The sequence below is a fragment of the Salmo trutta genome, chromosome 24 (genome assembly GCF_901001165.1).
Source record: "Salmo trutta chromosome 24, fSalTru1.1, whole genome shotgun sequence".
NCBI lineage: Eukaryota > Metazoa > Chordata > Actinopteri > Salmoniformes > Salmonidae > Salmo > Salmo trutta.
In genome coordinates, this window is record NC_042980.1 from 37,210,380 (window position 1) to 37,282,468 (window position 72,089).

The 72,089-nt window shown below is 41.7% G+C and overlaps 1 long non-coding RNA gene across 1 annotated transcript; it reads right to left on the reverse strand.

Moving 5' to 3' along the window:
* Positions 1 to 16,681: 16,681 nt before the first annotated feature.
* Positions 16,682 to 35,368, reverse strand: LOC115161239 (uncharacterized). Its single transcript, XR_003869224.1, has 4 exons — positions 35,284 to 35,368; positions 19,807 to 19,876; positions 19,496 to 19,601; positions 16,682 to 17,560 (listed from the first exon to the last, which is right to left on the reverse strand). It is a non-coding gene; the product is annotated as an uncharacterized LOC115161239 (long non-coding RNA).
* Between the last annotated feature and the right edge of the window lie 36,721 nt (positions 35,369 to 72,089).

Sequence of the window (72,089 nt, forward strand, 5' to 3'; positions counted from 1 at the left end):
CCTTATTGTTTTAACTCACGCTGCACCTCCCCCTACTGTATTACCTCACGCTGCACCTCCCCCTAGTGTATTACCTCACGCTGCACCTCCCCCTACTGTATTACCTCACGCTACACCTCCCCCTACTGTATTACCTGACGCTGCACCTCCCCCTACTGTATTACCTCACGCTGCACCTCCCCCTACTGTATTACCTCACGCTGCACCTCCCCCTACAGTATTACCTCACGCTGCACCTCCCCCTACTGTATTACCTCACGCTATACCTCCCCCTACTGTATTACCTCTCGCTGCACCTCCCCCTATCGTTTTAACTCACGCTGCACCTCCCCCTACTGTATTACCTCACGCTACACCTCCCCTACTGTATTACCTCACGCTGCACCTCCCCCTACTGTATTACCTCACGCTGCACCTCCCCCTACTGTATTACCTCACGCTGCACCTCCCCCTACTGTATTACCTCACGCTGCACCTCCCCCTACTGTATTACCTCACGCTGCACCTCCCCCTACTGTATTACCTCACGCTGCACCCCCCCTACTGTATTACCTCACGCTACACCTCCCCCTTACTGTATTACCTGACGCTGCACCTCCCCCTACTGTTTTACCTCATGCTGCACCTCCCCCTTACTGTATTACCTCACACTACACCTCCCCCTACTGTATTACCTGACGCTGCACCTCCCCTACTGTTTTACCTCATGCTGCACCTCCCCCTTACTGTATTACCTCACACTACACCTCCCCCTTACTGTATTACCTGACGCTGCACCTCCCCCTACTGTTTTACCTCATGCTGCACCTCCCCATTCACTGACCCTTCTTCCAGCCACTGACCCTTCTTCCAGCCAGGACAATGACAACAATAGACCTAACAAGATATACACAAAGCAAATGTTTTACTTCATAACTATCAGCTAGCTATATGTGTATCATAATAATGTAGCTAACCAGCTAGTTAAACAGGCATAATGACCTAAAACTAATATTATGCAAGATAGATATCAATTCTTCATGGCTTGCTAACAATAGTACAGTAGCTAGCCAGTTAGCCATATTGAATTATTATGGGTTTGTGATCTACAGGTAAACATGCCAAAATTACTTATACTCCGACCCTCCAGTGCTCCAATTTGCGTGCTCTGATCACGGTAGTATGCATTTTGAGAAACACCCATGGAGTATCCTCTGAATGGTAAATAAAGAGTACTGCCATGTCCAATTCAAAGAGATCGGGCTGGAATGGGCATACTGGAGCAGATAACTGCTAATATCTGTACCTTGCTACTATCTTGTTTGTATCTGATATTTAGAAAAGTTGGTTATCTGCTTTTGAGATGATTTTCAGGGTGAACTGGTTGACATCTCTGGTCCCATAAGAAGATATCTAACTATAACTAGAGGTGATGAGCATGAAACAAATATGGCTAACAAGTGCAGGCTCAAGAGGTCTGAAAGGCTGAAAGCTAAACAAATGAAAGATATTAGCATAATCCCCTGGCCATGTTCTCCATTAGAAGAACATCAACCCAAAAGCGTCCAAAAGAGAAGGAGAAAGGGAGAGAGAAAAAGAGTGTGGCTATGTATAAACTCATTTATGCTACTCCTCTGTCAGACAATGAAAGTACAGATCAAGACTCCTCTTCTCCTATTTGTTAGTCCTGCTGATACAATGGAGTTTAAAATAATTACTATTTAATTTGCCGTCTATACATTAGGCATTTTGTCCTTCGCCCTATTCCACCACTCACTTCTACTGACGTCTAATGAGAGTGGGAGGAAGGGAGTCAGAGAGAGAGAGAGAGAGAATGGTGGGTGAGATGGAGTGTTTGACATTTGCCCTCCCTAATAGTCTTCCACTGGCCCAAAGTGAAGTACAAATGAAAGATATAATTGGGTATCAAGTCCCTGGTAGTTTAGCCTGCTAGTTGAGAGTGTCATTGGCTGCCTGCTGATCTGAGCCAATCGTGGTACAGAAGCGTGAGCTCTATGTGACATAACTGTGTTATCAGAGATATTCTGAGACCAAACATTATAGAGACTAAGATGGTCTTCCCTTTTTAAAAGGCCCTGAATGTCAGCAGTTTTACTAGAAGATGTCAGATAAACTGCATTTAAAGAGATACACCTGGAGAATAATTAAGTCTGTATTATGAATGTTGTATGTTGTTGAATGTTGTTGCATTAATTGCTTAGGATAAGGCCATATGTTACATAAATTAAGGTGAGAGAAATACTTTTTGACTTTTTGTCTTTCTTTAATGAGCCATCCTCATGAACTAAAAACACCTAAGGACGGTGTGTGAGACAGAGACAGGGTGGTCTCCTCTCTGTGCCATGGCCTGAAGACTATAGGGGACTGGGCTCTAAGGAAAGTGAGAAAAACAAAGACAACATTGATAAAACGTTGGGACAACGTTGCAGACAGATAGACAGCTCCCGGTCTCCTCCCTGTGCCCTGTGTAATGGCCTGTAATTGTTTTACACACCGCGCCACGCCACGCCGCACCAAGCCAACTTCCTGCGGGCTTCTCGGCGAATGAGATTGTTGGTGGATGAGCTGGGGCTAGCGCGGGCTGCTAATAAGCGAATCCGCCACACTTTTAGAACAGGCTTAATTACTGCTTCTTGGCTGACCTTGCTGTCTAAACTTTGCTTTAGAGCATCAATTATGGCTCGCCAATTTATATGTTAATGAGGACTGGAGGCGACGGATGGGATGGGGATGGGGTACAGAGGGATGGGATGGGGAGGGACAGGGTAAAGTTTTAGTACTACTGTATCTGCTTGGTTTGAATGATTCGGTGGCTGGGCTGGCTGTGAGGACCCTTTTCCTTTATTTGTCTTATAACTTGTGTCTCTCTGAGATCCTGATATCTTTATCACTTCTCTCCACAGCCGAGACATTTGCGTTGTTTGTTTCCTGATAAATGACGATTTGACTTAGGCATACTATGATGGTTAGTGTCAAGCAAGGTAAAGGCTTGGTATAGTATCCTCTCAGTATGAATTTGAGTTATACATCTGGGCCTTACATTCTACTTGCCCCCCCTCTCACTCTCTCTCTCTTTCTCTCTCATTCTCTCTCTTTCTCTCACTCTTTCTCTCTTTTCTCTCTCTCTCTAAAAATCCTTCTATTTCTCTCTTCCAATCTCTTTCTCTCTCGCTCTTTCTCTTTCGCTTTTTCACTTTCGCTCATTTTCTCTATTTTTTGCTCTCTCTCAATTTTCAATTAAATGTTCAATTTAAGGGCTTTATTGCCATGGGAAACATATGTTAACATTGCCAAAGCAAGTGAACTAGATAATAAACAAAAGTGAAATAAACAATAAAAATGAACAGTAAACATCACACTCACAGAATTTCCAAAAGAATAAAGACATTTCAAATGTCATATTATGTTTATATACAGTGCTGTAACGATGTGAAAATAGTTAAAGTACAAAAGGGAAAATAAATAAACATAAATATGGGTTGTATTTACAATGGTGTTTGTTCTTCACTGGTTTCCCTTTTCTTGGTCACAAATCTTGCTGTTGTGATGGAACACCGTGGTATTTCACCCAGTAGATATGGGAGTTTATCAAAATGTAGTTTGTTTTCGAGCTCTTTGTGGATGTGTGTAATCTGAGGGAAATATGTGTCTCTAATATGGTCATACATTTGGCAGGAGGTTAGGAAGTGCAGCTCCGTTTCCACCTCATTTTGTGAGCAGTGTGCACATAGCCAGTCTTCTCTTGAGAGCCAGGTCAGGTGATGGCGGTCTTTCTCAATAGCAAGGCTATGCTCACTGAATCTGTACATAGTCAAAGCTTTCCTTAAGTTTGTGTCAGTCACAGTGATCAGGTATTCTGCCACTGTGTACTCTCTGTTTAGGGCCAAATAGCATTCTAGTTGGCTCTGTTCTTTTTGTTAATTCTTTCCAATGTGTCAAGTAATTATCTTTTTGTTTTCTCATGATTTGGTTGGGTCTAATTGTGTTGCTGTCCTGGGGCTCTGTGGGGTCTGTTTGTGTTTGTGAACAGAGCCCCATGACCAGCTTGCTTAGGGGACTCTTCTCCAGGTCCATATCTCTGTAGGTGATGGCTTTCATATGGAAGGTTTCGGAATCGGCTCCTTTTAGACAGTTGTAGAATTTAACGGCTCTTTTCTGGATTTTGACAATTAGCGGGTATCGGCTTAATTCTGCCCCTCATGCGTTATTTGGTGTTTTACATTGTACAATGAGGATATTTTAGCAGAATTCTGCTAAATCTTGTGAATTCTTCATTGGTGAGCGGACCCCAGACCTCACAACCAAAAAGGGCAATGGTTTCTATAACTGATTCAGGTATTTTAGCCAGATTCTAATTGGTACGTTGAATTTTATGTTCCTTTTGATGGCATAGAAGGCCTTCTTGCCCTGTCTCTCAGATCGTTCAAAGCTTTGTGGAAGTTACCTGTGGCGCTGATGTCAGGCAGCTCAAGGAAGCAGGAGGGGTGAAGTCAAGCGTAGGAGACACAAATCCGTGAACACACACTTTTAATTGGTATACACACAGTCCAAAAAACTAGGTCGGGCAGGCGCATAAAACAAATGCCCAAAATACCAGCCCACACACAATGCAGGGACGCAGCCCACAATAAACTCTGCAAAACCACAGGCAGAGGGAAACACCTGTTCCTCAGACGACATTCGTCCTGACATAAAACAATCACGCACAAACAACAAGCCTACATAGCCAGACTAAATACCCCCCCACTAAACAACTAATACAAAACAGGTGCGTGCCTAACCTAGACCTAACCAACAGAAAGTGAAACAGAGGATCGGTGGCAGCTAGTAGGCCGGCGACGACGACCGCCGAGCGCCGCCCGGGCGAGGAGGGGCGCCACCTTCTGTCGATGTCGTGACAGCTGATGTTTAGGCCAAGGTATGTATTGTTTTTGTGTGCTCTAGGGAAGGTATTACCAGGGTTACGGGCAATACCGTCGGGGGTACGCCAAATAAAAATGTGATTCACATTTTATAAAATGCAAAAATATTTAGCTTGAAAGATGTTTTGGACACTACAGTGAAAATAGTGTTAAAACTTTGTTAAAACAAGGCCCCTGAACTCTTTTTCTGCATTATGCAATGCTATGGGCAGCGACCATGTAACGCTTTTACAACATACAGAAGCGCGCTAGTTATCAAGTGGCAAAAATATTGCCAAGTTTTTTTTAATTGAGAGACGAGCTTAAAGTTTTCTTTACTGACTATAATTTTCACTTGTCTGACCGCTTGCATGATGACGAGTTTCTCACACGACTGGCCTGTCTGGGTGATGTTTTCTCTCGCCTGAATGATCTGAATCTAGGATTACAGGGACTCTCTGCAACTATATTCAATGTGCGGGACAGAATTGAGGCTACGAATAAGAAGTTGGAGCTCTTCTCTGTCTGCATTGACAAGGACAACACACAGGTCTTTCCATCATTGTATGATTTTTTGTGTGCAAATGAACTCAAGCTTACGGACAATGTCAATTGTGATATAGCGAAGCTCCTGAGTGTCACGCTCTGATCTGTTTCACCTGTCTTTGTGATTGTCTCCACCCACTTCCAGGTGTCTCCTCATTTCCCCATTAGTGTATTTATCCCGGTGTTTCCTGTCTCTCTGTGCCAGTTCGTCTTGTTTTACCAAGTCATCCAGCGTTTCTCTTAACTCCTATTTTTCCCAGTCTCTGGTTTTCCTAGCCCTCCTGGTTTTTGACCCTTGCCTGTCCTGACGCCGAATCCGCCTGCCTGACCACTCTGCCTGTCCTGACCTCGAGCCTGCCTATCGCCTGGTACTGTTTGGACTCTGACTTGGTTTATGAACTCTCGCCTGTCCCCGACCTGCCTTTTGCCTACCCCTTTTGGTATAATTAATATCAGAGCTCAACCATCTGCCTCCTGTGTCTGCATTTGGGTCTCACCTTGTGCCCTTAAACTGAGTGAGTTGGGTGCGTAATTACACAAGTACTTTCCCGAAACGGATGACACAAACAACTGGATTCGTTATCCCTTTCATGCCCTGCCTCCAGTCCATCTACCGATATCTGAACAAGAGAGCCTCATCAAAACTACAACAAGAGATTCTGTGAAAATTGAACTTAATCAGAAGCTACTGCCAGAATTCTGGATTGGGCTGCGCTCCGAGTATCCTGCCTTGGTAAATCGTACTGTTATGACACTGATGCACTTTGCAACCACGTACCTATGTAACAGTGGATTCTGGGCCCTCACTAGCATGAAAACCAAATACAGGCACAGACTGTGTATGGAAAAGTACTTAAGACTGAGTCTCTCTCCAATACAACCAACATTGCAGAGATATGTGCACGGTTGTCGTAAGGAGAAACGGACCAAAGTGCAGTGTGTGTGTCGTTCCACATTTTATTTACACTGTGAAACTATGCAATACATAAACATAAACTAAAGAACAAAACAACAAACCGTGACACAGATGTGAAACATACACTACTCAAAAAAAGTCTCCCACAAACCCAGGTAGAAAAAACCCCTACGAGGACCAGCTGCCTCTAATTGGAGATCATCCCAAACAAAACCCAACATAGAAATACAAAACTAGAACATGACAACATAGAAAAACTAAACTAGAAAAAAAACCTGTCACGCCCTGACCTACTCTACCATAGAAAATAACATCTTTCTATGGTCAGGACGTGACAGCATCCTTTCAAGCACACCCTTCTCATTAACCTGTGGTGAGTTATTCACAATTTTCGATGAACAAATAAGGTTTTATATGTAAGATGGCTAAATAAAGAGCAAAATTATTGATCATTATTATATTATTATTTGTGCCCTGGTCCTATAAGAGCTCTTTGTCACTTCCCACGAGCCGGGTTGTGACAAAAACTCACACTCATTCTTATGTTTAATAAATATATCGTATAGTGTGTGTGTGTGGCAGGCTTACAATGATGGCAAAAAACAATATTTGAGAGTGCTTTGACCCTGGTGCTAGAGGGGGTATGCAGCTGGAGGTTGAATATTTGAAGGGGTACGGGACTATAAAAAGTTTGGGAACCACTGCTCTAGGGCAACGGTGTCTAAATGGAATTTGTATTTGTGGTCCTGGCGACTGGACCTTTTTTGGAACACCATTATTTGTGTCTTACTGAGATTTACTGTCAGGGCCCAGGTCTGATAGAATCTGTGCAGAATATCTTGTTGCTGCTGTAGGCCCTCCTTGGTTGGTGACAGATGCACCAGATCATCAGCAAACAGACATTTGACTTCAGATTCTAGTAGGGTGAGGCCAGGTGCTGCAGACTGTTCTAGTGCCAACGCCAATTCGTTGATATATATGTTGAAGAGGGTGTGGCTTAAGCTGCATCCCTGTCTCACCCCACGCCCAGTGGAAAGAAATGTTTGTGTTTTTTGCCAATTTTAACCGCACATTTGTTGTTTGTGTACATGGATTTTATAATGTCGTAAGTTTTTCCCCCAACACCACTTTCCATCAATTTGTTTAGCAGACCCTTATGCCAAATTGAGTCAAAAGCTTTTTTGAAATCAACAAAGCATTAGAAGACTTTCTCTCTTTCTTTATCTCTCTCAATCTCTCTCCCTTTCTTTCTCTCTCCCTCACACGCTGTCTCTTCCCTTCCCTCCATCCCTTTGGATTCTGCAGTGTTGATCCTACTCTGTTCTTTTGATTAAAGGGATTGGCCGGCTTTCCGTCCGGGAATAGTCAGGAACGCTCCCATGATGCTCCCGGAACGCAGCCTTTTGATTGGCTGCTTGATGTATAATTCAGGATTCGATGTGAGACCTTAATAAGACTGGCTAATGATGTTGACAAGCGCCTCCAAATTCCCTCCACATACACATAAACACAAACACACAAGCAAGCAAGCGAACACGCTCACAAACACACATCACAACACACAGGGAGACAAGAACAAACAGCCACACACTCATATCCGCACACACGCACATACAGACTCACACACGTTTCTTTGAGGCAGATCAGCTATATTCCCAGCCGTTCCATTCCTCCCCCCTCCCTCATGGAAGTATTCAGCAGATTCTCATGGGGGTTGGGTTCAGTTGGGTGGAGCATTGGAAAATGAGCTATGTAAGAAGAACATCCAGTTCCCTGCTGAAATATTCAGTTTTGCTGTAAAGTGTTGGATAGATATATGGGGTAAAAACAGGACTGCAGTAAAGTGTTGGATAGATATATGGGGTAAAAACAGGACTGCAGTAAAGTGTTGGATAGATATATGGGGTAAAAACAGGACTGCAGTAAAGTGTTGGATAGATATATGGGGTAAAAACAGGACTGCAGTAAAGTGTTGGATAGATATATGGGGTAAAAACAGGACTGCAGTAAAGTGTTGGATAGATATATGGGGTAAAAACAGGACTGCTGTAAAGTGTTGGATAGATATATGGGGTAAAAACAGGACTGCAGTAAAGTGTTGGATAGATATATGGGGTAAAAACAGGACTGCAGTAAAGTGTTGGATAGATATATGGGGTAAAAACAGGACTGCAGTAAAGTGTTGGATAGATATATGGGGTAAAAACAGGACTGCAGTAAAGTGTTGGATAGATATATGGGGTAAAAACAGGACTGCAGTAAAGTGTTGGATAGATATATGGGGTAAAAACAGGACTGCTGTAAAGTGTTGGATAGATATATGGGGTAAAAAACAGGACTGCAGTAAAGTGTTGGATAGATATATGGGGTAAAAACAGGACTGCAGTAAAGTGTTGGATAGATATATGGGGTAAAAACAGGACTGCAGTAAAGTGTTGGATAGACAGATGGGGTAAAAACAGGACTGCAGTAAAGTGTTGGATAGATATATGGGGTAAAAACAGGACTGCAGTAAAGTGTTGGATAGATATATGGGGTAAAAACAGGACTGCAGTAAAGTGTTGGATAGATATATGGGGTAAAAACAGGACTGCAGTAAAGTGTTGGATAGACAGATGGGGTAAAAACAGGACTGCAGTAAAGTGTTGGATAGATATATGGGGTAAAAACAGGACTGCAGTAAAGTGTTGGATAGATATATGGGGTAAAAACAGGACTGCAGTAAAGTGTTGGATAGACAGATGGGGTAAAAACAGGACTGCAGTAAAGTTTTGGATAGATATATGGGGTAAAAACAGGACTGCAGTAAAGTGTTGGATAGATATATGGGGTAAAAACAGGACTGCAGTAAAGTGTTGGATAGATATATGGGGTAAAAACAGGACTGCAGTAAAGTGTTGGATAGACAGATGGGGTAAAAACAGGACTGCAGTAAAGTGTTGGATAGATATATGGGGTAAAGACAGGTCTGTAATATGGCGTAGTGGTATCTCTAAATAGCAGTAGGTGACAGTTGCTGTGCAACCAGACATATATTCAAGCCCTCTCTCATTGAACAGCATATTCATGCCCGCTCTCCCATTGAACAGCACTTGACTTGAGTACTCTTGTGGTTTCTCCATTTTGGTTCTGACTAAAAATGTGCAGTTGTGAAGTGGGTATGAGTACTTGAGGAAAACAGTTTTGACCAATAGTCAGTTAAAAGTGGATACATTGAGTTTGGTGGTGTGTGTGTATGGACACAGAGTGTCATATAGACTATGTATTGAGAGTGTTTTCAGAAACACTCCTCTCTACCTATGCTCTGGGCGGCAGGTAGTCTAGAGCATTGGGCCAGTAACCGAAAGGTTGCTGGTTTGAATAGCTGAGCTGACAAGATGAAGAAATCTTTCAATGTTCCCTTGAAGAAGGCACTCAACCTAATTTGGTGTATATGCAGGAAAATATGTTTGTTATTATGGGCCAATCTGGTTGAGAGAATGCCAAGAGTGTGCAAAGCTGTCATCAAGGCAAAGGGTGGCTACTTTGAAGAACCTCAAATATTAAATATATTTTGATTTGTTTAACACTTTTTTGGTTACTACATGATTCCATATGTGTTATTTCATGGTGTTGATGTCTTCACTATTATTCTACAATGTAGAAAATAGTAAAAATTAAGAAAAACCCTTGAATGAGTAGGTGTTCTAAAACTTTTTACCAGTAGTGTAGCTGTACAAGTTCCTGAAACCTTGTTGTTATAGAATGACACAAGCCAATTATTTTCCTGGTGTTATTGTCGATTCACCTGATTGTATTGGCTAAATATTTGTTGAGGAAACTGATGAGGAAATGACATCATCTCTGCAATTACAGAGAGTTCATAAACTGCTGTCACGGGTACTGCTTGGCAACTATGTGGCACCACCAAACTCAGATTTCATAAACCTGCAATCAGTCTGCACTCTCTGTGGAACATTTGTGTGTGTGTGTGTGTGTGTGTGTGTGTGTGTGTGTGTGTGTGTGTGTGTGTGTGTGTGTGTGTGTGTGTGTGTGTGTGTGTGTGTGCAAGCGAGAGAGAGAGAGAAATGAAGAAGACAGGGGATACTGTAATATTGTTTTAGGAGAAAAGGGTCATGTTTGTAGTAAGGACTCTTTATTTCTGTATAATGTGTTTCCTGAAGCACTCACTGCTGTGATATTCTAGACTATTTAAATTTTCAATTTGAAAATTCATGTGCCTTTAATGGAAAAAAATATTTCCACCTAGTTTGGCGTATGTATGTTTGACCCCCCCAAAATATGTTTCTTTAAGATATAGGTTTGACAAAACAATATTACTCTCTCTTTGATATATTATAACGTTTTGAGGAACTGTTCACACACACAGTTTAAACTTTCTACAGTTTCTAGAGGGATAAGACAAGGGGTGAGAGTAAGGGGAGCGGTAGAAGGGGAGAGGTGAAAAATAGTGAAAGTGAGAGAGGAAGTCGGAAGCCAAGTCAGGGAAAGAGAGAGGAGTTAAGAGTTAAGAGCTAGGAGACAGGAGGTAGGAGGTATAGGAGTTACTGTAGGAGGCAGGAGGTAGGAGGTAGAGGAGGTTGGAGTTATAAGAGGTTGGAGTTATAGGAGGTAGGAGTTATATGAGGTAGAAGTTATAGGAGGCAGAAGTTATGGGAAGTAGGAGTTATAGGAGGTTGGAGTTGTAGGAGTTATATGAGGTAGGAGTTATAGAAGGTAGGAGTTGTAGGAGTTATATGAGGTAGGAGTTATAGGAGGTAGGAGTTGTAGGAGTTAGAGGAGGTAGGAGTTAGAGGAGAGGAGGTAGAAGTTAAAAATGAGGTAGGAGTTGTAGGAGTTATAGGAGGCAGGAGGTAGGAGTTATAGAAGGTAGGAGGTGTAGGATGAGTAGGAGGTAGGATGAGTAGGAGGTAGGAGTTAGGAGGTAGGATATAGAAAGTAGCAGGTTTGAGTTGTAGGAGGTAGGATTCTAGTATTCTAGTCGTTGAGGCTTTCTGAGCATCAGCATCAGGCTTTCTGAGCATCAGCATGACATAGACATGAGAGGAGAGAGAAAATAGACAAGCGTGAGCAACACTGTGAAGTGAACAGTGTTTCATGGTGATAGGCAGGTGAAGAGGAGGAAGCCTATACTGTATCTAGCTTGTTTCTATGTTTCCTGTCTGATTAATGCCTATAGGCCTACTGTAAGGTACCTACTTAAACTCCAACAGGAACTGTGGAGGAGTTTCTGCTGCAAGGTTTCTGAGCCGAGGCTATAGAGTGATTACACAAGCCAACTCTTTACCTTAGAACACACTGGAGATGGCCTCCCCAGTGGCGAGGTGGTCTAAGGCACTGCATCGCAGTGCTAGCTTTGCCACTAGAGATTCCGGGTTTGAGTCCAGGCTCTGTTGCAGCCGGCCGCAACGGGAAGACCCATGGGGTGGTGCACAATTGACCCAGCGTCGCCTGGGTTAGGGGAGGGTTTGGCTGGCATGGATGTCCTTGTCCCATCGCACACTAGCGACTCCTGTGACGGGCCAGACGCAGTGCACGCTGACACAGTCGCCAGGTGTATGGTGTTTCCTCTGGCAACTTCCCGGGTTAAGTGGGCATTGTGTCAAGAAACAGTGCGGCTTGGTTGGGTTGTGTTTCAGGGGACGCACGGCTCCCTGCCTTCACCTCTCCCGAGTCCGTATGGGAATTGCAGCGATGAGACAAGACTAACTACCAATTGGATACCATGAAATTGGGGAGAAAACAAAACACATAAAAAAATAAAAATAGTAAGTACACAAAAAAATAACACACTGGAGAGTGGTTACACAAGCCAACCCTTTACCTTAGAACACACTGGAGAGTGGTTACACAAGCCAACCCTTTACCTTAGAACACACTGGAGAGTGGTTACACAAGCCAACCCTTTACCTTAGAACACACTGGAGAGACCGGCATGTTAATGTTCTAACTGGACACTATTGGAGTAAGCACTTTTTCTATTTCAGAAAGAGTGCATATGTGCCTGTGTGTGTGTGTGTGTGTGTGTGTGTGTGTGCGTGTGTGTGTGTGTGTGTGTGTGTGTGTGTGTGTGTGTGTGTGTGTGTGTGTGTGTGTGTGTGTGTGTGTGTGTGTGTGTGTGTGTGTGTGGAGGTCTCCTCTATGGTAGCCTTTCTTCCCCTCTAAGCCCCCTCATCAATATTCCAGTCACTCACTGTGGTTCAACCACTGCCTTGACAGGGCAAAGTCCTGAGGAAAAACACACACACACACACACACACACACACACACACACAGAGAGAGAGAGAGAGAACTTGGCACACTGCATTTTCCCCTGCATGTCGGAATTGAATCAGATGCCTTTAGATTTCACAGCAGTTATGTTAACCTTGCTGTATTTGTGCAATTGGTCGAACTAGGCAAGATGTGTCAGGAAATAGTTTATACTTTTGTGTGACTAGGCTACTGCTCAAAGCATGCCTTATATAACATTCAGTGCTTTATTCTGATCCATAGAGCAAGACATACCAATGACATTCTAGATGTCAGTTGACAATGACATTTCCCATTCCAAATGCCTACCATAGTCTACTCTACAATGGTATATCAATTGAAAAACTCCAGTATGAATAGTTCTAGACTTTTATAGTTTGGCTAACATCTATTTCATTTACTGGCCTCGTGACCACCTTGGTCTGTGGAACGCAGGCGCGCGCCGAACGCCTTTCTGCATCCTGATAGCGCGAGCTTCCCTCTCTGCCATCCTCTTCCTCGCTCGCGCAGAGTCTGCGATATGCTGGCGGGCAGGAAGAAACTAGCGCATCTAGAAAAATACTCTCTCTCTCTCTCTCTCTCTCTCTCTCTCTCTCTCTCTCTCTCTCTCTCTCTCTCTCTCTCTCTCTCTCTCTCTCTCTCTCTCTCTCTCTCTCTCTCTCTTCACAGGTGGCAAGCTCACCACCTGCCCCCTTCCGTTATCGAGTTTAATTGTAACAAATTCGCCTTGAGCTTTACAAGACCACGGATTGTTATATCCTCTTAAAATCAGTTAGGCTGCCCGCTCAAAACCGCGACAGAATGCAGGTATCGCCGAGGCGCTTGTTGAACGCGGTAGCGCACCACGTGGGAAGGCACTAGGACCGGGGAGAGTTCCCTCCCAGCTAGGCAGACTATGAGCATCGCATCCACATAGCCGGGCTGAGGAAACCCCCATCGGATCTGTCAATATAGGATACTTGCGATTATTATATCTATACATGCAGCGTCGTGGCGCAGCATAGTGGAGTGCGCGCCAGTGCGTTTGGGATGGTCGGGCACCCTTGGGAGAATTCCTGACCAAACCTCTTTTGGCGCAAAGCAAGTAGTCGAGTTTAGGTGGGAGTTCAATGGGCTACACGCTTCCATTTCCCGCCCCCCCACCCCCCTCTTCGTTTTATATATGTCATTTTTTGCCTTTTATTTTGTATTTGGCCATAATCATTTTAGCTTTTTTTTCACACTGCCCTCTTTTCTACATCTTAGTCTCGCGCGAGACAATTCGCGTATGTTTTTGTGGGAAAGCATGGCACTTTCTTCATTCATTTGAGAAGAGAACAAGATTCCCATCTTTCTCTTTGGATTAAACCGCTGTTTAGACCGCGGCTATCGCCTGAAAGGGTGATCTGGTTGAAATACTTTTCTTCAGTGGCACCCTGATACTCCATGGACACGTTTTCTCTCTGGCTCGTCTGTCGCTGTGATGTCCAAAGATTTCCCCACTGACTGACAAACGCGATCGGACCATTTTGGAAAGCCATTTGAAGGTAAGCCAATTTCCCCTCAGCTCTCTGCTCTGTCTTGTTGCAGGCAGCCTTCCGCTCCAAACGTTTGATAAAGTTGATTGGCCCTTTATTAAGTTGTTACTTCGTTTGATTGCGGCAATGCATTGGTGGATCTGGCTTCCGATGGACGGTATAATTATATAGGAAGTTGCAGCAGTTATTCTGAAAGCATTTCAGCAAATCACAGTATGTATCCAAGAGGGACGCGCATGGCCAGTCTGTGACCGTCTTGACTGTGACGGACCGGGGAATGGCTGTGTGAAGTTGAGCACCTGCCGCTGTTGCAGCACAGACTGTAATTAGCAGCCTACATGGGGGAAATGGGGAGAACTGGGTGGTTCAGAACAAACATACAGACGTTCAGACTGTGTAATAGGCTACTGCTTTCTGTAGTTGCTAACGAGACTTCCCGTTTGTTGTTTTCTTAGTAAAGCCCTTATACAATGCCTACCATCATTAATGTGGTGGATGCAGGTTGCTATGGCTTATAGAAGAGCTGAAGTGTGGTGATGGTAGAGGAGCCTATAGAGAAAACACTGCAGTGCAGTCTCACATATTGGCCCGCCGGTTTAGGGAAGCTCAGTGAGAGGATTTAGATAAAGGTGTAAACGAAGCGGCAGCTTGTTCCCTGTAGGTAAACCATATGCTAAATCATGGCTTTAGGTACTGTATACTAACGGGCACGTTTCAGGCTGTTACAAGCTTTTTTTTGTTTCACCAGAGCAATATTAACTTTTTTTCTCAATGGGATTTAGTCTCTCTCTCTCTCTCTCTCTCTCTCTCTCTCTCTGTGAGCTTGTGTCCTTGTGCGCTTGCATGTCCATTTTAGGTATGTGTGGTGCGTGTTAACGTGTGTGTGGGTTTCGCCAGTCAGGGAGACAGAGAGAGATGCTGCACAGCTGTATCGCCGTTTACTGGCAATAAAAACGCATTGGCTAGGCTACTTGCTCGTTTTATTTGGATGGCAGTATGCAGCTTACCGGGTGAATAGGCTATCACAGAGCCCGTATTCGAATTAGATACTTTACTGAGTTCCCGATTGAGAGTATAGTTTCTGTGGTGTGATTCTGTGGTCGACAATTTTCCAAAATAATTGGGTGCCTTCCTGTCTGCCTGCCTATCAGCGTTCTGCTGCTGTATAATAGCCTAGATGGTGGTTGTGTACAGTACATGTAGTGAGGGCTGTGTGTACATTCCGCTCGGTCGTTTACAAACCTCCTTCACACAGCGAGTCGCGGTGTGGATAAGCCTGCCCCTAGGGAAAAAAACGTGCAACCCCCGGGGGTTGGGGGGGGGGGACATATGACGCAGGGATAAGGGTAGTTGATTGATGATGATCCTATTTCGGGAAGTGCGTCTCGATTAGAATGAATGGCGAGCCTCGCGACTAAATACCCAATAGGCTACCGAGCCTCGCCAAGCTCAACGGTCCTCAGACAGACGCAAACCCCAGGCGTTATCACTGTATTCATGTTTGTTATGATGTTATTGCTGTTGGTTCGTGTCATGAGAGCAACATTTGAAGAGGAGCGCAGTGAATAAAATGAATATGATATACCATGCAGTGTGGGCTATACACATTGCATAATCAAAACAAACAAAACAAATATCGAAATGTAATCGAGTATAACCCAGACTACGTCCCACTTTTCCAATAATGTTTAGGATGTGCCCAGATTACCAGTCATGTGAGAAATCCCATTCCGAGAAAGCCAGAGAACGTTAAGCAGATCAGACAGTGCTTTTAGTGAGTAGCTGACCGGCCTACCCAGCCGTGCTCGTCTTAATGTGCCAGAGGCTAGTTGGAGCTGGGCCATGTCTCACATTCAATCTCTCTCTTTCTCTCTTTCTCTCTCTCTCTCTCTCTCTCTCTCTCTCTCTCTCTCTCACTCACTCACTCACTCACTCACTCACTCACTCACTCACTCACTCACTCTCTCTTTCTCTCTCTCTCTCTCTCTCTCTCTCTCTCTCTCTCTCTCTCTCTCTCTCTCTCTCTCTCTCTCTCACTCACTCACTCACTCACTCACTCACTCTCTCCCCCTCGGGCCAATGTTGCCCTCTTCTTTCACATTTTAAACTGGAATATTTACTGTGGAGTTTACGGCCATATTTATACATTAAATGGAAATATGGATGTCTATAATGCAGTAATATAGCTTACTCGAAATCTTTAGCGCAAATTCCCTGCACTTTTTTGCGTGGCCTGCGTCACAGCTTGGTGCTGAAATGGATAGCTCCTTCTCGTTGGCTTACGTTCATACCGGCGTAGTGACACAGCAGGTCACAACCGTTCACACAACAACGAATCATTGGAAAGACACTGACTCAGCCAATCCAATGGCAGAGCTATTGTACACCACGAACGTGTCACTTTATGTCGTGTGTCCTACAGGAGGCATAATGAGATCTGTTTATAGCAGGGGTATTTAACATTTTATTTCACAGGACCCCTCCAAGGCAAATCTGCGACCCAGGGACCCTGTCATATGTTAGCAAAACATGTATTTTTCATGTGTCTTATCATCAGGTGAATGATAATGCACTGTAAAACTTTTCCCTGTAAATTTACAGCATTATTCTGGCACCACAGTTGCCAGCTTAATAGCGTAATTTTTCTTCACAGCAGATATGCTTTAATATAGTTTACAGTACTATTTCCTTACTGTAAAACATATTACAGCATCCCTGCTGTAAATTTACAGCAGGGATGCTGTAATAGGTTTTACAGTATTACAAACTTACAGTATTAAGCTGGCAACTGTGGTGCCAGTATAATGCTGTAAATTTACAGGGTAATACCTACAGTAATATACAAATATTTTACAGTACTAAGCAGCATTGCAGGTTGTCTTTAGAAGACAGCTCCCTGAAATGTAATATTGTAAGAAAAACAATATGTGTACACATATATATATATTTCTTCAAATTCATAACATGAATTTCACATGAATTGCACTTTAACCACAAAGAACAATATTTGAAAAAAGTAACATTACAATTCCAGATAGTAGGAAAGCGATACAGTGATAAGAACAGTGATAAGAACATTGACAAAAACTGGCCAATAATGTACTTCACCATACACAAACCAATACATCAGAATAGGTCATTCTTCAAAATACTGGACAAAAAACCCCACTCAAAACAGATCAATAAAAAATAGAAAAACAACAGTCGGACAGGGAGAAACGTTTACATAAAAACTATAACAAGAACTGCTTGCCTGCCTGTCATTTAGAGAGATCGAGAGAGAGAGGGGGCAGAGAGAGAGGGATGCTGGATAGAGAAGAGCAAGCAGGGCTAGACTGGAGCCAGACAGGCACGCTACTGCAAGCCAACACAGGCTCCAGGATGGTGCTAGCCGAGCATCTGCTGACCCGACCCCCGTGGCAGGATTTCTGGGAAAATGAGAGATGCAAACAAGTCTCGAATAATGCAGATTATCACCCCAATCTTTGAAACTGTGGTCCTCCTTAGCTCTGATATGTCAACTAGGACAAACATGGAAATAGAAAGGAAGGAAAGAGAGAGATTGCTATTACTATCACTACTACTATCAATACTACTACTATTACTATCACTACTACTATCAATACTACTACTATTACTATCACTACTACTATCAATACTACTACTATTACTATCACTACTACTATCACTATACTACTACTATTACTATCACTACTACTATCAATACTACTACTATTACTATCACTACTACTATCAATACTACTACTATTACTATCACTACTACTATCAATACTACTACTATTAATATCACTACTACTATCAATACTACTACTATTACTATCACTACTACTATCAATACTACTACTATTACTATCACTACTACTATCAATACTACTACTATTACTATCACTACTACTATCAATACTACTACTATTACTATCACTACTACTATCAATACTACTACTATTACTATCACTACTACTATCAATACTACTACTATTACTATCACTACTACTATCAATACTACTACTATTACTATCACTACTACTATCAATACTACTACTATTACTATCACTACTACTATCAATACTACTACTATTACTATCACTACTACTATCAATACTACTACTATTACTATCACTACTACTATCAATACTACTACTATTACTATCACTACTACTATCAATACTACTACTATTACTATCACTACTACTATCAATACTACTACTATTACTATCACTACTACTATCAATACTACTACTATTACTATCACTACTACTATCAATACTACTACTATTACTATCACTACTACTATCAATACTACTACTATTACTATCACTACTACTATCAATACTACTACTATTACTATCAATACTACTATCAATACTACTACTATTACTATCACTACTACTATCAATACTACTACTATTACTATAACTATTACTATCACTACTACTATCAATACTACTACTATTACTATCACTACTACTATCAATACTACTACTATTACTATCACTACTACTATCAATACTACTACTATTACTATCACTACTACTATCAATACTACTACTATTACTATAACTATTACTATCACTACTACTATCAATACTACTACTATTACTATCACTACTACTATCAATACTACTACTATTACTATCACTACTACTATCAATACTACTACTATTACTATCACTACTACTATCAATACTACTACTATTACTATCACTACTACTATCAATACTACTACTATTACTATAACTATTACTATCACTACTACTATCAATACTACTACTATTACTATCACTACTACTATCAATACTACTACTATTACTATCACTACTACTATCAATACTACTACTATTACTATCACTACTACTATCACTACTACTATTACTATCACTACTACTATCAATACTACTACTATTACTATAACTATTACTATCACTATACTATCAATACTACTACTATTACTACAACTATTACTATCACTACTACTATCAATACTACTACTATTACTATAACTATTACTATCACTACTATCAATACTACTATTACTATTACTATCACTACTACTATCAATACTACTACTATTACTATTACTATAACTATTACTATCACTACTATCAATACTGCTACTATTACTATTACTATTACTATAAATGTTACTATTACTATCACTACTACTATCAATACTATAACTATTACTATAACTATTACTATCACTATTACTATCACTACTACTATCAATACTACTACCATTACTATTACTATTACTGTTACTATTACTCGCTGGGTAAAAAGGTAGATGACAACTGACAAATCAAGTTGATGCGTTCATCAGGTGTGTGTGTTTGTGAAGTTACATGTTGGAGTTTTTCCACTCCAACTCCTTCAGGTCTGCGAGGAAGCGTGTAACATGGGTCTTGCAGCTCACTCCTTCTTTTGCTGTGCATTTTGCAACGATGTACGCTGAAAGTCGGGAAGCAAATTCAGGGAGTGAATACATTTAATAAATAAAAGAACGAAACAAGAAACACCAATATAGAACAGGAACAATGACGACTGGGGAAGAAACCAAATAGAGTGACATACTGTATACACTAGATACCACTAGATACTCTAGGTACCACTTTACTATCTTTCTGTTCCACCTTAAATCAAATAATTGTATTACCAAGCATGATCAGCATTGGGGTGTCCGGCAAAAGAATTTGCGCCTCGACATCACCCCGACTTGCAGTGACCTAAAATCACAAAACATTCATTAAAAAATGATTCAAATCATGTGTAATAGTACAGTATAAACATAATTAATCATATATACACTATAAGTATTAAACAACTATTCCTTATATCTGCCAAGAGGAACAGATATTCCTCCTTATCTTTGAAGTGGGTCATCAACAAAAGAATGGCAGCAGTGGCTGTTACATCATCATTGCCTCTGATGTTACAGGCAATTTCATTCAACAGGCACTGGATCTGTCTCTACTTGGTCTTTTGGCTTTTAAAAAAGTTGACCAATGACATAGTTAACCTCTAGAGGACCCCTTCGAGATAAAATCCCGTTAACGGGATTGGTTGGACAACAACCAGTGAGATAGCACGGCGCGAAATAATAAAAATAAAAAATCTAAAAATTAAAATTCAAGTATTATACAGCATTTTAAAGATACTCTACTCGTTAATCCAATCACATTGTCCGATTTCAAAAAGGGTTTACGGTGAAAGCAAAACACCTTAGCAAAAAAAAGCAATTTTCCAAGCACGGATAGCCGTCACAAAACCAGATATACAGCTAAAATGAAGCACTAACCTTTGACAATCTTCATCAGATGACACTCCTAGGACATCATGTTAGACAATACATGCATTTTTTGTTCGATCAAGTTCATATTTATCTCCAAAAACCCAATTTTTACATTGGCGCGTGACTTTCAGAAAATGTTTTCTCCCCATAACTACCGGTGAATAGGCACATACATTTACAGAAGAACTCATAAACGTTGACAAAATTTATAACAATTATTTAAAGAATTAGAGATAATCTACTCCTTTATGCAACCTCTTTGTCATATTTCAAAATAACTTTACGGAAAAAGCACATTGTTCAATATTCTGAGTACAGAACTTAGCCTTCAATGCTAAGCTATACAGTTAGCCTACAACCACGGCATCGACAAATCTCTAAAAATATGTTCGAAATATTTTCTTACCTTTGCTGATCTTCGGCGGAATGCACTCGGAAGGGCACCCACTTCCACAAGAAATGTTAATTTGTTCTGCAAAGTCCATCATTTATGTCCAAATACGTCCGTTTTGTTGACCCATCCAGAACACTTTACAATGCCATGTGGCGTGGACACAAATCCATAGACGAAATGGTCAAAAGTTCCATTACCGTTTGTAGAAACACGTCAAACGATGTTTACAATCAATCCTTTAGGGTATTTTTTAACATAAAATTGCAATAATTTTACAACCGGTCAATAGGTATTCATCCCAGAAGAAAAATAAAAAACAACGAAGTCACGTGCATGCGCATCATAAGACACCTGTCCTCAGACTGGCCAGTGATTGACTGAGCCACAATTTTCTGCCTGGTAACAGGTGACGGATGAAACCAGTTCCTAAAGATTGTTGACAGCCAATGGAAGAGTTAGGAGGTGCAACGTAAATCCTATGTCACTGTAGTTTTTCAAGGGATTCAAAAGAAAAACTAAATTTCTAATTTCTCCCACTTCCTGATTCACTTTTTCTCAGGTTTTTGCCTGCCATATGAGTTCTGTTAATATAATATGCATATTCTATTTTCTGGGCCAGAGTAGTAACTTGTTTAAATTGGGTACGTTTTTCATCCGACCGTGAAAATACTGCCCCCATTTCTCCTGCTGCTCCATTCCACGCTGCTTGGTCCTTTTATGGTGGGTTATTCTGTCACGGCTGTTTGAAGGAGCGGACCAAGATGCAGCATGTTCGTAGTTCCACATATTTATTTAAACGTGAAACTTAATGCAATACATAAATAACTTGAAAATAGGAAAACAACAAACCGTGACGCAGAGCGGACAACACACTACTCAAAAGACAATAACCCACAAACCACAATGAGAAAAAACCCTACTTAAATATGATCTCTAATCAGAGGCAATGAGGATCAGCTGCCTCCAATTAGAGATCAACCCCAAACAATCCCAACATAGAAATAGACAAACTAGAACCTAAACATAGAAATAGAAAACATAGATTAGCCCAAAACACCCCCTGTCACGCCCTGCCCTACTCTACTATAGAAAATGACATCTTACTAGGGACAGGACGTGACACAAAACTAGAAAACTATACCACGTGGAGCATTGGCTACACGCCTGGAAATGGTTCAACTCTGAGACTATCGATCCCTACAGAATAAGAGCAAATCTTAGATACTAATTACTAGTCTGCAGCTAGAAATTATGTAAACCTGGAACGAGAATACAGACAACTGCCAAAACATCTATTCTATGAGAACATTTCTGAATGGTACACTGAAGTATCAATTCTAACCACGAAAGACTTTGATCTTCAGGGAAGCAGAAAGAGAGAGAGAGACTTTTATGAACTCTCCAGCAGACGGACCGGATTCCAACAGAGAACATCACAAAGACACATGGGAGTGAATATATATTGATTGCAATTATTCCCGAATGAGTGAGCGTTCATGTGCAAAGGATTAGCATTTCAATTAATATAATTATCAACTGTGTGTAGTGATCCCTTCTGTCTTTCCTCTTCTTTCTCAGTCCACACCCATTTCCCTTTGTCCACCAAGCCATGATATCGGCTTAGCCCACTAAGGAATCTTCTCTATCCTTGTTAGTAACCAATATCTACTGTTTGTTTGTTTATGCATTTCTGTGATTATTAAGTTAGTTAATACATGATTAAGCCAATTGGTGTATGGATGATTCATAGTTTAGGCTGGGTTTGTGCAGATAACCAACAATTTACGACGTTTGGAATGATATTGAAGTGAGGTAAAGAATAATTAATTAATAGAAGACTAATTGATCAGATATTAAAATATCTGAAAAGTTATATTCGGAAAATTATAACTTTGTAATCTGAAGATTTTCCGTGGTGCCCCGACTTCCTAGTTAATTTCATTTACATGATCAGTTTATCACGTAATAATAATTACAGATAATTGATTTGAAATAATAACAGTCTTCACTTTTAATGATGCCAAAGACACGACATTACATTACAGCCTTATTCTAAAATGGATTAAATACTTTTTTCCTCATCAATCTACACACAATACCCCATAATGACAAATCAAAGGCTTTTAAGACATTTTTGCTAATTTATTACAAATAAAAAACTGATATGACATTTACATAAGTATTTAGACCCTTTACTCAGTACTTTGATGAAGCACCTTTGACAGCGATTACAGCCTCGAGTCTTCTTGGGTATGACGCTACAAGCTTGGCACATCTGAATTTGGGGAGTTTCTCCCATTCTTCTCTGCAGATCCTCTTAAGCTCTGTCATGTTGGATGGGGAGCATCGCTGCACAGCCATTTTCAGGTCTCTCTCCAGAGCTGCTAGAGCTCTACGGACAATTCATTTGACCTCAAGGCTTGGTTTTTGCTCTGACATGCACTGTAAACTGTGGGACCTTATATAGACAGGTGTGTGCTTTTCCAAATAATGTCCAATCAATTGAACTGACCACAGGTGGACTCCAATCAAGTTGTAGAAACATCTCAAAGATGATCAATGGAAACAGGATGCATCTGGGCTCAATTCTGAGTCTCATAGCAAAGGGTCTGAATACTTAAGTAAAAAAGGTATTTCTGTTTATTCTTTTTTATAAATTTGCTAAAACGTTAACAACCTGTTTTCACTTTGTAATTATGGGGTATTGTGTGTATATTGATGATGATCTTTATTTATTTAATACATTTTTTGAATAAGGCTGTAACGTAACAAAATATGGAAAAAGTCAAGGGGTCTGAATACTTTCCGAATGCGCTGTACGTAGCAGCTGTTCAAAAATATTTTGGCGACTTTTCCCAGAAATAAAATATAAAATAGCTTAAGTAGAACAGAACGCCTATTTTATTTTCTCATGCGTCTTCCTTCAGACCGTTTGGCATGGAGCATCACATTAGTGGAAACCAAGACTGTTCTCAGGGCAGGCCTGGTTGTAGATAGGTTCAAGCCGCGTCGGGGACAATTTTAGCATTTTAGCTTTCCTAACCTTAATCGAATTATCCTAACCTGCCATGTTAATTACCCTAACATGCTGCGTTAATTATCGTAACCTGCTACTGTCGTGGTAATATTCAGTCAATAATATTTCTCAAATACCGGAGCCTGTGAGTTCAAATAGACTTTTATTACAATATAAGCCGAGCTGGTTCATGAAAATAACTAACTTTTCAGCCTTGGCACACACTCTTTATACAGGTTTCATCTTTACGTCACACACATAGTAACTCCTCTTAATGACTTTTCCGCTCTGGCATTTAGCCACCGTTATCTTTTTGCCTTGCACTAATTTTAGTTTGGTTTCACATTAGGGCATGGAAACTTTAGAGCCATAGCAATGGTTCAAAAATAAACAGTCATGTCCACTCCCCAGACAGGTGCATGTCTAATGGTGTCTCATGACCCAGACGCACATATAGAGTGCACTATTCTTGCTGACTCTGCTGAAATGAACACACATGTTCTGGAACATTCCCAATATAACCCTCCTCTGGGGCTTAATAAGTCCCAAACCTGAAGGTATGTTCCAGTGCAAGTGAGAAGGGAAGCACCTTCTATGTTGCCAAGGAGACAACCTGCCACCCTTAATCCTAATCAACTTTTGCTTCACTTTCTCATTCATATTGGGGAGGCTGGACCAAATATATCCCCTCACATAGCTAGAAAGAAGTAAAAGATCCCTCCTCAAGCCAATTATCCTTTAACATAGTGTAAAAGCATGTGTATGCATTTCTCGTCCTTGCCCGAGGTTCACAGTTATGCAAAATATAAGAAGAATTATAAACTAAACCTCATAAACCCTTATAACGTTGTTCTCAATATGACACCTCCTCATATGGCCCTCCCTCACAGACACCTCTCTAACAACTATTTGGTCAAAAATGAAAAAACCTGTTTAAGGATTAAAGGCGTGGTCCGTGGACTCTTGTAACCGGAAAACCCAATGTCACTTACATGTCTAGGAGATCAGATAATCAGCTTTAACTTCCTTTATAGTATCATCCATATTCACTAAACACACTGTTTATCACAACACAATGGGCAATCATCCCTTTGACACATTGTAAGTCGCTCTGGATAAGAGCGTCTGCTAAATGACTTAAATGTAAATGTAAATGTAATGCACATCCAATGGTTGAATATGATGATAATGTCATCTCTTTCTCTTCATCCTTTTGAGCACCACTTATATTGGTTGAAACCTGGGACCAGGATTAGGAACCTCATTATCCTTGACATAGTCTGGAACTGGATATATGTCAGGAAGTTGTCACCATCTATTACAGTCTCTCACAATTGATGTTGTTCTTGATAGGTACGACAAGCCCATCCTCCCCCTGGAGCTACACCCCCATAGGCATTCAGGATATCCACATGGATAGTCCAAAAGACCTCCTTTAGTATTGCATGGTTTTCCTCTTTTGTCAGTGTATTGTCCTGGAGCTCCAGGGATAGGGTACACCTCCACAGGTGGGTCGGTAATGACAGTCATCTGTTTTACTGTGGTTTGGATCAGGAGAGATTTCAGTAAAGGTAAAACACAACAGAATACAACTCCCATCACCACTAGTGCTATGTCTATCATGATTGCCATTTTTGTAAACATTGCACACCATTTTCTCAGGATTGAGTCCAACCAGTCCCTGGCATGGGAATCATGTCCAGCATTGTTCTTTACTTCCTGTCGTAGTCCTTTCAGCTTGGTCATTGCCTTAGTAAATTAACCATCTGGGGCAGTGTTATTGGGGATGAAGTTGCAACATTCATCTCCAAACAACATAAACTCCACCTTTCTCTGCCAAGAGCCAATTTAAAGCCTGCCTGTTCTGCCATGTCACCCAAAGCTGTCAATGCAGAGTCTGTATAGTTAATGAGTCTTTGTCGATTCTAGTAAATGTCATTTATCCATTCTAGGTTTTTGTTTGGTGATATAAAGAAATATTGATTCAAATCCTGAGTTAACCTCATCTCTTGCTTTGTATTCCTTGGGGATTCCTCTAGGTTGTTCTATTGCATCCTAATAGACCTTGGGGTCAGACTTATATTCTCTCCTTACTCTATGTTTTATAGTTTGTTGCTTGGCATCACTAGGATTCCATTCAGTGGCAGTTATCTGTTGAATCAACCTAACTCTTGCACAAAGGCCTGTCCATCCTGTTGGTAGTGTTGCCCTTCATCTTTTCCCTCCACATATCCAGAAGAAATCTGCCACTACCACAGTCTGTTCTTCATATGGTGCAATTAGAGTTTGATTTTGGGGTCTCTAATTTCTGTGCTTCTACCCGTACATCCAATTCTGGACACCATTTTCCCAAGCCTGTTTGGTTGTAATATCTTTGATAGTGTGGATTACCCAAATATGACAAACATTCAGCTGGACAATAAGGCCTTTCTGACCTTCCCAAATAGCAAAAGTTTTGATTAAAGTCAGGACAATCCCTATAATCATAAGGATTAGGTACCATCACTAACTTTTTTAGTGGAGAAGGCGCACACAATAAGCAATTTGTCAATCTTAATTTAGACGGTGTATATTGAGTCAATTCATACCATTCATTTTTTGCTACTTTCTTCAAAGATTTGTCCTTGTATTGTACTGGGGTTGAATCACTAATTGGGGTTACAGTCTCCTTTTCTTGACGTAAACTACTGGGATTGATTAGAAGGTTCCAAATGTTTTGGAGGAACCCAACTGACACTAATGTTTCTAACCTATTTGTAATGGTAGTAGGCGCTAGCTGGGTTGTTACTGTTGTTGTTTTTACTACATCTATTACTGTTGTTGTTTTTACTACATCTATTACTGTTGTTGTTTTTACTACATCTGTTACAGTTGTTGTTTTTACTACATCTGTTACTGTTGTTTTTACTACATCTATTACTGTTGTTTTTACTACATCTGTTACAGTTGTTGTTTTTACTACATCTATCTACTACTGTTGTTGTTTTTACTACATCTGTTACTGTTGTTGTTTTTACTACATCTATTACTGTTGTTGTTTTTACTACATCCATCTATTACTGTTGTTTTTACTACATCTATTACTGTTGTTTTTACTACATCTATTACTGTTGTTGTTTTTACTATATCTATCTGTTACTGTTGTTGTTTTTACTACATCTGTTACTGTTGTTGTTTTTACTACATCTATTACTGTTGTTGTTTTTACTACATCTGTTACTGCTGTCTGTTTTGTCAGAGGCTCTAGGTTGGGGTCTATTTGGATGATAGTCACACTATTCCCTTCAAACCATTTAATGCTAACTATTTCTATTATGTATTCTTCACCTTCCTTTTGGTCTTGCTTGTCCATGGTAATCAGCCAATTAGCTTCTCCTTTGTTTATTCTTATATTACATCCTTTTAAGTCCCAGATGGCTTCTCCCATCCTCTGATGATGGGTCCACCCACAGAGTGCCATTTCTGGTAGAGGTCTAGTTCTCTTAATTGAGAGGGACCTCTGAACTTCGGCGTCCGTTATTGTTTGGGATGGAATGGGTATGCTAATCCTATTTTTTTTTTTTCAAAGGAGATTTAGTAGAAACGTGTTTTCTGACCCTACTTCTGACACACTCTATAGTTGTAGGTGGGTCTACTATATCATAGGTGAATGCACCAATTTGTAAGTCGCTCTGGATAAGAGCGTCTGCTAAATGACGTAAATGTAAAATGTAAATGTATTACCATGTTTCCTAGGTCTGCTGCTGTTGCTGTCAAGGCCATTTTACCACTCTTCAGTGGTTTTGGTTTCCACTGTCTGTCAGGGAGACGATCTAAGGGCAGAGAAGTTGATGGTAGGGAAATCTCCTTCCCATCCTTCTGTCATTGTTTCTCCATCCCCTTGGACAGCTCCTCCGTCAGGGGTATCTGCCAGAGTAGGTATGTCATCGGGAGCAACAGGCATGTCACTCCTCCCCATCCCTGGACTCTCTGGATATTCAGGCGAGTGTATCTGTTGACTATTGGGAGTTGCGCCGTGATCCTTTTCTCCCATTATGCAGCTGGACCTTACTTGTCGTTACTTAATAACTTCACATCAACCATGGATGCGACTAACATTATAATTCCGTTTACATGGTAAAGCAAAAGAGAACAAAACACTTAGTGGTTAACCCAAGCTATCATCCAGTGAGTTCTCCAACAACCTCCCTGTCGGAGGACAATTAAAAATATGGTTCCTGGAGCCTCCCTCGGCCTAATAAATTTGAGCAGTGCCCTCACCCCTCACCGTTCGAAAGTAACTCTCTCTCTCTCTGTATCCGAATCATAACTACAACATTTTAAAAATTATCCAACCAAAATTCAGAATGACAGTCCTTAGTGCTTACTTTGAGACTATGACTGGAATTCCTGCTTCTTAACTTAGCACACATCATCCCGGTTTGAATGTACATTTATAAACAGAACTTTTTATTGTCGTTAATAACTGTTCTCAGTACAACCTCCCTTTGTCCCTGTTTTCCTGTTGCAAGTGGCCTGGTAATGAAAGATCAGTATCACAGTGCATCATTAGTCTAAACTTGTTTTTCCTTCTCCCGGCACTTATCATTCTAGCGTGTCTTTTTCAGATATCGTTCACAGGTCATCTTCGCAACCGACTCAGATAGAAGTGTTAAAAGTCACTGTCACATTGCACGCCTATGTCGCTCTCTCTTCAGCCAGTTAGGGAGGGTTTTGAGGTTCACACACACTATTTGTGGTCAAATTATCCCTACCATGCATTAAGACACGATCTGACGTCACCTTCCATGATAACTCCCTTATTCTACTGGCGAACTCTTGGAAGAGTTACCAGATCAGGAAGTTATCACCCTAACCCCTCGCAGTATCCCACACTCCAGTATCCCAATATGGTGAAATTTGTATCGAAACAAAAACACAAAATGAAATCAGCAATACATACAGTTGAAGTCGGAAGATTAGATAAGTTGGGTGAATTTTGGCCAATTCCTCCTGACAGAGCTGGTGTAACTGGGTCAGGTTGTAGGCCTCCTTGCTCGCACACACTTTTTCAGTTCTGCCCACAAATTTTCTATAGGATTGAGGTCATGGCTTTGTGATGGCCACTCCAATATCTTGACTTTGTTGTCCTTAAGCCATTTTGCCACAACTTTGGAAGTATGCTTGGGGTAATTGTCCATTTGTAAGACCCATTTGCGACCAAGCTTTAACTTCCTGACTGATGTCTTGAGATGTTGCTTCAATATATCCACATAATTTTCCTTCCTCATGAGGCCATCTATTTTGTGAAGTGCACCAGTCCCTCCTGCAGCAAAGTATCCCCACAACATGATGTGCTTCACGGTTGGGATGGTGTTCTTCAGCTTGCAAGCATCCCCCTTTTTCCTCCAAACATAACAATGGTCATTATGGCCAAACAGTTCTATTTTTGTTTCATCAGACCAGAGGGCATTTCACTAAAAAGTATGATCTTTGTCTCCATATGCCTTTACAAACCGTAGTCTGGCTTTTTATGGCGGTTTTGGGGCAGTGGCTTCTTCCTTGCTGAGCGGCCTTTCAAGTTATGTCGATATAGGACTTGTTTTACTGTGGAAAAAGATACTTTTGTACCTGTTTCCTCCAGCATCTTCACAAGGTCCTTTGCTCTTGTTCTGGGATTGATTTGCACTTTTCGGGTACTGAGTTTGAAGGTAGGCCTTGAAATACATCGACAGGTACACCTCCAATTGACTCAAATTATGTCAATTAGCCTATCAGAATCTTCTAAAGCCATGAAATCATTTTCTGGAATTTTCCAAGCTGATTAAAGGCAGTTAAGTTAAAGGCAGCTAAGTTGCGTTAGTGTATGCAAACTTCTAACCCACTGGAATTGTGATACAGTGAATTATAATTGAAATAATCTGTCGGTAAACAATTGTTGGAAAAAGTACTTGTGTCATGCACAAAGTAGATGTCCTAACTGACTTGCCAAAACTATAGCTTGTTAACAAGAAATTTGTGGGGTGGTTGAAAAGCAAGTTTTAATGACTCCAACCTATGTGTATGTAAACTTCTGACTTCAACTGTATATCACAATCCATTTGGAGTAACTGTCATCCCTTATCAACATATATTTTCCCTTCTATATGCAGACTGAACAAAGTACCTCTGTATATTTACCCAAAGACCATGACCCCAGGGAACTGGTCATTTTCCTTCCGAACACATGATTCAAAAACAACATGTTAAATAAAAAATAAACAATCTGAATTACTAATCAACTTAGAATTACAACTCCTTATAACTCCCTAAGGAAATAATAGTATCTCAAAGTAATGGTACACTTTGAATAGAGACTGGTGTTTCTCATTCATTTTATAATTAAATCCTACCTGTTTTCGATCATTTCTAGTGAGATTGATCAGGCCTAACCAGAAAGTCAGAATACTTTCGACACCATTTAAAAATATATATAATTAAATTTATTTCACATTTATTTAACCAGGTAGGCTAGTTGAGAACAAGTTCTCATTTACAACTGCGACCTGGCCAAGATATAGCAAAGCAGTGCGACACAAACAACAACACAGAGTTACACATGGAATAAACAAACATACAGTCAATAACACAATAGAGAAAAAGTCTATACATAGTGTGTGCAAATGAGGTAAGATAAGGGAGGTAAGGCAATAAATAGGCCATAGCGGCGAAAAAAATTACAATTCAGCAATTAAACACTGGAGTGATAGATGTGCAAAAGATGAATGTGCAAGTAGAGATACTGGGGTGCAAAGGAGCAAAAATAAAGAAATAAATAACAGTATGGGGATGAGGTAGATAGATGGGCTGTTTACAGATGGGTTATGTATAGGTGCAGTGATCTGTGAGCTGCTCTGACAGCTGGTGCTTAAAGTTAGTGAGGGAGATATGGGTCTCCAGCTTCAGTGATTTTTGCAATTCGTTCCAGTCATTGGCTGCAGAGAACTGGAAGGAAAGGTGGCCAAAGGAGGAATTGGCTTTGGGGGTGACCAATGAAATATACCTGCTGGAGCGCGTGCTACGGGTGGGTGCTGCTATGGTGACCAGTGAGCTGACATAAGGCGTGGCTTTACCTAGCAGAGACTAATAGATGACCTGGAGCCAGTGGGTTTGGCGACGAATATGAAGCGAGGGCCAGCCAACGAGAGCATTCAGGTCACAGTGGTAGGTAGTATATTGGGCTTTGGTGACAAAACAGATGGCACTGTGATAGACTGCATCCAATTTGCTGAGTAGAGTGTTGGAGGCTATTTTGTAAAGGACATCCCCGAAGTCGAGGATCGGTAGGATGGTCAGTTTTACGAGGGTATGTTTGGCAGCATGAGGGAAGGAGGTTTTGTTGTGAAATAGGAAGCCGATTCCTTTCCCTTCCTCTCCCTATTATATTTCCTCTCCCTTTTCTTTCCCCGTCCTTCAGAAACCATTTCACAACCTTTCCATCCGTCTGTATACCCAATTTTAAACTGAATTCGAAAAACCTCATCCAAAATAAATCCCACAGTATCAACAACACTATCGCATGTTTCATAACCGGTAAAATGTGTGCGTGTGCTGGTGTGTGTGTGTGTGTGGTAAACCATATGGAAAAAACAAACAAAAATGGCCAGGCCGTCCCATTCTTTATTTAGCTTAGACACAATTCACTCCCATATGGTATTATATGATTGGTCTCTCTCTTCCATAACCATGTACAATTATCCTGGTATCGTTAATAGACCAATGTCCAATCAACATATGTAATAGCTGTTTCCCCTTAGATTGTTCCTGTTAACCTTTCTAAATGTAATACTTTTCCCTGTCGCAAATGTAGTCAATTTCTCAGCTTAAGAAATCAGTGATATTTGATCCTAGATCCTAATAAAAAGTAGTTTGAGACATGGTCTCCAATGTCTCCCTTTATTAACATACATACTGTATTGGACTTCCATCAGTCCTGGAAGCAAGAATTATATTCAAGACACATCAGATAACAGTGTTCCATTAAGTGGAATCGACCCCATCTAAAATAAACAATCCCAGAGCCCCTTTCCAGTTATCCCATCAGTTTAACCTGTTGCATTAGTTTAGTGAAATACAAAACTGTTGTTTAACAAATGTAGAACCGTCAAAAAGTTGGTGCTGTCTCATCAGCTTGATAGCCAATGCTTATTTCATTCTACTTTTATTACTGGACACTGTTCCACGTGGGAATATATTATAATTTCTAGAATACATTAACTTCCTGCTCAGATTCACTGGTGTTACCTAACTATAAAACCAAGCAACAGTAATGTTTCTCATACCTCTACTTCAGATGTCCCACTGCCTGCTTGCTTTCAACCGCAGCTAATCTTTTGTACAATCTCAAGGCTCAATCCCTCCACTCATCATATAACCTCGTATTGAAACCTCAGCTTTTCAAATTACTAAAATATCGCATCATTAGAGTGCTATAAAAATACACTAATAAAATATTGACATTCACATACTGTCAACACTCATTACGTTTACATCAATGCTCCTTATCAATATGACTATATTTTTATCACTAACCGCTGCTTCACACTCATTAAGCATTTATTATTTTAAGATTATCCTGTAATGCGCCAAATGTAGAAAATACATCAGCCAATTCTTAATCAATCCAAACTATTCAAAATCAAAATTCTTACTTTCCAATTGACTACCTCTCATTTGTTACCTTCCCTAGTCTACATGTCTTCCCTTAAACTCAGAAAGCGCTCTACAATCTCAACCACACTCCACCTCTCTTTTCGCTAACGTTTATGTTACCAGGTGAATGTTTTATTTCAATTATAGTCAAAACAAACCTAATTCTACTTTTCACAGGGAGGCCACTTGAATTACTATTATCTCTTCCTCCCTTACGTTAATTCAATACATCTATTTTAGAATAAAACGAAACAAAGACTCAAACTACACGTTTCAAACTACTAGGATTTTCTTCTTGAGTCGGATGGTCTCGAAACCCCCAAATATGTTATCTTTTTCGCCGGTAGTACTTTGCCATTGCTAAAATCCCTTGTGTCCCTGCTCTACCACATAGTTTAAATATTGTATCAACATAGAACCCGCAAATCTAAGCCCTTTAGCGATTGTTTGAATGCGGCGTGATACAAAGTTCGACATTTTTAAACATCATTCGTGCTCTCCCATTTATACTGCCCATTTTTAATATGTTACGTAATATCCACTGTCCTTGATTCTCACAAGGATTATTTAACCCCAAAATCCGCTAAGAAACAGGGTTGATCCAAACTTTCTGATTCATAACGCCTAATACTTTTTTCCCACAAGACAGTCAAGCACCCAAGCTAACTGGCTAAAGATGGCTAGCTAATTTAGCTAACGCTACTTCCAGACATAAACAAGAGAATACATCTTCACTCTCCATTCTACTCTCCTCGCAGAGCTGGTTAGGCTCTTTACTTGTTTGTTAAAAACGTTGGTGACTAACTGTGCTGCTGGCAATAATTCAAATGACATTATGTTCCTGACGTTTACTGACACCGGCCATATTCAGCCCGGCTTTGAGCATTCGTAAAGTCATCAGCCACTCTGCACTCTGGTACATCCACATTAGTGCTTTGAAATCTGAACAAAATAGCCTGAACGACTTTACCAAGTACCCCATTTTACAGTATCCATTCTCAAAATAGTCCTGTTAGTGCAATTATGCTGATAGAATGCTAACATCAAAACGCTGGTATATTGAGCTTTTGATCTTGGTTTTATGTGATTGTGCCAATTCATAATTGCCTCCCTGAATTCTTTATTTGATTTGAATTTTCCGTTAGCAGGGAAATGTTGCTCAATATTATTCAGTTTGCTCAATTCTTTCCATATTCGAGCCAAATTGTTAGAATTTTTTATTGAAATAATTATTTTCCAAGCCTCTCCCTATTTTCCTGTGATATTCGTATTTATTATTTGCTCTCTAGTTTCATTTTATTTATTCACTTTATTAAAACAACTCTTATTCTCTTGTTCTTAGATTTCTCCCTACAGGTCCAGGGCTAAAAATCTTTAACGGTCTGTTCAAGCCCTGAATGGCTTGACCGCACCCTATTCCCTCCTATTTATATCCACATTATTTTTCTTTCTCTGATTATTGTACTCGGTCTATTGGTTATTGTCCCTGCCTCTAGATTTTTATCATTGTTCTCTCTTTTTGAGCATATTCTTACTTCAAATGTTCCAATTTCTATATACTGTATTTTCTTCTATCATGCAACACAGTGTGCAATTTTTAATGGCCTCACCGGGCAATCGCTGATGTCGTCTTGACATTTCTTACTACCTTACTATAATGTTCATATATTTTTTTAGATATCGGACTGTTCAAACTTCTAGTATTTATATTACTTCAACAGTCTCTCTCACACCATTTATATTCACCTCTCCTAGTGCAGGACCAGATGCATCCCCTCCTCCAGGTTACACTCAAGTGACGGTTCAGGAGAGGCTCACAACCCTTTTCCCACCAACAGCAGAGAACTTTCACACTCAGTTTCACATACCTCTTACGCTTTTGTAAGCGACCTGATTATACAGCACTTTTCTGATTCACTTCCTCGACACAGAAAAGGCAATATTATACAGGATTTATACCTGTCTCACACTTTTCTTAAGCGACCTGGAAATTTAGCTTTTTTCTGATTCACTTCCTCAACACAGAAAAGGCAATATTTTACAGGATTTTTACCCATCCAAGCAGTCCCCATTGATCAATTCATTTCCTCAATGTAATAGGTGGTATCACAGGAATTCTACCCATCCAAGCAGTCCTTATCGATTCACTTCCTAGTCACGATAAGCTGTATTACAGGATTTCTATTTCATTTTATTTGACCATGCAGATAAACAGTTGCCACTCCCGAACTAGGTCGAACAGAACAGTCAACAGGCCAGACCGATAACCTGAACGAGACTGAACACCCACCCCAGCTGAGCAACTGAGCGAGCTCGATGAATTGAATGACCCACCTGACTCGGACTGACTGAATAAGATGAATGGGCTATGTTTTGTGCGCAAACTCAAACAGGTTTAAACAAATAAGTCCAGCAAAACGGAATCAAACAACAGAGTCACAACTCAAACAGACTGAACAACTGGTCAGATGAACTGTCCGAACAAATCAGATGAATAACCCTACTCAACTGAGCCAGTCAAGACAGATGAAGCACATACATCTCCCTCTGCAATTGGTCACATACACAAATTATTATACTATATTTTCACTGTCGCAACCCTCAAAGCTTTTTATCCCCCCATTATTTTGCATGCATTTCATTGAACTCAAAAGCTCCCAATACTTCTTTGGTTTGTCAAATTTGGAGAGACCCACTTGGTGACCTACCATTGAGGCCGCGTCCTGGAGCGAACCACACAAAACTCAAAAATGTTGCTTACCTTTCAAAGTGGCCACTTTGTGTAGTTCGCCCAAAACCGTCCACAACTGCAGATTTTCACAGTTTCTGGTCCCTTTTCGCCACTCCTGGCTGGCTCGCCATTTAAGTCGTGGAAATATTCAGTCAATAATATTTCTCAAATACCGGAGCCTGTGAGTCCAAATAGACTTTTATTACAATATAAGCCGAGCTGGTTCATGAAAATAACTAACTTTTCAGCCTTGGCACACACTCTTTATACAGGTTTCATCTTTACGTCACACACATAGTAACTCCTCTTAATGACTTATCCGCTCTGGCATTTAGCCACCGTTATCTTTTTGCCTTGCACTAATTTTAGTTTGGTTTCACATTAGGGCATGGAAACTTTAGAGCCATAGCAATGGTTCAAAAATAAACAGTCATGTCCACTCCCCAGACAGGTGCATGTCTAATGGTGTCTCATGACCCAGACGCACATATAGAGTGCACTATTCTTGCTGACTCTGCTGAAATGAACACACATGTTCTGGAAAATTCCCAATACTACGCAAAAAGTCACTTCTGCTAGTCAAAACCAGCAGAACAGCCCTGAGAACAGTCTTGGTTTCAACTATGCAATAAAGCTCTCTTTCTCTCTCACATGCCACAGACTGTTTGGCGCCGCCAACTTCAGCTAATACAATATGTTATAGTAATTTTTACACAAGGCTTACAATTAAAGTTAATAACAGTATTTGTTTTAATCATTTTCCCAGAATACAGTGCAATCTACAGCATTAATGCTGTAAAACACATTTAAGGTGTTGTTACTGTGCATTCTAAAGTGTTTTACTGTTGAAATTACAGAAAAGTGTGGCAAGGAGAAGAAATCAACATTTTAAAATGAATAGATTTGGTAAATAGTTTTTCATTATTGTAAACTCTAACATAGCCTATTAGCAAGAAAGGTGACTCCAAACCCATATTGGCTAAGAGTATATGTTCAGCTGGTTAAACAAAGGTCAGCAACGTGTTGGCAAAAATGTACACTACCATTCAAAAGTTTGGGGTCAGTTAGGAATGTCCTTGTTTTTGAAAGAAAAACACATTTTTTTGTCCATTAAAATAACTTCAAATTGATCAGAAATACAGTGTAGATATTGTTAATTTTAAGACAAATATTTGTGGAAAGAAAGTTGATTGTCCCATATTTGAAGAATCCCTGAGCTCTAAAACAGTAACATTTCTCTCAACCTCATGGCAAAATGTGTAAAATAGCATGAGGTTGCTATTAAACTGCAAATGTTTCTCTCTGCCCCATGATCAGAAATACAGTGTAGACATTGTTAATGCTGTAAATGACTATTGTAGCTGTAAACGGCAGATATTTTATGGAATATCTACATAGGCATACAGAGGCCCATTATCAGCAACCACCACTCCTGTGTTCCAATGGCACGTTGTGTTAGCTAATCCAAGTTTATCATTTTAAAAGGCTAATTGATCATTAGAAAACCTTTTTGCAATTATGTTAGCACAGCTGAAAACTGTTGTTTCTGATTAAAGAAGCAATAAAACTGGCCTTCTTTAGACTAGTTGAGTATCTGGAGCATCATCATTTGTGGGTTCGATTGCAGGCTCAAAATGGCCAGAAACAAATAACTTTCTTCTGAAACTCATCAGTCTATTCTTGTTCTGAGAAATGAAGGCTATTCCATGCGAGAAATTGCCAAGAAAATGAAGATCTGGTACAATGCTGTGTACTACTCCCTTCACAGAACTGCGCAAACTGGCTAAAACCAGAATAGAAAGAGAAGTGGGAGGCCCCTGAGCAAGAGGACAAGTACAATAGAGTGTCTAGTTTGAGAAACAGACAACTCACAAAATATTTGCAAACTTGGACGATATTCATTACTAATTTAAGAATCTGTTTAACATAGGCCGAAGCTACAGGTTAGATTATTCGATACATAAGCTTCTTCTAGCAACTCCCATATCATGTAGCCCCTGTGTCAGTCAATGCACATTTCCTTTAGCCTTCCTCTCCACCTCTGGGTGTCATAATAAGGCGCTCTCGCACACGGGGACATGTACAGCACTCCCCGTGATTTCCCTGTTCATTCATTTTCCAACATCCCCTTCCCTGCATGAGCATTTCATTGTTTTATGTGGCCTCATCTCTGTGTCTACTGGGGGTTGTTAAAAAGCCATTAGGCAGTCGTCATGAAGTGGTCCTGTAGCATTTAAACACCCAGGTATTGGATTACAGCGAGGGCTAGCAGACCTCTCTATATGGAAGGAGAGTAGATATAACATTGGGAATGTTAAGTGCCTCAGCGGAGAGGAGAGTAGCTTAGTACTGCACGTCTCTGACATTTTGTCAACCGCTCCATTATTCTGTTACTAGCGATGTCAGTGTGTGTGTGTGTGTGTGTGTGTGTGTGTGTGTGTGTGTGTGTGTGTGTGTGTGTGGGGGGGGGGGGTGTCTGTGTGTGTGTGTGTGTGTGTGTGTGTGTGTGTGTGTGAGAGCGTGTGTGTTTGTGACAGTGTGTGTGTGAGTAAGTGCATGTGTTGATTCAGGTGGGTCACACGTGGATTCTCAAAAAGGTTTTGTGAGCGTGCTCCTGTTGAGAAATTTTCCCGCCTTTACCTGGCGGCTTGACTTCCCCCCTGAGAAAACACGGTTTGGTTTCTAAACATTACATCATGACTGTGTTATCGTAGCAGCCCTGGGATAAAACTATCCACAGAGAACTAAGCCAAGAACATTATGTCAACACCAGGGTTTCCGTTAGGAGAATGTGGCGCCGGACATTTGACCGGCAACATTTTAATTTACTGGGCATTTGAGAAATGTACCGGACCCATATGCATTGGGTGCGTAACCTGATTAGGGCGTCCACCCACGGTGCTCAGAATGACAGAAATCACATTTACAATATGGTCATTCATATTAACAGAACATGCCAGTCGAGGATGCATCTATGTGCAGTGTTCTTACCAAATTCTGATGTGTACTTTGAACATGTTAGAATAACTTTCCACATTTACATTTCCTCAGCCAACAAGACCAGTAACTAACAGCAAAATCACTAGCCTATGTCAATCCTCTGTATTAGAAATGTTTAGGCTACCTATTCTATTGGTCAGCTTGTCAGGAAAAAAATGGCCTATTCCAAACAGACTCTGGGACACTCGTGGGAAGATAGATCCCAGATTCATACAACCGGCTGTGATTGGGAGTCAGTCTCAAGTTTAAATGTTGATAAACTATTATTTCTTCACATTATAAGCGCAGCAATGCGCCCAGACAGCAGGCTACGCTCTAATGTTCGTTCGTTCCATAATGCAATTAGCAGGAAAACAACGTTGTCGAAAGGGCACTGCAAATGTGAGCGGTTTCATGTTACAGAGATGAAAATATCCATTACAAATGTACACTTTTTTATTTAACCAGGCAAGCCACTTAAGAACAAAATTCTTATTTACAATGACAGCCCACACCGGCCAAACCCGGATGACGATGGGCCAATTGTGCACCACCCTATGGGACTACCAATCACAGCCGGTTGTGATACAGCCTGGAATCAAACCGGGGTCTGTAGTGACATCTCTAGCACTGAGATGCAGGGCCTTAGACCGCTGCACCACTCGGTAGCCCTAGAGGAGATCTAGTAGGCTACTTTGAAGCAAGGTAAGACATGCTTCATAATATGTATTAAACATTTAAGTAGCCTATTAGATCTCCTAGATATGTTTTCAAAATGAATAATGTCTCCAGCTCATAGCAAAGTGGTGTGTGACACGTTGATGAAGCCGGCCTTCTCTTGCTCTTGATGCATTCAAAACAACTGAACACAACTGGGAACTCGCAAATCTCAGCCTTCCGACTTCAGTGCATTCAAGACAACTGGGATGTGGGGAAAAAACAAGCTCCGACTGGGAAAATATTTTTGAACGGTTATCCAACTCGGATTCCGACACGGATTCAAACTCATCCAACTCAGACCTCTTTCTAGAGCTCCGACTTTCCGACCTGAAGATCACTGACGTCATGATTTGACCTCGTATTTTTCTGAGATCCCAGTTGTCTTGAAAGCACCACAAGATGCTGCAGCAGCTCTTGCACTGTTTGACAGATTTTCCAGTTACAGGATGTATATCTGTATGCTGTAGGCATGTGATAAATAAAATACATAACGAATATACTGTACATGCACCAATTTAATTCCACTAAATTATGCAATTTAACCTATAGATAGATAAGCATGACCAGTCAAATGTATTTACATTGACTGGTATTTAGTTAAAAATGGTCTAAAAAGCAATATTTTGCAATGGTATTTTTTCTTGTTCACCCAGACATTTGGCCTGCGCAATTTAATTTATCTGCTTGTCAATATTATTATTTTTTTAAATCAAATCAAAGTGTATTTGTCAAGTGCGCTGAATACAACAGGTGTAGACCTTACAGGGAAATGCTTACTTACAGGCACTAACCAGCAGTGAAAATAGTAGCGAGGCTATATACAGGTGGTACCTGTACAGAGTCAATGTACGAGGGCACCGGTTAGTCAGGCTAATTGATGTAATATGTACATGTAGGTAGAGTTCAAGTGACTATACATAGATGATGAACAGAGAGTAGCAGCAGGCGAACAGAAACCCTGGTCTACACGCAGGCATTGAATTAAATGAGGCCTTGAATTGAATGAGTGATCTGTGTGTTTTTCCCAACGTCGATTGAATCAGGCCTCCCCGCCAGCTGGTTGCCTTGCAGGGGACCAATTTGAGGTGATCCCGTGGCGAAATGTATCAATAACTCGATGGTTCCGGAAAAGCCGGGCCGCAGGGGGAGAACGGGAAGGAGCAGGGCTTGGTAACGAGGGGAATACGCTCAGGGAGAGGCCTGATTACAGAGCAGATTGGTGCCTTTGGTGTTAATGTCTGTCTGTTCACTGTTTCCAGCCCTCAGGCCACACCACACATGCTAGAGCCACAAGGCCAGCGTTCACACAGGCAGCACAATTCTGATATTTTTTTCCATTAATTGGTATATTGACCAATCACATAAGATCTTTTCCCATTAGATCTTTTTTCAGAGCTGATCTGATTGGTCAAAAGACCAATTAGTGAACTAAAATATCAGAATTGGGCTGCTTGTCTAAACGCAGCCACAGAAGGTCAACATGTTCCAAGGCATTGTTTAGACTTGTAGCTAGCTACCTAAAAGTTAAAAGCATCATCCAGTTTTACCTCAGCAGTTGACACCTAGCTCGAAGAAAAGGGAAACCTCTCGGGAGCCTCGCTATCCTTTCGCAGGAACTCGCACCAGGAGCAGGCTTTGATGACAAGGGTGGTTTAATCTTTTGATGTTGCTGTTTACGGTTTTGATGTGAGTGTTCCGTTTGACGCGGTTTGATTATGCTGTGTTTGATGGGTGGGTGGCGAGAGGAGTGGAACGTTTTGATGGGGAGCATTTTGATCGGGGACCCCTGTGAGGAGCTTGCCAGCTCTGCTCCTGCTGTGGCAGATTGATATTTGTAATTTAGAAGAAGCTGTCACGCAGCAACCACCAGACGGAAACTGCCACGGAGGCGCTCAGTCGATTAAATACGGTTTGTTTAGAAATTATTATTCTGATGTGAAGAATCTGCTTAGTGTTCATCGGGGGGCATGACTGCTGAGAGGACCAGCACGCACCCACACACACACACACACACACATGCACCCCCACACACACACACACGCACGCACACACGCACACACGCACACACAGGTGATTGTAAAGGGCGTGTTAAGGGTAAGAGTATGTCATCTGTCGTGGCTCTATAATCAATGCTAAACCTTCAGATCACAATGGGGTTTTCACCACAGAGAGATGGATGAAAGGTCAAAGCTGTGTGTGTGTATGTGTTTGTGTGTGTGAGAGAGAGAGAGAGAGAGAGAGAGAGAGAGAGAGAGAGAGAGAGAGAGAGAGAGTGTGTGTGTTGGTGTGTGCGCGCGTGCGTTTGTTAGAGTGTGTGTGTGCCTTCTAAGAGCTAGCTCACCCCACCCCATATGGTCGCTGTATTGTCCATTATTGGTATTTACTTCCTCTAGAGGGCAGTACTTCAAATTACCATCTCCCCCTCATCATATTTTAATTTAATTTAATTGTATTTAACCTTTATTTAACTAGGCAAGTCAGTTTAGAGCAAATTCTTATTTCCAATGACGGCCTACCAAAAGGCAAAAGTGCTCATGGGTTAAAAAAAAAAAAAAAAAACTCACATCACGACAAGAGAGACAACACAACACTACATAAAGAGAGACCTAAGACAACAACATAGCAAGGCAGCACCACATGACAACACAGCATGGTAGCAACACAACATGACAACAACATGGTAGTAACACAACATGGCAGCAGCACAACATGGTAGCAACACAAACATGGTACAAACATTATTGGGCACAGACAACAGCACAAAGTACCAGAAGGTGGAGACAACAATTCATCACGCAAAGCAGCCACAACTGTCAGTAAGAGTGTCCATGATTGAGTCTTTGAGTCTATATATATTTGTAAACAACAGCTGGTGCACGATATCTGAGGAAGTCTCAAGGTTTTGCTCGCCTGAGGTAGAGTATCTCATGATAAGCTGTAGACCACACTATTTACAAAGAGAGTTTTCATCTATATTCTTCGTAGCTGTATATTTACAACCACACACCGATGCTGGCACTAACAGTGCACTCAATGAGCTGTAAACGGCCATAAGCAAACAGGAAAACTCTCATCCAGATGCGGCGCTCCTAGTGGCCGGGGACTTTAATGCAGGGAAACTTAAATCAGTTTTACCAAATTTCTACCAGCATGTTAAATGTGCAACCAGAGGGAAAAAAACTCTAGACCACCTTTACTCCACACACAGAGACGCATGCAAAGCTCTCCCTTGCCCTCTATTTGGCAAATCTGACCATAACGCTATTCTCCTGATACCTGCTTACAAGCAAAAACTAAAGCAGGAAGCACCAGTGACTCGGTCAATAAAAAAGTGGTCAGATGAAGCAGATGCTCCTCAAAACAGGACTGTTTTGCTAGCACAGACTGGAATATGTTCTGGGATAATGTTCTGGGATAATTCCAATGGCATTGAGGAGTACACCACATCAGTCACTGGCTTCATCAATAAGTGCATCGATGACATCTTCCCAACAGTGACCGTACATACATACCTCATCCATAAGCCATGGATTACAGGCAACATACACACTGACCTAAAGGGTAGAGCTGCTGTTTTGAAGGAGTGGGACTCTAACCCGGAAGCTTATAAGAAATCCCGCTATGCCCTCCGACAAACAATCAAATAGGCAAAGCGTCATTAAAGGACTAAGATCAAACACCGGCTCCGACGCTCATCGGATGTGGCAGGGCTTGCAAACTATGAGAAACTACAAAGGGAAACACAGCCGCGAGCTGCCCAGTTACACGAGCCTACCAGATGAGCTAAATTACTTCGATGCTTGCTTCGAGGCAAGCAACACTGAAACATGCACGAGAGCATCAGCTGTTCCGGATGACTGTGTGGTCACGCTCTCCACAGCCGATGTGAGAAAGAACTTTAAACAGGTCAACATTCACAAGGCTGCAGGGCCAGATGGATTACCGGGACGTGTACTCCGAGCATGCGCTGATCAACTGGCAAGTGTCTTCACTGCCATTTTCAATCTCTCCCTGTCTGAATCTGTAATACTAACATGTTTCAAGCAGACCACCATAGTCCCTGTGCCCAAGAAAGCTACAGTTACCAGCCTAAATGACTACCGACCCGTAGCACTCACTTCTGTAGGCATGAAGTGCTTTGAAAGGCTGGTCATGGCTCACATCAACACCATTATCCCAGAAACCTTAGACTCACTCCAATTTGCATGCCACCCCAACAGATCCACAGATGATGCAATTTCTATTGCAGTCCACACTGCCCTTTCCCACCTGGACAAAAGGAACACCTACGTGAGAATGCTATTCATTGACTACAGCTCAGCGTTCAAAGCTCATCAGTAAGCTAAGGACCCTGGGACTAAACACCTCCCTCTGCAACTGGATCCTGGACTTCCTGACGGGCCGCCCCCAGGTGGTAAGGGTAGGTAACAACACATGCGCCACGCTGATCCTCAACATGAGGGCCTCTCATGGGTGCGTGCTCAGTTCTCTCCTGTACTCCCTGTTCACTCATGACTGCACGGCCAGGCACGACTCCAACACCATCATTAAGTTTTCTGATGACACAACAATGGTGGCCTGATCACCGACAATTATGAGACAGCCTATAGGGAGGAGGTCAGAGACCTGGCCGCTTGGTGCCAGGACAACAACCTCTCCCCTCAATGTGATCAAGACAAAGGAGATGATTGTGGACTACAGGAAAAGGAGGACCGAGCACGCCCCCATTCTCATCGACGGGGCTGTCGTGGAGCATTGAAAGTTTCAAGTTCCTTGGTGTCCACATCACCAACAAACTATCATGGTCCAAACACACCTAGACAGTCGTGAAGAGGGCAAGACAAAACCTATTCCCCCTCAGGAGACCCATGCCAAAAGATTTGGCTTGGGTCCTCAGATCATCAAAAGGTTCTATAGCTGCACCATCGAGAGCATCCTGACTGGTTGCATCTCTGGCAACTGCTCGGCCTCTGACTGCAAGGCACTACAGAGGGTAGTGCGTATGGCCCAGTACATCACTGGAGCCAAGCTTCCTGCCATCAAGGACTATAACAGGCGGTGTCAGAGGAAGGCTCTAAAAAATATTCAAAGACTCCAGCCACCCAAGTCATAGACTATTCTCTCTGCTACCTTACAGCAAGCGGAACCGTAGCGCCAACTCTTGGTCCAAGAGGCCTCTCAACAACTTCTACCCCCCAAGCCGTGCAATTATATGAGGACAGCGCCCAGGGGACACCAGCATTAAAAACATTTACCAAACCAGCAGAGGCGTCACAAAAATCAGAAATAGCGATAAAATAAATCACTTAACTTTGAAGATCTTCCTCTGTTTGCAATCCCAAGGGTCCCAGCTACACAACTAATGGTTGTTTTGTTCGATAAAGTCCTTCTTTATATCCCCAAAAAGTCTGTTTAGTTGGCGCATTTGATTCAGAAATCCACCTGTTCCACTCGTTCAACATGCAGACAAAAGAATCCGAAAAGTTACCAATAAACTTCGTCCAAACAAGTCAAACAACGTTTCTAATCAATCCTCAGCTACCCTAATATGTAAATAAATGATACAATTTAAGACGGAATGTAGTATGTTCAATACCGGAGATAAATAACGGTGCGCGCCCTCATCCACGCCCGCCACAAGACTATAGTCAAAATGAGAGCCACCTTGAAAAACCACAACTACTAATTAATTTTTCAAAAAACAAGCCTGAAACCCTTTCTAAAGACTGTTGGCATCTAGTGAAAGCCATTGGAACTGCAATCTGGGAGCTATTTATTTTTATATCCCATAGACAAGCGTTGAAATGGACTGTGACCTAAAAAAACCCATTTCTGGTTGGATTTTCCTCTGTTTTTCGCCTGCCATATCAGTTCTGTTATACACACAGACATTATTTTAACAGTTTTTAGAAAATTCAGCGTGTTTTCTATCCAATGCTACCGATTATATGCATATCCTAGCTTCTGGGCCTAAGTAACAGACAGTTTACTTTGGGCACGTAATTTATCCGAACTTCCGAACACTGCCCCCTAGCCCTAAGAGGTTTTAACTCTACCTACATGTACATATTACCTCAATTACCTCGGCTAACCGGTGCCCCCGCACATTTCCTCTGTACCGGTACCCCCTGTATATAGCCTCACTATTGTTATTTTACTTATGCTCTTTAACTATTTGATGCATCTATTTCTTATTTTTTACTAATCTATTTTTTACTTAACACGTATTTTTCTTAAAACTGCATTGTTCGTTATTAAGGGCTTGTAAGTAAGCATTTCACTGTTGTATTCGGCGCATGTGACAATTACAATTTGTTTTGATTTGATTTGATTTGAAGAGCTTGAGATAAAACTGTCCAGTTTTTGTGTTTGTTGCAGCTCGTTCCAGTCACTAGCTGCAGCGAACTGAAAAGACGAGCGACCCAGGGATGTGTGTGCTTTGGGGACCGAATGTGACTAGCAGAACAGGTGTTGTATGTGGAGGATGAGGGCTGCAGTAGATCATATTGATTGTCAATAAAATAACAATAGGCCAGAGGGTGATAACACTGTTTAACTGACTGCCTATAGAAAGACTGGAACAAGACAGATAAATCATTGCCTGGCTACCCAGACTCCTTGCTCCGGCCAAACGCTAGGCCAAGCCCACGGACATTAGTTTATTTTCCACAATGACTTCCTCCCAGACCCTTCACCATTCGGGGCTGTCTGATTGGTTCAGAAATCGATGGGTTGGGCCATAACCAGATTGGGTAAAGCTGCAGTTTGAACATTTTTCATTGGCTTTTATTTTTTAATTTTATTTATCCATTATTTTACCAGGTAGGTTGACTGAGAGCACGTTCTCACTTACAGCAACGACCTGGGGAATACTTACAGGGGAGAGGAGGGGGATGAATGAGCCAATTGTAAACTGGGGATGATTAGGTGACCATGATGGTATGAGGGCCAGATTGGGAATTTAGCCAGGACACCGGGGTTAACACCCCTACTCTTACGGTATACTCTGATTGGTTAGAGATTATCCAATCGCTGTTGACTTGGTTTTGTACAAAGCTCCTCATGCCCCTCGTCACCATGAATTAAATCAATGATGGCAGTCCCAGACTAAAGTATGTCGCGAAGAACAGAGCAATGGAAGACTTTAGTGTGAGTCGTCAGGCTAGATAAATCATGGTTCATTTATCAGATTAGTACTCTGACATGTAGTATTTGTTATGTAGGAGACTGAGAGTACACATTGAACCAGATGGAAGATCAATAATTATTTGGAGGGCCTCCAATGGTGCCTGTTCTATTCAAGCTGACACTTCTGCCACATAATGATATAATGTTATATCATTGGTATGGTATTTTACTGTCCTCCATCCTCCCCTCTTCTCTCTCGGCTATTTGCTCTTTTTCTATCCCTCTTCCTCTCTCCCGTCTTATGCCTTGACCTCTTTCTCTATCCCTCCCTTTTTCTTTTGCTCTCGTCCCTTCTTCTCTCTTCTCTCTCCCTGGCTCCTCCCCAACTCTCTCATCTCTCGCTCTCTACTCTCTCTCCCTGACTCCTCCCCATGTCTCTCACTCTCTACTCTCTCATCTCTCATCTGTCAACCCCTCTACTCTCTCATCTCTCAACCCCTCTACTCTCTACTCTCTCATCTCTCTCCCCCACTCCTCCCCATCTCTCTCACTGGCTCCTCTCTCATCTCTCTCCAGCACTCCTCCCCTTCTCTCTCCCTGGCTTCTCTCTCATCTCTCACTTTCTCTCTCCCTTGCTCATCTCTCTTTCTCTATCCATCTCTCTCACACTCTCACTCTATTTTCAATTCAATTAAATTCAAAGGTGCTTTATTGGCATGGGAAACATGTGTTCGTATTGCCAAAGCAAGTGAGAAAACAATAAACAAAAGTGAGAAGACACTTCACTTCAAAACAATATACATTTTGTTAAATTCAAAGGGCTTTATTGGCATGGTCTCCCTGGCTCATCTCTATCTATCTATCTATCTATCTATCTATCTATCTATCTATCTATCTATCTATCTATCTATCTATCTATCTATCTATCTATCTATCTATCTATCTATCTATCTATCTATCTATCTATCTATCTGTTCCTGTGTGGCTCAGTTGGTAGAGCATGGTGTTTGCAACGCCAGGGTTGTGGGTTCGATTCCCACGGGGGACCAGTACGGGAAAAAAAGATGTATGCAATGTATGCATTCACTACTGTAAGTCGCTCTGGATAAGAGCGTCTGCTAAATGACTAAAATGTATCTATCTATTTTAATGAAAGTAACTGAAACAGGATATAGGGTGTGAGGAGGGGTGAGGAGAGGATATAGTGGTGAGGAGGGTATATAGGGGGTGAGGACGGGTGAGGAGGGGTGAGGAGAGGATATAGTGGTGAGGAGGGTATATAGGGGTGAGGAGAGGATATAGGGGGTGAGGACGGGTGAGGAGAGGATATAGGGGGTGGGGAGGGGTGAGGAGAGGATATAGGGGGTGAGGAGAGGATATAGGGGGTGAGGAGGAGTATGTAGGATATGAGGTGAGGATATAGGGGGTGAGGAGGAGTCAGTAGGATATGAGGTGAGGATATAGGGGGTGAGGAGGAGTCAGTAGGATATGAGGAGAGGATATAGGGGGTGAGGAGGAGTCAGTAGGATATGAGATGAGGATATAGGGGGTGAGGAGAGGATATAGGGGGTGAGGAGGAGTCAGTAGGATATGAGATGAGGATATAGGGGGTGAGGAGAGGATATAGGGTGTGAGGAGGAGTCAGTAGGATATGAGGTGAGGATATAGGGGGTGAGGAGAGGATATCGGTGTGAGGAGGAGTCAGTAGGATGTGAGGATATAGGGGGTGAGGAGGAGTCAGTAGGATATGAGGTGAGGATATAGGGGGTGAGGAGAGGATATAGGGGGTGAGGAGGAGTCAGTAGGATATGAGGTGAGGATATAGGGGGTGAGGAGAGGATATAGGGGGTGAGGAGGAGTCAGTAGGATATGAGATGAGGATATAGGGGGTGAGGAGAGGATATAGGGTGTGAGGAGGAGTCAGTAGGATATGAGGTGAGGATATAGGGGGTGAGAAGAGGATATCGGTGTGAGGAGGAGTCAGTAGGATATGAGGTGAGGATATAGGGGGTGAGGAGAGGATATAGGGGGTGAGGAGGAGTCAGTAGGATATGAGGTGAGGATATAGGGGGTGAGGAGAGGATATAGGGTGTGAGGAGGAGTCAGTAGGATATGAGGTGAGGATATAGGGGGTGAGGAGAGGATATAGGGGGTGAGGAGGAGTCAGTAGGATATGAGGTGAGGATATAGGGGGTGAGGAGGAGTCAGTAGGATATGAGGTGAGGATATAGGGGGTGAGGAGGAGTCAGTAGGATATGAGGTGAGGATATAGGGGGTGAGGGGAGGGGAAACAGGGTGAGGTAGAAGGTAGATAGAGAGAAGAGGGGATAATATAGGGGATGAAATAAAATTGTTTTAATAGAGCTTGTTTTCATTTGCCTGTTTCCTAGCTGTTTATTAGCTCTACTGGCTACAGCTCTCTCTCTCTCTCTCACACACACACACACACACACACACACACACACACACACACACACACACACACACACACACACACACACACACACACACACACACACACACACACAGACACACAGACACACAGACACACACAGACACACAGGGCTAACACTAACAGAATGTCAAGTGCTTATCTGGCAGAAGGAGCTGTAGTTTCGCCCCTCTCAGGCAGCTCATTTAAGTGAGGGTGACTGCTGCTTCCATCAGGGGAGAGAATGTGTCGACTTTATGTCTGTTATTTGTCCCATGATCACGTCTCTGCTCCGAAACAACCCGTTCCCTATCACATATCCACTGTTATCCTTAATAGGTTTCTCTCTGCTGGGCCTGCCTGCTGCTGCCAGCCTTGTCATAACACACAGACATAGCACCATACCAGTTGTAATGGAATCATTTCCCCAACTGTCACTGCGGGTTGTTGCCGGAAGAATCTCAGGCGGAATGAGGAAGAGATAAGATGGTAGTCAGTTGTTTAATACACACACCTACACACACCAGCATGCATACACACACCTACACACACCGGCATGCATACACACACACCTACACACACCGGCATGCATACACACACACCGGCATGCATGCATACACACACACACCTACATACACCGGCATGCATACACACACACACCTACACACACCACCATGCATACACACACACACCTACATACACCGGTATGCACACACACACACACCTACACACACCACCATGCATACACACACCTACACACACCACCATGCATACATACACACCTACACACACCAGCATGCATACACACACCTACACACACCGGCATGCATACACACACACCTACACACACCGGCATGCATACACACACACCTACACACACCGGCATGCATACACACACACACCTACATACACCGGTATGCACACACACACCTACACACACCACCATGCATACATACACACCTACACACACTGGCATGCATACACACACACACCTACACACACCTACACACACCGGCATGCATACACACACCTACATACACCACCATGCATACACACACCTACACACACCGGCATGCATACACACACACCTACATACACCACCATGCATACATACACACTTACATACACCGGCATGCATACACACACACCTACACACACCGGCATGCATACACACACACCTACATACACCACCATGCATACATACACACCTACACACACCGGCATGCATACACACACACCTACACACACCGGCATGCATACACACACACCTACACACACCGGCATGCATACACACACACCTACACACACCAGCATGCATACACAAACACCTACACATACCGGCATGCATACACACACACCTACATACACCACCATGCATACACACACACCTACATACACCGGCATGCATACACAAACACCTACACACACCGGCATGCATACACAAACACCTACATACACCACCATGCATACACACACACCTACATACACCGGCATGCATACACAAACACCTACACACACCGGCATGCATACACAAACACCTACATACACCGGCATGCATACACACACACACCTACACACACCGGCATGCATACACACACACCTACACACACCAGCATGCATACACAAACACCTACACACACCGGCATGCATACACAAACACCTACATACACCGGCATGCATACACACACACACCTACACACACCGGCATGCATACACACACACCTACACACACCGGCATGCATACACACACACCTACACACACCAGCATGCATACACAAACACCTACACATACCGGCATGCATACACAAACACCTACACACACCGGCATGCATACACAAACACCTACATACACCGGCATGCATACACACACACCTACACACACCGGCATGCATACACACACACCTACACACACCGGCATGCATACACACACACACCTACATACACCGGCATGCATACACACACACCTACACACACCGGCATGCATACACACACACCTACACACACCGGCATGCATACACACACACCTACACACACCAGCATGCATACACAAACACCTACACATTCCGGCATGCATACACAAACACCTACACACACCGGCATGCATACACAAACACCTACATACACCGGCATGCATACACACACACCTACACACACCGGCATGCATACACACACACACCTACACACACCGGCATGCATACACACACACCTACATACACCGGCATGCATACACACACACCTACACACACCGGCATGCATACACACACACCTACACACACCGGCATGCATACACACACACCTACATACACCGGCATGCATACACACACACCTACACACACCGGCATGCATACACAAACACCTACATACACCGGCATGCATACACACACACCTACACACACCGGCATGCATACACACACACCTACACACACCGGCATGCATACACACACACCTACACACACCGGCATGCATACACACACACCTACATACACCGGCATGCATACACACACACCTACACACACCGGCATGCATACACAAACACCTACATACACCGGCATGCATACACACACACCTACACACACCGGCATGCATACACACACACCTACACACACCGGCATGCATACACACACACCTACACACACCGGCATGCATACACACACACCTACACACACCGGCATGCATACACACACACCTACACACACCGGCATGCATACACACACACCTACATACACCGGCATGCATACACACACACCTACACACACCGGCATGCATACACAAACACCTACTTACACCGGCATGCATACACACACACCTACACACACCGGCATGCATACACACACACCTACACACACCGGCATGCATACACACACACCTACACACACCGGCATGCATACACACACACCTACATACACCGAAATTGCTTTCATCATTGTAATGGAAACGTTTCTTTTAGTTTTTTTGTAGAGATATTGTTCTTGTTTGGAATGTTGTCAGAACATTTCAGCTCTCAGAACATTGAGAGAGAGGGAGCTCCGACGGCTCCGTGGACAAGTTAGAATAGATAGAAGAAGTGAAAATGAAGACAAAAGAGAGAGAGATGGAGTTTCATCTTACTCAATTTTCCTTGCCCTGACCATCATCTTGTCAGTGAAATCTCCACTCAACTGTAGAACACCACTGCAGAAAAGAGCAGGGGAGAGGGAAAGAGAGAGAGTAGAGAGACAGAGCTGTCAGACTCTCATCTCGATCCGTTGTTCCCTAAAGCAAAACCCTGTGCTCTGTTGTTTTGCCAGCTGCAGTGGTCCGTGTCACGGTGAAATGAGTCCCCCGGGAGAGAGGGACCGCCATAAACGAGGTGCCTGTGTGTAACATGGGCTTCTGTGATGTGGGTTGGCAGAGAGTCTTCCTGGATTCTGGCCTGTCTCAGTGCAGTAGTAACAGGCTGTTAGGGACAGGAGTTTGTTACCACGAGGTCGACTGTATTTCAGACGACTGTGGTTCACCTGTAGAGAAGGTACTTGGCTGTTATTTGATGGCCACCTCCTCAGAGTGTGTTTTTATGGTTGGTGGACAGTACTGTGTGTACACTACATTAACACACACCTCAGTGACAGGCGTCATGTCACCTATGTCCTTCTAGAATAACTGGAGCCTGTAGAACTGCTGTCAGTACTGCATCTTTGTTGAGATGTTAGAAACATACTGTGTCTGTGTGCTGTAACCCCATAACATATCTAGGTGACCTTTACTAGAGAAATGTCAAGTTTGAAACAAAATCACTTTGCTAATATGGGTGATTGTTAATGGGACAACTGATGACTACTACCATCACACTCGTTGTAGCAGTTTAAAGAATCAAATTATAAAATGAATGTTTTAAACAATCCGTTCTATTTCTCATTATGGCATCAGTTCTGGCAGTTTATCCAGATATGGATTTTGGTCCATATCGCCCAGCTTTAATACATATCGTAGGGCCAAAGAAACAGTTAAAGGCTGCTTATCGTAATGAATAATATCAGCAAAATACTTGCGATAAGTGATCGGTATGGTCGGTGTTGGTCATTTTTTATTTATCATCCCAGCTCTAATCTGTATTATAAATGTGTGAATAGAAATCTCTCCAATTGTGTATGGAACCGTCAGTGATTGTGTCTCTCTTGTGTCTCTCATGCCTGCATCATGTGGTGTGTGTCTGTGTGTGTTTGTGTGTGTCTGAATGTGTGCATGTGTTTGTGTGCCCTCCTCAAATATAGGTCCTGTTCATGGTTCTGGCAATGTTCTGACTCTCTTCCTAGACCTGCAGCTCCCCCTGTACCTCCCTCTCTCTTTTCCATCCCCCTCCCTCCCTCCCAGCCATGCAGCTCCCCCTGTACCTCCCTCTCTCTTTTCCATCTCCCTCCCTCCCTCCCTCCCTCCCTCCCTCCCTCCCTCCCTCCCTCCCCCCTGCTCTCTTTCTAGCCCTGCAGCTTTCCCCATACCTCCCTCTCTATTTTCCATCCCCCTCCATCCCTCCACCTCCCTCCCTCCCTCCTCCTGCTCTCTTCCCAGCCTTACCTCTCATACCATCCCCTGACAGAGAGTAGTGTGGGGGGGCTGTTTTTGTGTTGTTGTTTTGTATGACAATAAAAGGTTAGGCCTGAATTTAATGTAAAGATAACCATCTTCAGTAGCTGTATCCCTTCCCATCACCAGCAGGATAACCTTACAGCCAGCTACACAGAGAACTTCCCATCTTTAATACTGTTTCTGTTCACCTAAAGCCTGTAATACGATCTGATCTGAGATAGTCAGCTCCCCACAAGCGGCTATTCTTCTCTCTGAGACCCAGGCAAACTCTTCTCTCTGAGACCCAGGGAAACCCTTCTCTCTGAGACCCAGGGAAACTATTCTCTCCGAGATCTGGGGAAACTCTTCTCTCCGAGATCCATGGAAACTCTTCTCTCTGAGACCCAGGGAAACCCTTCTCTCCGAGATCCATGGAAACTCTTCTCTCTGAGACCCAGGGAAACTGTAATGTAGACAAGGGAAAACACCCATACAATACAATCAAATATTTCCAGGATTGGATGTGTGTGTGTGTTTGTTTGTTTGTTTGTGTGTGTGTGTGTGTGTGTGTGTGTGTGTGTGTGTGTGTGTGTGTGTGTGTGTGTGTGTGTGTGTGTGTGTGTGTGTGTGTGTGTGTGTGTGTGTGTGTGTGTGTGGTTATGTGTGGTTATATGTGTGTGTATTAGGAGAGAGACTTTGGGGACGGTATGCTACACTATATAACTGTGGAGGGCTGCAGTAAGGTGGTGTAAAGAGGTAGGTACTGTATAAAGGTGGAGAATGGAGAAATGCACAGATGGAGCTTAGTTGGTCTGGGGATTGAGTTGAATGGGGATTGGTTTCAGGCTAACAAGAGGGGTTGGAGGAGAGGAGAGCAGTAAGAGTCTTAGGAGCACAGACAGATGGATGGAGGGTTACTGGGATTAGGGGATACTGGGGGAAGGATGGCGGGATGAAGGGATGGAGGTATGGGGAGATATGTGGTCTGACGTTGGGGAGAGAAGAGCTATGGAGAGAGAAAGAGAGAGGGAGGTAAGGAGCCATGGTAGACAGCCAGGGCCTCTCCTCCCTCTCTCCTCCCTCTCTCTCCTCCCTCCCTAGTGACTACTGTATGTTCTATATTTGGAACCTCCTGTTCAATAAGGCGTTAATACAGGTTGTGCTCTTTGTGTGTGTGTGTGTGTGTGTGTGTGTGTGTGTGTGTGTGTGTGTGTGTGTGTGTGTGTGTGTGCGCCTGTGTGTGCGCCTGTGTGTGTGTGTGTGCGCCTGTGTGTGTGTGTGTGTGTGTGTGTGTGTTTGGGTGTGTGTCTGTGTGTGGGTGTGTGGGTGTGTCTGTGTGTGTGTCTGTGTGTGGGTGTGTGTCAGTGTGGGTGTGTGTGTGTGTGTTTGTATGTGTGTGTGTCAGTGTGGGTGTGTCAGTGGGTGTGTCTGTGGGTGTGTCTGTGTGTGTGTCTGTGTCTGTGTGTGCGTGTGTGTGCGTGTGTGTGTGTGTGTCTGTATGGGTGTGTATTGTCTGTGTGTGTGTGTGTGTGTGGGTGTGTGTGTGTGGGTGTGTCTGTGTGTGTGTGCGGGTGTGTCTGTGTGTGTGGGTGTGTCTGTGTGTGTGTGCGGGTGTGTCTGTGTGTGTGTGTGTGTCTGTCTGTGTGTGTGGGTGTGTGGGTGTGTGTCTGTGTGGGTGTGTGTGTGGGTGTGTGTGTGCGTGTGTGTGTGTGTGTGTGTGTATCTGTGTGGGTGTGTATCTGTGTGGGTGTGTGTGTGCGTGTGTGTGTGTGTGTGTGTGTGTGAGCATGTGTGGGTGTGTATCTGTGTGGGTGTGTATCTGTGTGGGTGTGTATCTGTGTGGGTATGTATCTGTGTGGGTGTGTGTGCTTTGACTGAGAGGAGAGTAGGTTAGTACTGCACGTCTCTGACATTTTGTCAACAGCTCCATTATTCTCTTACTAGCGATGTCAGTGTGTGTGCCTGCCTGCGTGCCTGCATTCCTGCGTGCCTGCCTGCCTGCGTGCCTGCCTGCATGTGTCATGCCTGCCTGCCTGTCTGCATACCTGACTGCCTGCTTGCATCGTGCCTGCCTGCCTATGTGAGTGAGTGCCTGCCTGCGTGCCTGCGTGAGTGCCTGCCTGCCTGCCTGTGTGAATGAGGGCCTGCGTGAGTGCCTGCGTGAGTGCCTGCCTGCCTGCCTGAGTGAGTGAGTGAGTGCCTGCCGGCCTGCCTGCCTGCGTGCGTGCCTGCGTGTGTGTCTCTATTTCTGGAATCTAAGAAATGGGCGGGTGAGCATACGGGCAGTGAGAGTTCTTATTGGTCAGATAGAATATGAAACAGCGTGACTTTTCTGGTGGACCAGTTATTGTTCCAGAACACTAACATATTGTCCGATTGGTCAGATGTTTTTCTATAAAACCCTTGCGCTGCTCTGAGAATTCTGCCACCGACGTTTTCTATGGTCTCCTTTTGGGCAGCTGGAGAGAAGACTTTTGCACAGCACCATACTTTTACCGTATTGGCAGATACCTTGCTCTGGTAAATGTATACATGCTGTGTGTGTGTGTGTGTGTGTGTGTGTGTGTGTGTGTGTGTGTGTGTGTGTGTGTGTGTGTGTGTGTGTGTGTGTGTATGTATGTTGACTGATATGCATAATGATGGTACCTATTGAAATAGAATATGGGGAAAATGCTCAGAAGATGGTGAAAAAACATTCTACAACTGAGCCTTCGAGAGCATTTTGACTGTCTGCATCATCACTTGGTATGGCAATAGCACTGCCCTCGACCGCAAAGCGCTACTGAGGGTGGTGCGGACAGCCCAGTACATCACTGGGTCCGAGCTCCCTGCCATCCAGGTTCTCTATATCAGGCGGTGTCAAAGGAAGGCCTGAAAAATTGCCAAACACTCCAGCCACCCTAGTAGATTGTTCATTCTGATACCGTCTGGCAAACGGTACCGGAGAATGGGTTCTCGGACCAACAGGCTCCGAGACAACTTCTACCCCCAAGCCATAAGGCTGCTAAATAGTCAAATAATGCTACCCGAACTATCTGCACTGACCCTACTCTACTGAGTGTACAAAACATTAGGAACACCTTCCTGTTATTGAGTTGCACGTCATTTGCCCTCAGAAGAGTCTCAATTTGTCAGGGCATGGACTCTACAAGGTGTCGAAAGATTTCCACAGGAATGCTGGCCCATGTTGACTCCAATGCTTTCAGTTGTGTGAAGTTTGCTGAATGTCATTTGGGTGGTGGACCATTCCTGATACACACGGAAAAAAGTTGAGCGTGAAAAATCCAGCAGCTTTGGAGTTCTTGACACACTCAATCCATGTCTCATTTGTCTCAAGGCTTTAAATCCTTCTTTAACCAGTCTCCTCCCCTTCATCTACACTGATTAAAGTGGATTTAAACAAGTGACATCAATAAGGGATCATAGCTTTCACCTGGATTCACCTGGTCAGTTTATGTCATGGAAAGAGCAGTTGTTCCTAATGTTTTGTCCAGTCAATGTATACCCACCATATACACACTCACTCACAGACACACTGACAGTCCCACACAAATCCCACACTCATTCACATAAACTACACACACACACACACACACACACACACACACACACACACACACACACACACACACACACACACACACACACACACACACACACACACACACACACAACACACACACACAACACACACACATGCATACTGACACAACACAAACACACACAAATACACTTTATACTCATCATATGCTGCTGTTACTCTGTTCTTTATTTTACTCTTATTATTATCTATCCTGATGTCTAGTCACTTTACCCTGCCTTCATGTACATATCTACCTCAAATACCTCATTATTATCTATCCTGATGTCTAGTCACTTTACCCTGCCTTCATGTACATATCTACCTCAAATACCTTATTATTATCTATCCTGATGTCTAGTCACTTTACCCTGCCTTCATGTACATACCTACCTCAAATACCTTATTATTATCTATCCTGATGCCTAGTCACTTTACCCAGCCTTCATGTACATATCTACCTCAAATACCTTATTATTATCTATCCTGATGTCTAGTCACTTTACCCTGCCTTCATGTACATGTCTACCTCAAATACCTTATTATTATCTATCCTGATGTCTAGTCACTTTACCCTGCCTTCATGTACATGTCTACCTCAAATACCTTATTATAATCTATCCTGATGTCTAGTCACTTTACCCTGCCTTCATGTACATATCTACCTCAAATACCTTATTATTATCTATCCTGATGCCTAGTCACTTTACCCTGCCTTCATGTACATATCTACCTCAAATGCCTTATTATTATCTATCCTGATGCCTAGTCACTTTACCCTGCCTCCATGTACATATCTACCTCAAATACCTTATTATTATCTATCCTGATGCCTAGTCATTTTACCCTGCCTCCATGTACATATCTACCTCAAATACCTTATTATTATCTATCCTGATGCCTAGTCATTTTACCCTGCCTCCATATACATATCTACCTCAAATACCTTATTATGATCTATCCTGATGTCTAGTCACTTTACCCTGCCTTCATGTACATATCTACCTCAAATACCTTATTATTATCTATCCTGATGTCTAGTCACTTTACCCTGCCTTCATGTACATATCTACCTCAAATACCTCATTATTATCTATCCTGATGCCTAGTCACTTTACCCAGCCTTCATGTACATATATACCTCAAATACCTTATTATTATCTATCCTGATGTCTAGTCACTTTACCCTGCCTTCATGTACATGTCTACCTCAAATACCTTATTATGATCTATCCTGATGTTTAGTCACTTTACCCTGCCTTCATGTACATATCTACCTCAAATACCTTATTATTATCTATCCTGATGCCTAGTCACTTTACCCTGCCTCCATGTACATATCTACCTCAAATACCTTATTATTATCTATCCTGATGCCTAGTCATTTTACCCTGCCTCCATGTACATATCTACCTCAAATACCTTATTATTATCTATCCTGATGCCTAGTCATTTTACCCTGCCTCCATATACATATCTACCTCAAATACCTTATTATGATCTATCCTGATGCCTAGTCACTTTACCCTGCCTCCATATACATATCTACCTCAAATACCTTATTATGATCTATCCTGATGCCTAGTCACTTTACCCTGCCTTCATGTAAATATCTACCTCAAATACCTTATTATTATCTATCCTGATGTCTAGTCACTTTACCCTGCCTTCATGTACATATCTACCTCAAATACCTTATTATTATCTATCCTGATGTCTAGTCACTTTACCCTGCCTCCATGTACATATCTACCTCAAATACCTTATTATTATCTATCCTGATGCCTAGTCATTTTACCCTGCCTCCATATACATATCTACCTCAAATACCTTATTATGATCTATCCTGATGTCTAGTCACTTTACCCTGCCTTCATGTACATATCTACCTCAAATACCTTATTATTATCTATCCTTATGTCTAGTCACTTTACCCAGCCTTCATGTACATATCTACCTCAAATACCTCATTATTATCTATCCTGATGTCTAGTCAATTTACCCAGCCTTCATGTACATATCTACCTCAAATACCTTATTATTATCTATCCTGATGTCTAGTCACTTTACCCTGCCTTCATGTACATATCTACCTCAAATACCTTATTATGATCTATCCTGATGTCTAGTCACTTTACCCTGCCTTCATGTACATGTCTACCTCAAATACCTTATTATGATCTATCCTGATGTCTAGTCACTTTACCCTGCCTTCATGTACATATCTACCTCAAATACCTTATTATTATCTATCCTTATGTCTAGTCACTTTACCCAGCCTTCATGTACATATCTACCTCAAATACCTCATTATTATCTATCCTGATGTCTAGTCAATTTACCCAGCCTTCATGTACATATCTACCTCAAATACCTTATTATTATCTATCCTGATGTCTAGTCACTTTACCCAGCCTTCATGTACATATCTACCTCAAATACCTTATTATTATCTATCCTGATGCCTAGTCACTTTACCCTGCCTTCATGTACATGTCTACCTCAATACCTTATTATTATCTATCCTGATGTCTAGTCACTTTACCCTGCCTTCATGTACATGTCTACCTCAAATACCTTATTATGATCTATCCTGATGCCTAGTCACTTTACCCTGCCTTCATGTACATATCTACCTCAAATACCTTATTATTATCTATCCTGATGCATAGTCACTTTACCCTGCCTTCATGTACATGTCTACCTCAAATACCTTATTATGATCTATCCTGATGCCTAGTCATTTTACCCTGCCTCCATATACATATCTACCTCAAATACCTTATTATGATCTATCCTGATGCCTAGTCACTTTACCCTGCCTTCATGTAAATATCTACCTCAAATACCTTATTATTATCTATCCTGATGTCTAGTCACTTTACCCTGCCTTCATGTACATATCTAGCTCAAATACCTTATTATTATATATCCTGATGTCTAGTCACTTTACCCTGCCTTCATGTACATGTCTACCTCAAATACCTTATTATGATCTATCCTGATGTCTAGTCACTTTACCCTGCCTTCATGTACATATCTACCTCAAATACCTTATTATTATCTATCCTTATGTCTAGTCACTTTACCCAGCCTTCATGTACATATCTACCTCAAATACCTCATTATTATCTATCCTGATGTCTAGTCAATTTACCCAGCCTTCATGTACATATCTACCTCAAATACCTTATTATTATCTATCCTGATGTCTAGTCACTTTACCCTGCCTTCATGTACATATCTACCTCAAATACCTTATTATTATCTATCCTGATGCCTAGTCATTTTACCCTGCCTCCATGTACATATCTACCTCAAATACCTTATTATTATCTATCCTGATGCCTAGTCATTTTACCCTGCCTCCATATACATATCTACCTCAAATACCTTATTATGATCTATCCTGATGTCTAGTCACTTTACCCTGCCTTCATGTACATATCTACCTCAAATACCTTATTATTATCTATCCTGATGTCTAGTCACTTTACCCTGCCTTCATGTACATATCTACCTCAAATACCTCATTATTATCTATCCTGATGCCTAGTCACTTTACCCAGCCTTCATGTACATATATACCTCAAATACCTTATTATTATCTATCCTGATGTCTAGTCACTTTACCCTGCCTTCATGTACATGTCTACCTCAAATACCTTATTATGATCTATCCTGATGTTTAGTCACTTTACCCTGCCTTCATGTACATATCTACCTCAAATACCTTATTATTATCTATCCTGATGCCTAGTCACTTTACCCTGCCTCCATGTACATATCTACCTCAAATACCTTATTATTATCTATCCTGATGCCTAGTCATTTTACCCTGCCTCCATGTACATATCTACCTCAAATACCTTATTATTATCTATCCTGATGCCTAGTCATTTTACCCTGCCTCCATATACATATCTACCTCAAATACCTTATTATGATCTATCCTGATGCCTAGTCACTTTACCCTGCCTCCATATACATATCTACCTCAAATACCTTATTATGATCTATCCTGATGCCTAGTCACTTTACCCTGCCTTCATGTAAATATCTACCTCAAATACCTTATTATTATCTATCCTGATGTCTAGTCACTTTACCCTGCCTTCATGTACATATCTACCTCAAATACCTTATTATTATCTATCCTGATGTCTAGTCACTTTACCCTGCCTCCATGTACATATCTACCTCAAATACCTTATTATTATCTATCCTGATGCCTAGTCATTTTACCCTGCCTCCATATACATATCTACCTCAAATACCTTATTATGATCTATCCTGATGTCTAGTCACTTTACCCTGCCTTCATGTACATATCTACCTCAAATACCTTATTATTATCTATCCTTATGTCTAGTCACTTTACCCAGCCTTCATGTACATATCTACCTCAAATACCTCATTATTATCTATCCTGATGTCTAGTCAATTTACCCAGCCTTCATGTACATATCTACCTCAAATACCTTATTATTATCTATCCTGATGTCTAGTCACTTTACCCTGCCTTCATGTACATATCTACCTCAAATACCTTATTATTATCTATCCTGATGTCTAGTCACTTTACCCTGCCTTCATGTACATATCTACCTCAAATACCTTATTATGATCTATCCTGATGTCTAGTCACTTTACCCTGCCTTCATGTACATGTCTACCTCAAATACCTTATTATGATCTATCCTGATGTCTAGTCACTTTACCCTGCCTTCATGTACATATCTACCTCAAATACCTTATTATTATCTATCCTTATGTCTAGTCACTTTACCCAGCCTTCATGTACATATCTACCTCAAATACCTCATTATTATCTATCCTGATGTCTAGTCAATTTACCCAGCCTTCATGTACATATCTACCTCAAATACCTTATTATTATCTATCCTGATGTCTAGTCACTTTACCCAGCCTTCATGTACATATCTACCTCAAATACCTTATTATTATCTATCCTGATGCCTAGTCACTTTACCCTGCCTTCATGTACATGTCTACCTCAATACCTTATTATTATCTATCCTGATGTCTAGTCACTTTACCCTGCCTTCATGTACATGTCTACCTCAAATACCTTATTATGATCTATCCTGATGCCTAGTCACTTTACCCTGCCTTCATGTACATATCTACCTCAAATACCTTATTATTATCTATCCTGATGCATAGTCACTTTACCCTGCCTTCATGTACATGTCTACCTCAAATACCTTATTATGATCTATCCTGATGCCTAGTCATTTTACCCTGCCTCCATATACATATCTACCTCAAATACCTTATTATGATCTATCCTGATGCCTAGTCACTTTACCCTGCCTTCATGTAAATATCTACCTCAAATACCTTATTATTATCTATCCTGATGTCTAGTCACTTTACCCTGCCTTCATGTACATATCTAGCTCAAATACCTTATTATTATATATCCTGATGTCTAGTCACTTTACCCTGCCTTCATGTACATGTCTACCTCAAATACCTTATTATGATCTATCCTGATGTCTAGTCACTTTACCCTGCCTTCATGTACATATCTACCTCAAATACCTTATTATTATCTATCCTTATGTCTAGTCACTTTACCCAGCCTTCATGTACATATCTACCTCAAATACCTCATTATTATCTATCCTGATGTCTAGTCAATTTACCCAGCCTTCATGTACATATCTACCTCAAATACCTTATTATTATCTATCCTGATGTCTAGTCACTTTACCCTGCCTTCATGTACATATCTACCTCAAATACCTTATTATTATCTATCCTGATGTCTAGTCACTTTACCCTGCCTTCATGTACATGTCTACCTCAAATACCTTATTATGATCTATCCTGATGTCTAGTCACTTTACCCTGCCTTCATGTACATATCTACCTCAAATACCTTATTATTATCTATCCTTATGTCTAGTCACTTTACCCAGCCTTCATGTACATATCTACCTCAAATACCTCATTATTATCTATCCTGATGTCTAGTCAATTTACCCAGCCTTCATGTACATATCTACCTCAAATACCTTATTATTATCTATCCTGATGTCTAGTCACTTTACCCAGCCTTCATGTACATATCTACCTCAAATACCTTATTATTATCTATCCTGATGCCTAGTCACTTTACCCTGCCTTCATGTACATATCTACCTCAATACCTTATTATTATCTATCCTGATGTCTAGTCACTTTACCCTGCCTTCATGTACATGTCTACCTCAAATACCTTATTATGATCTATCCTGATGCCTAGTCACTTTACCCTGACTTCATGTACATATCTACCTCAAATACCTTATTATGATCTATCCTGATGCATAGTCACTTTACCCTGCCTTCATGTACATGTCTACCTCAAATACCTTATTATGATCTATCCTGATGCCTAGTCACTTTACCCTGCCTTCATGTAAATATCTACCTCAAATACCTTATTATGATCTATCCTGATGCCTAGTCATTTTACCCTGCCTCCATGTACATATCTACCTCAAATACCTTATTATTATCTATCCTGATGCCTAGTCATTTTACCCTGCCTCCATATACATATCTACCTCAAATACCTTATTATGATCTATCCTGATGCCTAGTCACTTTACCCTGCCTTCATGTAAATATCTACCTCAAATACCTTATTATTATCTATCCTGATGTCTAGTCACTTTACCCTGCCTTCATGTACATATCTACCTCAAATACCTTATTATTATCTATCCTGATGTCTAGTCACTTTACCCTGCCTTCATGTACATATCTACCTCAAATACCTTATTATTATATATCCTGATGTCTAGTCACTTTACCCTGCCTTCATGTACATGTCTACCTCAAATACCTTATTATGATCTATCCTGATGTCTAGTCACTTTACCCTGCCTTCATGTACATATCTACCTCAAATACCTTATTATTATCTATCCTTATGTCTAGTCACTTTACCCAGCCTTCATGTACATATCTACCTCAAATACCTCATTATTATCTATCCTGATGTCTAGTCAATTTACCCAGCCTTCATGTACATATCTACCTCAAATACCTTATTATTATCTATCCTGATGTCTAGTCACTTTACCCTGCCTTCATGTACATATCTACCTCAAATACCTTATTATTATCTATCCTGATGTCTAGTCACTTTACCCTGCCTTCATGTACATGTCTACCTCAAATACCTTATTATGATCTATCCTGATGTCTAGTCACTTTACCCTGCCTTCATGTACATATCTACCTCAAATACCTTATTATTATCTATCCTTATGTCTAGTCACTTTACCCAGCCTTCATGTACATATCTACCTCAAATACCTCATTATTATCTATCCTGATGTCTAGTCAATTTACCCAGCCTTCATGTACATATCTACCTCAAATACCTTATTATTATCTATCCTGATGTCTAGTCACTTTACCCAGCCTTCATGTACATATCTACCTCAAATACCTTATTATTATCTATCCTGATGCCTAGTCACTTTACCCTGCCTTCATGTACATATCTACCTCAATACCTTATTATTATCTATCCTGATGTCTAGTCACTTTACCCTGCCTTCATGTACATGTCTACCTCAAATATCTTATTATGATCTATCCTGATGCCTAGTCACTTTACCCTGCCTTCATGTACATATCTACCTCAAATACCTTATTATTATCTATCCTGATGCATAGTCACTTTACCCTGCCTTCATGTACATGTCTACCTCAAATACCTTATTATGATCTATCCTGATGCATAGTCACTTTACCCTGCCTTCATGTACATATCTACCTCAAATACCTTATTATGATCTATCCTGATGCCTAGTCACTTTACCCTGCCTTCATGTACATATCTACCTCAAATACCTTATTATTATCTATCCTGATGCATAGTCACTTTACCCTGCCTTCATGTACATGTCTACCTCAAATACCTTATTATGATCTATCCTGATGCATAGTCACTTTACCCTGCCTTCATGTACATGTCAACCTCAAATACCTTATTATGATCTATCCTGATGCATAGTCACTTTACCCTGCCTTCATGTACATATGTACATACCTTATACCTCTACACATTGATCTGGTACTGGTACTCCTGTATATGTTTCCATTCTTGTGTATTTCATTTGATTCCTCTTGCTATGCTATTTCCTTTTTTCTACACCTGTTGTATTCGGTGCATGTGACAAATACAATTTGATTTGAGTTTGATTTGAAATGGTCAGAAAAAAAAGAAAAGTGCCTTCTCTACAGGTGAACCAAGAAGAAGAATATCTCCCCACCTCCTCGTCCTCCTCTCTCCAGTCTGCTCCAGCCCTGCCGTTATCTTCCAGGTAGCCCCCAGTCAAGCGGACAATGGCTTTTTAAACAGGCAGGACTCTGGGGACCTGAGCAGAGGGACATTATTGGCCTCATTTAGGACCCATCGTCACTAGGATGGCTCTTCCAGATAGGGACCGTTATTGCCATGGATACCAGCACATTCCTGCAAAGAAATACCGAGCCTAGCATTCCCCCTTATTTCAGGGATCTGTGTGGGCTTTGTGTTCTTGATAGTATAGGCTCACTACTGCAGCACGCACATACATCCTCTCTGGCAGTTACAGAGCAGCTGTAGGGTTGACAGTTTTCTGGATGGTGGACAACCAAGCTTAGCCTTGTCTCTTTCTCTCTTTCTTTCTCTCTCCCTCTCTCTCCCTCTCTCTCTCACTCTCTCTTTGAGGGATTAAAGTGTATTACAGGGTTTTGTGTGTGTTGTGTGTTGTGGTTGATCTTATGGCTTAATTACAATTTATAGCAGCCTAGAGGCTACTATACAGGAGTCATGTTATGTTGTTGAGGATTATAGTGGTGGTGAGACAGGACAGTAGTCATGTTGATAAAGATTATAGAGGTTATGAGACAGGACAGTAGTCATGATGATGAAGATTAGAGAGGTGATGAGACAGGACAGGAGTCATGATGATGAAGATTAGAGAGGTGATGAGACAGGACAGGAGTCATGTTATGTTGATGAGGATTGTAGTAGTGATGAGATGGTACAGGAGTCAAATCCAGACAGCTGATGTTCTGAAAGAACTGCAAAATCTGGATCCTTACAAATCAGCTGGGCTAGACAATCTGGACCCTTTCTTTCTAAAATTATCGGCCGAAATTGTTGCAACCCCTATTACTAGCCTATTCAACCTCTGTTTCGTGTCGTCTGAGATCCCCAAAGATTGGAAAGCTGCCGCGGTCATCCCCCTCTTCAAAGGGGGAGACACTCTAGACCCAAACTGTTACAGACCTATATCCATCCTGCCCTGCCTTTCTGAAATCTTCGAAAGCCAAGTTAATAAATACATCACCGACCATTTCAAATTCCACCGTACCTTCTCCACTATGCAATCTGGTTTCCGAGCTGGTCATGGGTGCACCTCAGCCACGCTCAAGGTCCTAAACGATATCATAACCGCCATCGATAAAAGACAGTAATGTGCAGCCGTCTTCATCGACCTGGCCAAGGCTTTCGATTCTGTCAATCACCGCATTCTTATCGGCAGACTCAATAGCCTTGGCTTCTCAAATGACTGCCTCGCCTTGTTCACCAACTACTTCTCAGATAGAGTTCAGTGTGTCAAATCGGAGGGCCTGTTGTCCGGACCTCTGGCAGTCGCTATGGGGGTGCCACAGGGTTCAATTCTCCGGCCAACTATTTTCTCTGTAAATATCAATGATGTCGCTCCAGCTGCTGGTGATTCTCTGATCGACCTCTATGCAGACGACACCATTCTGTATACATCTGGCCCTTCTTTGGACACTGTGCTAACAAACCTCCAAACAAGCTTCAACGCCATACAACACTCCTTGCGTGGCCTCCAACTGCTTTTAAATGCTAGTAAAACTAAGTGCATGCTCTTCAACCGATTGCTGCCCGCACCCTCCCACCCGACTAGCATCACTACTCTGGACGGTTCTGACCTAGAATATGTGGACAACTACAAATACCTAGGTGTCTGGTTAAACTGTAAACTCTCCAATGTTCAAAACGTTGCATTGTGCATTTATATCTTTAAAGAAACCTTGCACTTGCAGAATTATTGGTTCAAATAACTTATTTATCATGAAATACTATAGGAACATTCATTTAGATCACCCACACACAAGATACCAATAGTTTCACTGTGTAGTTGTTCGTTCAATCATTAAATATTGTAGAACAAAATATGTGATACATGTTTCATTATGGTACTACACGTAAATACATCACTGTAAAATGACTAGTAGAGAGAATACTAGACACAGTGGAATCATAAAACAAAATCTGAAATGTATTGATGAAATACAATAAAATCACTCATAGGTTTCTTTGAATCAAAGCAAAAATAATTAGCTACAAAAAAAACTACAGTAAAACATCAACAGCAGTGTTCCTCACCTGGCTTACTGTAAATGGCAAAACAAAAGATTGATTACTGTACTTCGATATTTCCATCAACCCTGTCTTGTGGATTTGGCCACAGGTTGTCATCCACATCACAATGGATGTTTTCATTAGCAAAACATCTTGGTAAGAATCTTCAGGCATGGTGAATTCAGGCCTGACACTGGTCTGCCGTGATGTCATTGCATGCATCATCCAAGGCCTGGAGAAAGGTGGCTTGTTCGTGAGGGCGCCTATCATATACCTTCCACCTCCATGTGGAGAAGAATTCCTCGATCGGGTTTTAGGAAAGGAGAGTATGGGAGTAAGTACAGGGTGGTAAATTGTGGATGGGCCTGAAACCATGCTTGCACCATTTGAGCATGGTGGAACCTGACATTATCCCACACAATGACATAGGTCACGCCATCAGCTCTACAGACCTGATTTAGCTCACCAAGGAAGGTTACATTCGAACAGTGAATCATGTGGCTGCCTGCAACTCAATATATAGGCTATACAGAGTAGAAAGCTTTAGTTGTTGTTCAACCTAACGGGCAAGATGTGTAATCTAAGCAACTTTGACCGTGGTATGATTGTTGATGCCACACATGGTGATTCCAGCATCTCAGAAACAGCTGTCTTCCTGGGATTTTTATGCACTACAGTCTCTAGAGTTTACAGAGAATGGTGCGATAAACAAAACACATTCAGTGAGCGGCAGTTCTGTGGTCAAAAACACCTTGTTAATGAGAGAGGTCAGAGGAGAATGTCCAGACTCATTCAAGCTAACAGAAAGGCCACAAATGCTCAAATAACAGCTGTTTAAAACATGTCAAATGTGAAAACATGGTTTGGAAAAGTGGTACATACGACCATAGGAACAGTGTCTGATAAAGAATGATGATGGAATATTACATCCATAGATAATGTAGTCCAATTGGTTCATGTTCCACGGTAATTGGTGTCAATGGATCTCGTTATCCTGAAACTTTCATGATCTAAACATGGAATATTGTTTGTCAGTTTCCATAAAACTATGCATTAAGAGTAATGCAACAGTTACTTATCATTTTGAGCAGTTGTATCAATTGATAGTTAGATCATTGTATTGAAATGAATAGACAGTCATCTCAGATGTAATGTGTGAATTGCATTTTGAAATGGTAATACTTTGATGTTAAATTGTGTCATTTTGAACAGGTGATTTTAGTTCAATGATCAAATGATCTTAGCTTTATGTGTATTGTATCCAAGCAATTGGAAAAATTGTTAGAGTTTTGAAAAATGTGCATTTTGATCATTGGTTGTGAGTTTTGTGTCTAGAGTTTTGAAAAATGACATCAAGGTTCCGAAATTAGTGCCAAAGTGATTGTTAAAAACTGTAATTTGGTCAGGTAAAAATGTGTTTGAACTCACATTTCACAATTTGACATAATGGTAGGCAACGTTGTAGGCTTTAAATTAGAGATGTTATTTTTCATGCTTTAAGGCCCTTTTCTAAGCATTACTGAACGAAGAACCATTTGGGAGCCAAATGAACGTCTCTTTTAGGTGAACGGAGCCAACCATCTTGTGGGTTAACCTAAATACTTTCCCCAAAACCTTCTCAATAAAATGTTAACAGCAAAGTAGGCTTACCTGGCAGAAGTAGATCATGAGTAAGTATGTAATTTGTATCTATTATTTGTTATTTGCAAAATTTGAAATGAGCTGCAGCAATACAGAACCGGCACCAGACCGGCACATTGTACTGCACACTAGATTTGCAATTAAAGGGCCAGAGGGGAGAAGAGAAGAATGTGCCTATTTGAAAGCTAAAAATAAGAATATGACTAGCCTGCGACATATTTCATTTTTTTAAAGTAGCTCTCATGCTAGAAAAGGTTGGAGACACCCCTTGCCTTAGAGCCATTCTTTAGCAGTTGTGCTTGGAAAGGGCAACAGTAGTGCAAGAGTTGTTCTGTGTTAAAAAGTTGCCTAAATGGGACATGGTTCCGTTGTGTTGAAGAACAGGGTGGTGTGGTCTCCCTCAGTGGGAGGTGGGTGGTCGAGGTAGGAGACGGTCACTGCTTCTTTACTAAAGACCATGTTGACGGTAACCATGAGAGACGGGTAGACTCAGGCACCAGACAATGAACACACACAACTGGAGAACTGGGCCGGGGAATTGGAGCACTCTGCACACACTGCTGTTTGTGTCTTTGTGACTCTTCCAGTAATGGGGTGTGTGTGTGTGTGTGTGTGTGTGTGTGTGTGTGTGTGTGTGTGTGTGTGTGTGTGTGTGTGTGTGTGTGTGTGTGTAAGTAGGGGGTTGGCTGTGAATCTCCAGGTAATTAATCACAGTCAGTACAGAGGTGTATGGTGGGACTAAAACCTTGCATCCCTTCCTCACCTCACCGCCCACAGGCCCTCGTTAACCCTCTGGTGATTAACCAGGACTGCCCACGGTCAACCAGGACCGCCCACAGTCAACCACGGTCAGCATTGTACTTGTCCTCTTGCTCAGTTGTGCACCGGGGCCTCCCACTCCTCTTTCTATTCTGGATAGAGCCAGTTTGCTCTGTTCTGTGAAGGGAGTAGTACAGGGAGTAGATATTCAGTTTCTTGGAAATTTCTCGCAGGGAATAGCCTTCATTTCTCAGAAGAAGAATAGACTGACGAGTTTCAGAAGAATGGTCTTTGTTTCTGGCCATTTTGAGCCTGTAATCGAACCCACAAATGCTGATGCTCCAGATACTCAACTAGTCTAAAGAAGGCCAGTTTTATTGCTTCTTTAATCAGAAACAACAGTTTTCAGCTGTGCTAATATAATTGCAAAAGGGTTTTCTAATGATCAATTAGCCTTTTAAAATGATAAACTTGGATTAGCTAACCCAACGTGCCATTGGAACATAGGAGTGGTGGTTGCTGATAATGGGCCTCTGTATGCCTATGTAGATATTCCATAAAAAAATCTACCATTTCCAGCTACAATAGTCATTTACAGTATTAACAATGTCTACACTGTATTTCTGATTCAATTTGATGTTATTTTAATGGTCAAAAAAATGCTTTTCTTTCAAAAACAAGGACATTTCTAAGTGACCCCAAACCTTTGAACGGTAGTGTACATACTAAATACATTTAAAAAAATGTTTTGCCATGGGGCAGAGAGAAACATTTGCAGTTTAATAGCTAACCTCATGCATTTTACACATTTTGCCATGAGGTTGAGAGAAATGGGACAATCAACTTTTTTTCCACAAATATTTGTCTTAAAATTAGCAAAATGTGAAATATATATGTTGAATGACCAAAGTATCAGCTATCACACCATGTTAAGGAAGAACTTAAAATAGTTACATTTTATGAAAAAAATAGTTACATTTTATGAAAAAAATTAACTATCTGGATTCATGTCAACACCGTCAGACACCATAAAATGCATTTAATGTTTACAATTATACTCCAACAAGTTTTTAAAGGCCTTGATTGTTTAAATCTAACATTCTGTTACTCAAATATGTATTAATACAAATCTCCAAACTTCTTTTTATGTTGTTTTATAGCACTATTAAATGCTCAAGGGCTAATTTCTTTAGCATTTTGGGATTTTTCTGGATTTAGAACGTAAGACAACATTTATAAAGCAAACATTATCCCTTAGGTCTAGGACAGCAACTACTTCCGTTGTTTCAACATGTGATGCAGAACAGTGATGAATATTGACAAAAAAATCTGTCTTAAGGGGGTTAACCATCAATGGCGGAGTTGTCAAGCCACTGACGGAGTTGACAACAGATACTCAAAACAGACATATTTTTGCACCTAAAAACAAAAGTTTAAAACAAACATATGGAAAATTATTCATGAAAATCCCCAATAAAAGCATGACAATTCGATCAGATCTTTCAGCAAAATCTGACAGAGTTTCATGGCATATGACATGTTCATATGCTATCTGGGGGCCCTGACCTCCCCAAAATCCATGCCCCCCCCACCTCGCGTTGGCTGGGAAGGTATGTCCTACACCAGTGCTCCCAGTTGAGCGAACAGTAGCCTATCTTATTGGCACCTTGGAGAGCATCAGCATTATCGATACCCCCTTCCATATCACTGTCTTTATCATTGGATCAGTACCAAGACAATAATGTCCTCCTACAGACGGACGTCATATTGTACAGTTTGTCTCCACTTTTCCTAGGCCTAGATTAGATGGTTGTATTCAAGACAATATAGTTTTCACTGATCTGTTTGTGTGTCACGAGAGTAAGCTGCTACACAATAAAAGTATGCGCAACATGTAAAGTATTTGTCCCATGTTTCATGAGCTGAAATAGAAAATCCCAGAAATGTTCTATACACACAAAAATATTATTTATCTAAAATGTTGTGCACAAAGTTTATGAGCATTTCTCATTTGGCAAGATAATCCATCCACCTGACAGGTGGTTGTAAGACCAATTAGACTAAATTCTCTAAAACGACTTCGGAGGCGGTTTATGGTAGCGAAATGAACATACCCTCTGGCAACAGCTTTGGTGGACATTCCTGCAGTCAGTATGACAATTGCACGCTCCCTCAAAACTTGAGACATCTGTGGCATTGTGTTGTGTGACAAAACTGCACATTTTAGAGTGACCTTTTATTGTCCCCAGCACAAGGTGCACCTGTGTAAAGATCATGCTGTTTAGTCAGCATCTTGATATTTTATTTAACCTCTATTTAACTAGGAAAGTCAGTTAAGAACAAATTCTTATTTACAAATGATGGCCTACCCCGGCCAAACCCCGGGTGTGATTCAGCCTGGAATCGAACCAGGGTCTGTAGTGACACCACTAGCACTCAGATGCAAGGCCTTATACCGCTGGCCACTCGGGATATGCCACACCTGTCAGGTGGATTGGATTATCTTGACACTCTCTCACTAATAGGAATGTAAACAACTTGAGCACAACATTTGAGAGAAATAAGCTTTTTGTACTTATGGAAAATTTCTTTCAGCTTATGAAACATGGGACCAGGACATTACATGTTGCGTTTAATTTGTGTCG